The sequence below is a fragment of the Manis javanica genome, chromosome 5 (assembly GCF_040802235.1).
Source record: "Manis javanica isolate MJ-LG chromosome 5, MJ_LKY, whole genome shotgun sequence".
Taxonomy (NCBI): Eukaryota; Metazoa; Chordata; class Mammalia; order Pholidota; family Manidae; genus Manis; species Manis javanica.
Window position 1 is genome coordinate 144,871,199 of NC_133160.1, and position 72,089 is coordinate 144,943,287.

Below are 72,089 nucleotides of genomic sequence, written 5' to 3' on the forward strand. Positions count from 1 at the left end.
TCTCATTTTTTGATATAATCCCCATTTCCCTAATTTATGAAAACATTCATAAATCAAGACTAAATATTCCTTTGACATGAATAAATCCATGACCACACTGATCATACTACGTAGACTTACACTTTATTTTAAAGTAGCTTAAGTCTATAATAGATTTTTGTTTAACCTTGTGATTTAGAGCAAGAAATTTTGTAGACTATTAGTTCTTAATGAATGCTTGTTGTCAATCACTCATTAGGTGTGAAATAGCACAGAAATAACTGCAACCCTCAGCTGGTTGAGAGCACCAGTATGATATATAACATCTCAATTTGAAATCAATATACTATTGATGCTTTGCAATGTAAAGCTTTGTAGGGATCCTAAACTGGAAGGTTAAGTGTAAAATCGATTGATGAGGACAATGAACTGAAGTCGCCGTTTATTTACTGAGGTGGTCAAGACAATATAAAGACAATTCACTCTTTTAAAAACAATTCTTGATACTGTGGTCAATAGTATGTGTTCCAATTATATAATTTCAAATGGTCAAGACAATGTCGGAGACACTTTGGAATGGAATGCAGCTGCTGTTTTTCTCCCAAGTGACTGTGCCACCTGCAGTCAGTGTGTGGTGATGTAAACTTACCCTCATGGAAGGAAAACGTGCTGAGCCCGTGACCGCATTGGTGTTAGACCCACAGCACCACGAGTGCACGCTTGGCCCGTCAGATCCCCCATGAGACTAATAGTTGGTACTGTGTTTCATTTCTGCAGCACTTTTATCCAAGAAACCTGGAAAAGGTAAAAATTTCAATAAATGCCCTAAAAAAGTGAGTGCCGCTGTTCATGCTCTTAGAGGATGTACGAAACCCAGGGAAGTTTTCTACTTGCTGATTACTACTTCATATTTTATCTACATGCTGACTACTTAAGAAGGATCCTTTGTGGTTAAAAGGTAGATGCTATAACTCTTTCCTCATTATTATGTCATATACATTGTACCTGTGTAAATAAATCTAAAACAAAACAAGGAAAACAAAAAACTTAACTGAGCTATTTATAAAATTTCAGAAATTTGTAATCTTAGCATTTACCCTAAGGCCTGAACACATTTATGATTTTAGACTTCATGCTCAACTTCTCTGACATTATTCATGATTGGTATGTTTTTATTTGTTTCATATACAGGTCATTATATATTCAATTCTATAGAAGAAACACAGTTTCAAGTTATTTACATATGAACCTCAATTTCCTTTCTGTGCAAAGAGAATCATAGTCTCTAATACCCTACTGGGTTGTTCAAAGATAAAACAGAAAAATGTATGAAAAGTGCCTCAGTATCTGTAAACCAACAGATTCAGCAAACATGTACTAAATACCTACCCTTTTCTGAAAAAACTATTTCTTTATATGCAGCCTTGCTACTTGGAAAAATTGCTATAACAAGTAAAGGACAATGATTCTAGTACATTACTGTATATATAGTAGCCACTTATAAATACAGAAATGACTCATTTCAGCCATTTAATGGAATCCAAAGCTGGCAAGCAAGATTCAGTGGTCATTTCTTTCCCCTGGCTTTCTAGTTTATTCAAACTGTCATTCAGAATTGCTCTTTGATTCATCAAAGCAAAACTGTTTGAAATGCTTCTAGTTCTTTTCCCCAAATTTATAATATATATATTATACTATAATATGTCTTGGGAGAATTTTTAAAAAATGACTATATAATCAGGGGTCTCAATTCCGAATTTGTTGCTTGCTTGCTGTCATTCACATTTAATATTCTCTTCCACCATATAAGATTGTCAATAAAATTAAAAAAATATTAAATATGAAGAAATCATGCAGTCTACTCACCTCATTAAAGAGGTAGCCACTCAAGCCCATGAGGTTAAATGACTTCTATAAAGTTATATTCTTAGGATTGGCAATGCCATAAGTCCAGGCCCATTTTTTTTCCTCCCATTTTTTTCTCAACAGTTTTGTCATTTTTAAACATGAAGAATAGTTTAAAAGCTCTACTTAAATCACCTAAATAATAGCATATCACTTCAGACAAATTTTCAATTTATCTTTTTCTTATTAGCACACGAAATTCACTAGCTCCTTCTCAACCTTGAAAAAGGGGAACAAAATCAAAAGATGCTGTCTTTGCCCTTGAGAAATTAGAGGGAGGACATGTTAGCAATTAATGATAAAGGCTATGTAATACAGGCAATTGAGAAGTATTTGGGGAGAAAGGAAAGTAACATACAAAATAATAATGGAAAACATAAGAAGCATCCTTTAAAATTTTCCAACAGAATGGACTTGGGCTTAGTGATCTCTTAACATGGATTATATTGGTTGGAAATGTGTTAAGGAGAAGGGAGGTAATGCAGGGACTTACAAATTTTCTAATTGTGATTCATGGTAATAAATGCATTTTGCATTGTAATCCAAGAACACATATACATATGTGTGTATGTATCTGAAAGAAGTTTCATAAAAAGTTTTACCTTTACTAATACAATATACCCTGATCCTTTTCATTCAAATGACTTGATGGTGAGCAATAACATTGATTTCACAACTTGTATCTGAGATACACTGAACTAACATGTCATCAAATATCTGTTATATATCACTCTTTGGCTAGGTATTTCACACATGCTCCCTCACATAATTTTCCCAGGACCTAGTAAGTAAACAGTATGTTTGTAGAAATGAGTAAGCCAAGTTACGTCTGAAAGATATTCTGTAGCAGAATCGAGATCCAAAACTGGCATGTCTGACTGCAAAGTTTCTGCTCTAAGTGCACCCACCTGCTGGCCCTTCAAGGCATCTTGCAAACCTGGGTTTGTACCCCATGAACCTGTCTGTGCCTTATGGAGACTACAGGGAGAACACTGGAGACAAAGCAAAAGGCACGAGGGTTCAGAAAAGCCTTGCAAATGGCAGTCAAGACATAGGAAGTGAAGAATAAATTTTCTGTGCCTAGGCCCTTTGGGCTTCTCACAGACCAATTAGTTTTCACAGTAGCTTTTCTTATGCTCACCAATTCTATAGACTTCTTTTCTTCTAATATACCTTTGTTCTTCTCACTTTTGCTATGGGGGTCTTTGCCCTCTACTGCAGTGATTACAAGATTCCAGCATCTGTAAGATTTGTTTATCACTAACCTTCAGTTAACTGCACCCCCTTTTCTCCTTTGTCCCTTGCCTCCCAAAAAAGAAGTCAGGCACAGGTGCTTAGAAGCCAGGCAGACCTGAGTCCAATTCCTAAACCTGAAACCTGTTGGTTACATGATCTTGGTCACACCATTCAATCTTCATGAACTTTAATTTCCTTACTTAAAAGTGCACCAACTTTGGGATTTACTCTAAAAACATTAAATTAGAATATAAATGTGCTGCCACAGTGTGAACCATTGTCTCAGGACTGTGCTGGCAGGAGAGTTCATGTCCATGCCTTTAACCTCCGCACCTCACCATAAGCATGTTCCCCAGGCCTGTGGGTACATTTCTACACAGACACCCTCTCCTATCCTGTGTCCATTGGCTCATGGGGCACATAAATGAAGGTCAGAGATAGCCTTAACTTTCAGTTCTGCTGACAAGGGGCTATCTGATTGCAAATTCCATGAGGGCAGAAACTGTGTCAACCTTTGCTCTTTCCTATCATCAGAGACAGGTGGTTAGTGGAGCTCAATCTTTATTTTCCAGATGAGTGAGAGAATGCTTGGATTCACCTTCTCATGGGACTTCTCAATGCCTGAAACTCAGAAGTAGCCTCCTTCATGAATAACAGCCAATATTTCTTGAGTTCTCAATGGGCTCCGGCAGGCACATACATCCTCTGTTCCCCGACCACAGCCCTGTCAGACAAGTGCTTTCGCTCTTTCCCTCGCACAGATGGAGAAAGGAGAGGTGTTCAGCAGCTTGCCTTTGATCTCATAGCTATGACTTGTCCAAGTGTATTTTTTATCCTTGGCAGTCCAGCTTTAGTGACCACATCTATTCACTAAACTATACCATTGTCTTCAGAGAGATGCTGTAAAAATGATGATTTGTATCAGAGAAGGGTATGTAAGCACATGAGGGCTCAATAGCAGTTATATTCCCTCTGCTTTATCTGGGGTTCACAAACACAGAGTGGGTCCTAAGATACCAAGGTGGGAAAAACACATAGTGGTATGGAGGCATGAGATGAGGAAGTGAGTTTTAACATAATCCTTGACCTTGTCCAGCTCAAGTCAGAGAAGACTAGATCAACAGGACCAGACACCAAAGGGCAGTTCAGCCTTCAGGGGCTCTAATGGAAGAACAGAATTGTGTCTCAGCTAATTGACTGGAAAAACATATTTTAAAAGACAATTGTTTAAGTGATGAAGACATGTTTATGTCAAAGTGCTCAGAAGAAACTCGAAGTTTCAGAAAGCAGCTTTCAATGAGACAAGCAGAAAGAACAGTCTTCTAATTTGTCATTCAGATTTTGTAATAGCTGTGAGTTAATTAATAAGTTCTCCCCTTTTACATTACCCCAGATAAACTTTCTAAAATAATTGATAATTACAGAAATCATTCATTCATGCTCCCTGTTGGTTGGATAATTGCTAAGCACCGTTTGATACTTCCTCCACTAATTTCTCACAACTATCTGCTGTGATATGTAGTATTATCCCTTTTGAAAAGGTGAGGAGACTGAGGTTTACAGAGGTGAGGCACCCTGTCCAGTGAAAGTGTTGTAGGTACATGCGAAACTGATGATATTTGATGTCGTTGGATTTTTGGAAAGAATAAACAGCATTTCATATGATTTTACCTTACAAGTATGACTTTGAAGTTCATGATTTTGATCACCATGCTATACTGCCTCACTTGAAGGAGGAAAGACTGGGACTTCAGAAACACTGGAGTCTCAAATTCACTTTAATTTTTTCAATTCTTCTATGTTTCTGTCTTCTCATTTCTCTTGAGGAATTTAATATAGATACCAACAAGATTTTGGAAACTTCTAGAAAATCTGATTCTAAAAGTGGTCTTGATTCTTGTAATTTCTGCAGTAGTTTCCCACAAGATGCCTATTGACTGGAATGTAACATATTACCCTCTTCCTTTTTTTTTCATATGGAAAGAAGCTGAAATTATGTGCAATTCTTCTGTTTGTGAAAGATTTTGAAAATGTTCTTTTTCCAATGCTTTTCCTTATCCCCAGCTCTTATTCTTAAGCACTTCAATTTGCAAAACTTTAAAAAGTCAGAAAGATCTTGAAAATTTGTAACTCATAATTATAGTAAGTTATAGTGGCACTGTGATTTGTCATTTTCAGGGTGATCTAGATTTTTTTAGATTCACTAAATAATTTTGACTCTAAATTCTACTCTCACTAACTTTTGCTTCCTTCACAAATTTTTTCAGGAGCTGTTATGCATTTTTCAATTTTATCCTTATAACCAGCAGCCCTTAAAATTAATCTGTTTGTGAAATTTCCCGTTGTACACTCTACACAATTTATGCATAAAAGTAAGTTCGTAAGAAGTTAAAAATGACAGTTAAGTTCTTTAAACTATATAGATCAAACTAGGGTTTTAAAAGTTCCATCTTTGCTGGTGAACAAGGAAAAAGGGAGCAGCCCTGCAGAAAATATAATTTTATGTCGGATTAATGCATAACTCACTAGGTGGCACTGTTGATTTATCTACTCGTGTGTTTTGTACACATTTTTATCTTCTTGAAACTTCTTCAGTTTTTTCCTTTAGGTTAACGAAAATTCCTACATAGGAAAAAGCTGATTTGGGCAATTCTGTACTTGAAAAATGGGTGCTTCTTGCCATAAGAAACCTTATAAATAAGCCTGTACCAAATAGGTTAGTTCCTTGGCATACAAACAAGAAGGTTGATGACATATGAAACGTCTATCTGGATTCAATCGGTTTGGAAGTAAACAGTTTTATCTCATCTATCTCTCACTTAGGGGAATTTTTTTTTAAATAGGACTTATTGAAATATCTTTCTCATCATCTGCTTTCTTTGGTAATCAGAGACTCTGGCATTCCCAAGGAATCTGATTTTCAATGGCTTTGCAGTCCATGTTGCGAGGGGCAATCTACTGCAGACCCCAAGTGTCTCTGCAAGGCCTTGACCACCTGCGCCGTCTCTCAGGGTTGTGTTTGCAGAGAGCAGCCTTGAGGGATGCAGTAATGTCTCCCTCTGGAAAAGAGTGGGCTTGCTTTCATTTACTATGCAGTGTTGATTCCCCCAGGGTGCAGTGCTCCTCGCCTGTGCGGCGCGCATCTGTCATGGCTCCTGGGTGTTGTCCCTGCGGGACCTGGGGGTGTGGGGAATTGATGCACACAAAAATGAAGCTCTGACTACTGCTTTTGATATGAAAAAGTCTTTTGTCTCTGATCCAGGAGTCTCTTTTTTTCTTTTTTGTCAGCATCCATGAAACAATAAGTCCCAGATCCTGCACAGTTTCTGACAGTGTATGCTGTTGTTCCTCATCCTCTTTACAGCACAATAGATTCTGATTCAGAATCAAATCTGATTGAGATGACTAACAAGTCATCTAGTGAAGTACAAGCTGTCTCATCTTATGTAAGAAGACTTTCTACAACTTCTTTGAGTGGTAAATTTCTCATTCTCAGGTTGAACTCTTCAGAGACAGAGGTTGATTCTGTGAAATAGCTTATTGAAATTTAGAATAACTATTAAAAAGTTACTCTTTGTGCTGAGCCTAATGCTTTCCCTCTGTGTTTTTCTCCCAGGGGAATGAGCTCTGTCTTTGAAAGCTATTCAGTTATTTGTGGTCAATTTCTATGTGAGAACATAGTCTTCTCTTCTCCAGGCTAACTGACTTATGTGAATTTCACTATTTCTTTTATGTGTTGGTTCTGAATTCTCTTCTTCTGGTGGTGGTTGTCTATTTGTTATGTACCAATCTGTTGATTTTTTTCTTTTAAATCCAGCCCTCAAATATGGCAAAGTGTACATTTTATATGTGATCCAATTCTTCTTCACACCAAGCATCTCCCCCTATCCTTTTCTCTTCTGACATAAGTAACTAAGTTGGTGATTTATTCTAACTAATCTCTGAATCATGGGTGTCAAGCCCAATGCCTAACACTTGGTGTGTTCTCAAACACATTTCTTGAAAGAATGAATGAATGAACAACCTGTACAGGTCATTACTGCCCCCATTCTGGGTATTAGGCTTCTAGCAATGTGGCCTGACAGTTGTATTTTGTGAAATTTCATTACTCTATTTATTTATATCAAGGAGATGGAAAGGTAAGAAAACAAACTCCTATCTGGCCTCTGCTACTTACTACATGTGTGACACTGAGCAAATCATCATTCACTGTACTTTAATCTCCTTTGTAAAGTAGCAAGTAGAGAACATCTATCTCATAGGGTTTTTGTGAAGATTAAATGAATTACTATAAATCTTGTAAAATGTGTGGACTATGTATCTATGTGCATGACATGGAGCAGGTACCATCTAAGTGTTTTCCATGGAGCAAATGACATCTCATGTATATCTAGAGCATAGGAGAAGCAATGTGAAGGGTAGTCTGTACATGTTCAAGAACAGTAGACCCACCTGGGAAAAGCTTCGGAGAGGAGCTGCTGTTTGAGAAGGGCTGGATGAATGGAAAGGATTCCCAGGCTAAGAGACCTGAATTAGCACAGATCATTCAGCAGTTGGGAAAATTGTTGTCTTCTCTACCACTATTATTAATTAGCATATATAGGAAATGTATACTATCAAATTAATATTCAAAGAAAAGATATAAATATCACCATTCACAGATGGAAAACTATCATTCACATAACACTTCACAGTTTATAAAACAGCTTTACCCAAATCATCTCATTTGAATCTCAAAACAAACAAAAACAAAAGAACTAATCAATACAGTCCATGAGGTAAGCTTTACTCATTTTTCTCCTTTTGAGAAATAATAGAGTTCAACTTGATTGCTTAACAATAACATTCTTATTATCCATAAAGACAGATAAATAGTGTAGTATAAACCAACTCCATTTATAATATAAAATCACCAGACAGCATAGGAAGTACCAGACTTGGTACTTGGAAGCTCAGCAAAGATGGAGAAGAACTAAGAATGCCTGAATAAATATCAAAACAATACTATAAATAACATTTTTTCCCTAAACAAATTTATACATTTATTGCAATACCAATAAAAAGATGAAGAATACCTGTGTTTGTAGATCTGTGTTAGTTCCATGGTGTTAAATGTGGTGACTGTTTTCTGGTATCACTCAATCAGTAGATCTTGAAAAGCTATTACGTGCCAAGCAATCCACTAAATACTGAGAAGGAACTGTGAAGAAGGCAGGATGCCTGTTCTCAGAAAACTTACGTTTAGCAGAGGAAAACAGAACAAGCTAACAACTAAACAATATTTATCAAGTATTGCTAAAGACTATGTGGAAGATAAAATAGTCTAATATGGAAAAGTATAATTGAAAGGTACTTACTTTATCTAGGGTGGTTGGTGAAGATCTTTGTAAGAAAGCGGTGTTTGGGTTGAGAGATGAATGATAAAAGGGGGGAAGAATTGTAGAGTTCAGAGAAAGCAGTGTTATAAGAAAAAGGAACAGAAAGTGCAAACACTAGAAATAGAAATAAGCTTGAAGTGTTTAAGGAAACAAAACTTTTAGATATGAATCAATTGATCATAAACAGTGCTAGGGAAGCAGATGATGTTGGAGATACAGCTGTATTATTAAGACCTTGTAGACCAAGTAAAGAATAACTTGTTTTTTAAAAGTGAAGATTTTGTTTTTAGTTGGGTGGAATATATTTGGTTCACTCTGGCTTCTACGTGAAAGATGGAGCTTAGTAATGGGGGGTGGTAGTTAGGTCAGTTGCAAGATGATCGTAGTGTCTCAGGAGAAAAGAGATGATGAGGGTTTAGGAGCAGGGATAGTGGTGGGATTAGGACTGTGTAATCGAGGAAAAGCTGACTGTTCTCACATAAGGCAAGTTTATGGATGCGATTTAAACAGAAGAATCAAAAACACCACCTGGCTTTTGCTCTGCATTATCGCAGAGAATGTGGCACCATTTCTCAGAGAAATCGTCCAGGAGTGTATGTAGAGGGCAAAATACTGAGTGATCTTGAATATAGCCAAGTAGAAACGTCATACTTGTAGCTGGATATACCAGTGTGGAGCTCAGAGGAGGCACCGGGAACTGGAGGCATGTGTTTCGGGGTTATCAGAGTATTGATGGCATTGGACATAATAGAAACATATGAGCTTCCCCAAGGAGAAAGTGTAAATAGAAAAGGAAAAAGCAGCATGGGATCAATTTCTAGACTACTTGGTATAATGTTTAAGAGAAAGGACCAGTCAAAGGACACAAGAAGGTAGAGCTATAAGGGAGGATGTGGCCACTGAGGTGTCCCAGAAGCCTAGCTGAATGCTTAACCAGGTCCGTGCTGCTCAGAGTTTACATCCGATGACAAGAATTCATGACATTAGAATCTGATATATGATAAGACCATAATACTTCATTAGGGACAATCAGAATTTTGAATGAGATATACTAACAAATACAGTAAATTCCGTACTATATAACTGCTTTGGATCTTAACTTGCCTTCAGTATGGCTTCCTAAGTACTTTGTAATCACCAACTTTTCTAATAAAGCTTTGCCATTTTATGATGAGTGAGATCTCATATGTATCATTCTTAAATGTGCTATTACTGGATCATAAAGAATAAATAACCCAAATATATTTTCAATTCAAATCAAAACATATCCTCACCAAGCTATTTGTACGTTAGTACATTTCATCATCTACTATTTTTTTTCTTTCTCCCCAACACTGCCCCCTCCATTTGCCTTTTAGTTAAGATCTTTTCTGCTAACATATTTTTTTCTTCGAATATATCCTTCTAATTTCCACTTTCTGAGACCAGTGGGAAAACCAAATACATAGACACACAAACACACACAACTTTTAATAGGCTAACCTGTACTTGAAGAAAAGGTTAAGTTACACACACACACACACACACACACACACACACACACACACACACACACACATGTGCACCACTGAAGAAGCACTTTGACCTAATGGGAAATATTCTGGACTCCATGTCCACGGTCAGGAAAGGGCAGAGGTAGTTTTGTAAGAGAAAAGTTGTGAGTACAGGCAAATACTTCAGAGAAAAGTAGTCACTTTCCATTTTCTTTTTTCTTTTCTTTAACTAGACAGGGAATATGTGTTCTCTAGTCAGTTGTCTTTCTCAATCCACTTAATGTTATTAATACATGTTTGGAATATCCAAGACAATCAAGGTCCAAAACCAATACTAGAGCTTAGAAACAAAGGAGTTGCCCGTAATATGCATGGATGAAAGAATTTTCACGTCCGAGAGCCTGTGTGTCAGTGATCTCCAGGGCCGTCTGAGGCTGTCTTCAACCTAACAGTCTCACACTTGTTTTCTACTGCCCTTTCCATGGCTGTTAAAAATAACATATCATTTTATTATATTTCTCTCTGTTTTCCTGTAAAAAGAGTGAGATCATATCTCTCCCACCCATGTTCTTGTCATCAAAATGCCCCACTAATTTTTTGTTAATGTCAGGACAGAAAAAAGTATGCCCTAGGCAGTAAACCACAGGAGCACAATTTGTGAATTCCTCTAAGTCTCTAGTCTCAGTCTACCATTTCATCAAATAGGAATAATACCTGCTCTTTCTTCCTCAAGGTTTGGGTGAGAATCAACTGATACAGTGAATGTGAAAGTATCTCCTACATGGGAGAATAGTATGGCTATTAGCTATGTGCATCGTTTTTAGTATCCCGATTTATGTTAAAAAGAGTTGAAATAATGTACATGTTGACTTCATTGAGTTAATCTGTACAACGAGATCACAGTCACTTCATTTGTTTCATATGGACTCAGATATATTTAAATGAAAGTACAAATAGATGTCATTTACCGTACAGTTAGCGAGTCTTGATTTCCTGGGTCAGTGGTATCAAACTTTAATGTGAATGCCAATTTTCGAAGGTTTTTTTATTTAAAGTAGTTCTTAACGACAACCTGCAAAGATTTTTAATTCAGACTTTTAATTTTAATTCAGTAATGGAATCAAGGAAAATGCATTTTTAACAAAGCCCACGGGCAATTCTCACGTAGGTTATCCGGAACTCCACGCTGACCAAGCGCTGTTGTGGTTCTGGCCTGTGGAAGCCTCTGCCATTGTCCCGGACGTCCAGGAGCTCTGGAATCAACAGTGCCTGGTTTGGACTCCTGTTTGGTCATTTTCAACCCAAATGGCACAGGCCCTGCTGTGCCTTTTTAAGCCTCCGTGTCTGCGTTAGTTTTCTAGAACCTCCATAACAAAGTACTACAAACTGGGTGGCTTAAAACAGCAAAAATGTATTCCCTTGTAGTTCTTCAGACTAGAAGTCTGAAATCAAAGTCGGCAGGGCCCGTGCTTCCTCCGAAGACGCGCTGGAAAAGCCTCCCTTGCCTAGTCGGCTACCGGTAGCTCTGGACAGTCCCTGGCATTCCTTGGCTCGCAAGTGCCTCTCTCATTCTCTGCCTCTTCTTCACGGTATTCTCTCTCTTTCTCTGTGTGTCCTTCCCTCTTTTTACACAAACCCAGCGATCAGATTTAGGGTCCATCCTAATCCAGTATGACCTCATTTTAATTTAATTACAACCACAAAGACTCTATTTCCAAAGATGGTTACATTGTGAGCTTCTGGGTGGACCTGAGTATTGAGGGAATACTACCCTGTTACAGTATCCTTGTATTAAAATGATTCATTGTAACATTTGGAGGCATCAAGTTAGCACTTGGGAATAGGTGCTCAGTATCTACTGGTTTTTCTTCTTTTTTTAAGTAGGGCTTAAACACTGGATCTCAAACACAAGTCTAAGGACAAGGGCTAACTACACTATATTCACTATAGAAACCATGAAAAATGCAGTTTCTAGGCTGCTCACTCTAGGTTCTTGTTACTCAGTAAGTCTGGGATGAGGCCCAAGAAGCTGTATATTTCAGTTTACCCTGGTGATTCTGATGTGCATTCAGGCTTTGGAACAAGATTCTTTGACTAAAAGATTATCATCTCCTTTACAAAACTGGAATTCAAGCATACCTCATTTACAGTAAATTTGCATAAAATGTAAAAGTATATACTTCTTATAGCACACATTGATTTACAAATGATGATGCTAATATCAACCCAAAATTTCAAAAAAAAATTATAATAAGGACTAAATATGATGAGTCATACCCTCTCAGACCACTATTTTCTTCTGCATGTTCTGGCTATCATTTTTCCATTAATGTTGAATAGCTTATTTAGTGTTTCAATCGTTTACAACTTACCTGTCTTGAAATTCTCCATTTGATTTCTGGGTTTTATACAAATTTTCCTCCTATGAAAGAACACTGAGCACAGTGGTTTCCTCACAGCTTAATGAGACTGTTAGCATCAGAAATCTTTAGCTTAATAAGCAGTGAAAATCAGAGCAACAATGAAATTACTGTGAATAAAATTCATTTTGCTGATTATAACACTCACCTATTCCTGGGGTACTCTGTCTATTGTCACCAACCCTTGTCACAGCTACTTTGAAAGGAATGTTAAATAGTTATATCAAAAGAGGAAATGAGTCTCATATAAAAATTCACATCTCTAAAATACTTAAAACTTAAAATAAGAATATTTAGCTACCTTTCCTGTCACCCTGTGTTTTAGCTTCAACAACTTGATCTGATGCATTAGAACAGTATGAGGATATCTGCTCTTCCAGCAAGATAATACACATTTCATTTAAAGACTTACCTAGATTCTTCATGCTGAACTCAGTGAGATAAGCTAACTTTCTCTGAGTTGCCAAGGGCAACTTGATTGCACATGAAATTAGGAGCTACTCCAAGAAAATAATGTCTAGACACATTCTTATATTTCATTTCAGGGAAATATTCACCTAATATCTGTTATCTCCTACTGTCAAAACACTACTGATGAATACTGCCTATCCTTTGAATCACATATCTGAGCTTTATGAAGGAGAGAGCATAATAGATGTGATAATATTTCCGTGTAGCTGGAAACTTCATTCCAGCATGGAATTGTAAAGTAGCACTAATACATTTGACTTCTTATGCTTCTTCTATATTTGAGATTGTTGACATATGTTCAGGTTATGCCTCTGCTTACTTCCTCAGAAATGTCACTCCATTGAAGATTTTCTTCTCTGCTTCTCCCTCTTACTTTTATTTTATGTTCAATACCTCAGTTACAAGTTATAAATGTGACTTAAAAAAATACCAGATGGTAATTTATGTCATTTATTATATTCTCTGTACTTATCTATGAAGAATCAGTTATAATATGAATACTCATGTTGATAACTATTGCTATGCCTGTTGACTGTAAAAGTCAAAGAGAGATAAGATGTCAGGGAGGGAGATCGGTGAACTTCCCAGGCAGGCCCTTTTTTGTATCCATATCTCTGAAGTTACAGTGTCTCAACTTTTGGCACAAAAGTCAAGAGATACGTATACTCAGAGTAATCAGCAACTATAGATGACTCATTAAAACAAACTCATGAAAGACTGATGTATATACCACATTTCTCATGATAAAGAACTGACAAGAATTTCCAGTATTTGTACCAGCTCTTCAAGGTAGAATCTATATCCACCTAATGGAAAGTCTACAGCAGAAATCAAGTTAGACTCTGGAAATTAGTAAGAGGTTGAATTAGAGCAAGGCAGCAGATTAGAGGTGGATGACACAACAGGCCCCACCTGGGCTGATCTCACTGAGCCTGTGACCATCACTAACAGGATGCCTTTCTAGTGGGTAGAGCTGGAAAGACACCAACCCTGTCTCTTTTCTTTGGCTCCTTTTTTTTTTCTTTATTAAGGTACCATTGATATACACTCTTATAAAGGCTTCACATGAAAAACAATGTGGTTACTATATTCACCCATATTATCTAGGCCCCTCCAATCCCCCATTGCAGTCACTGCCCATCAATGTAGTAAGATGCTATAGAGTCACTACGTGTATTTTCTGTGCTACACTGTCTTTCCCATGATCCCCCCCACACCATGTGTACTAATCATAATACCCCTCAATCCCCTTCTCCCTCCCTCCCACTGACCCTCCCCCACCCCTCCCTTTTGGTAACCACTAGTCTCTTCTTGGAGTCTGTGAGTCTGCTGCTGTTTTATTCCTTCAGTTTTGCTTCATTGTTATACACCACAAATGAGGGAAATCATTTGGTGTGTGTCTTTCCCTGCCTGACTTATTTCACTGAGCAGAATACCCTCTAGTTCCATCCATGTTGTTGCAAATGGTAGGATTTGTTTTCTTATGGCTGAATAATATTCCATTGTGTGTATGTACCACATCTTCTTTATTCACTCATCTACTGATGGACACTTAGGTTGCTTCCATATCTTGGCTATTGCAAATAGTGCTGCAATAAACATAGGGGTGCATATGTCTTTTTGAATCTGAGAAGTTCTTTTCTTTGGGTAAATTCCTAGGAGTGGAATTCCCGGGTCAATGGTATTTCTATTTTTAGTTTTTTGAGGAACCTCCATATTGCTTTCCACAATGGTTGAACTAATTTACATTCCCACCATCAGTATAGGAGGGTTCCCCTTTCTCCACATCCTCACCAGCATTTGCTCTTCCTAGTCTTTTGGATGTTGGCCATCCTAACTGGTGTGCGGTGATATCTCATTGTGGTTTTAATTTTCATTTCCCTGATAATTAGTGATGTGGAGCATCTTCTCATGTGCCTGTTGGTTCTTTGGCTACTTCTTGACATTTCTTTTGCTTTGGACTTCAGACAAACCATTCTTCCGATGTTAGAGTTTGACTTTCTGTGTTGCAAGGTCTTGACTAGATTTTCTGTCTTCCTGCATTAGGTCTAAGAGACATTCTGTTTTTTAAGATGATGTTTGAAGACAGTGGTTCTCATATATTGCATGCTGATTGTCACCAGCTTAATTTTAATACCTATAGCTTATTTCCAAGTTTTAATGACACTTGATGGAAGCACCCTTTATGCCTATTCAGTCCCATGACTATCACATACAGCTTTTCCATATCTGGTCTATGAGTAGTAGAACCTTATAGTCATCAATGGGCTAAAGAGGATGAGGCCTTACTTCTTAACATCTTGCACTGCCCAACATCTATGCATACAGAATGCCTATTGTAATAAGATAAATACACTGTTAATTTTAACCTTGATAGCAGCATGACGTAATTAATAGAACAGTTGTGGCAGCGAGCATAGCTGGAAGAACTGGGAGTGGCAGCTTCTTAGTATCTGGGGCAAAGAGGGGGGATGATGGTGATGCAGAGAGCATGTGAAGTTGTATAGTTAAAAAATGTAATTGTGTTTCAATAATATTCCCAAAAATCTTTTCAATAAGTTGTTGATGAGTAATGGGATAAGAAACCTTAAGGAAAGAAAAAAAAAAACTAGGGAAAAACTGCCATGGGTAATGTGATGGGGAAGTGTAAGGAAAAGCCATTTTCTTTAAATGATAGCAACTCCATAGCTTCAGAAGTAAATACTTGAAGGGATTCTCTGTGGGTCATGACAGCTCACTGTGGGTCAGCCTGTTTTTAAAGTTATCCAGGACTGCTCTGCTTTAAATAGCATGAACTTATTTATTTATTTATTTATTTTTGCATGGCTTTCAGCAAAGCCAAGAGAGGCTGACATTTCCAAACAACTTTAACTAAATATCATGTAATAAGATAAGACAACTAAATACTGGGATAATTAGAAACCTAAATAATTAAGTTTACAATGAAGAGGTTTGCCCTCTCAGACTTACTGTCTCCATCATTTTTACAAAGAGAAGCCCAAGAAATAATTTTGTGTTTTGTCTGTTTCTCTTACTTCCTTGCTCTTGGTTATTGCCAATTTTAATCTGTTGCATATAGAACCACCATTTAAGCTACACTTTGAGAGAATAGAAAGGGAAGACTAGCCTGTCTCTTGTTACCTAAAGCTTGTTCTTCCCCTTTAATTTTTCAGTATGAATGGCAACTTCTTCAGATGATTATTTAAAATGAACTCACTCTTCAGATTGATAGATATATCTTCAGATTTATATCTCTATATATTATTTAAATATATAAATATTCAGATTTATAGATAAAATAACTATATAGAGACTATAAAACAGAGACTACAGATCTACAGTCCATAGATGGATAGAGCAGTTATGACATTTATGTGGGAGGAATTACATCTAAACTTTTCTTCCTAGGGTGTCATTAAGGAGTTATGAATACACTACTAGCTTAGGAAACCAGAAATACTGAAAATTACAAAATTCATTGATGTACTGTATAGATATAAGAAACATGAGATATTGGTCAAAAAGTAACAAAACCATTCAACATGTGAAACTGACCTACTAAAAGATAAGGGACATACAAAAGGGCCAAAAATGAGGAAAATGGAAAATAGAGCAGACAGCATGAGTGAAGGTGGGTCTGCCCTGTGAGAATCTGAGGAGGTTGATTAACAAGGGACTTGGGTTTAAACAGCTGGCGAGACAGCAAATGAGACTCCAGTTAGGAGATGATTTGGAACTGACTGTATTGATTTTGCCTAAACTGCTGTATTCCATTACTGTCCATTTCTGTTCAATACATTTAAAATGTGTGTTGACAAAGATAAATGTCTGATAGAAGGAAAGGAAAAAGAATGAAAGAAGGGAGCAATAAATAAGGTACATTTGTGTACATCCTATCTATGGAAGAAAAGCAATGTTTAAAGGACTTTTTGATACTTAGATTGTAATTGCCCTTTTTCAGCTGAGAATTTAATTTTCATTGTAAGACCCTCCAACTTGCATTCAGTTCTTTCAATCTAAAAAATGATGTTTGAAGAACTTGATTTGTAACTTACTCAATTTATGTATGTAAATAAATCTACATATGTAATTTATAATATATACATATCTAAATACATTTAAGTATATTAAAATAAATTCATATATATATATATACACACATACATAAAACTGCTTCAGGCACTTCAAAATATGAAACACTCCACTTTTATAAGAAATTAATTTTATAGGGCTCAAATTCCACCTTACAAAATATTTTCAAAGAGGGTGGAAGAAACAATGAACCACTTTTGGCCATTCCATTGAAAAATTCAGAATTGAAAACAAGGAATAAAAATGCTGAAAATCTGTGAATATTACTTGGCTCTTCTCTGATTTTGTTCTTGACCTTGTGAAAGTTCGGTTTTAGCTCCTTGCTCTTCAAAACAGAGTTGTTTTATTTTTCCAGGATTTTTTCAAAGAGGAGATATCTACTGTACTACTTGAATAGTTTGTGGAATGGAGAAGAATATGAATTATTAAATAAAAATATTTCCTAATGTTTATAGGCTGCAATAAAAATATTATGGGTAAAAAAAATAGTTTCAGTTCTGTTTCCAATGCTTGAGATTCAGTTTTCTTTTCTGTGATTCTATTCTCCTCCTGACTCCAGTGATTACAAAGAGTTTTCATCAGGATGAAAACTTTATGATTATTTGCTCATAATAAGGGAGGATCAGAATGAGTAACACCACAGGAAAATATTAATAATTCTTTTCCTTTCTTTTTTTTTTTTGCCTTTCCTTTATGGACCCAATTAAAATGTCACCGACGTTTTATTGGAACAGTTGTTTATACTCTTGCTGAGTGAGCATGTTAAGCTACACAAATAGGCACCAAGAAATAGATTATTCCACTGACTTTTAAGACTATAAACATGTTGAGACTTTTCACAAAAATATTCTAAGAGAAATGTTTATATGCACCACAGTTTTATCTAACAATTAACACCAAAGGAAAGAGACATAGAGTATTAAAATATTTAGTGATTATATCGTTTACTTTAGAAAGCCATATTTTTTCATTTATATAAGGGATCAGCTATGGCTATATTTGTACATCTACATCTACATTTAAATCTCTATCTAGATTTTTATTTTATAATCTTAGGTTCTGGTTGTAGCTGAGTCTGTCTCTGTCTTACTGTAAATTAAAAAACTTAAAGAAAGGCAATTTTTTCAGTTTCACTGGGTCTTACACAAGATGGAATTCTAGGATTTTTATTAGGGCAGTAGTTCTGTAACTTTCCACATTTCTCTTTTCTCTGGACTACATCCTCATGACTTAGTGTGCGAGGCCATCACAGGAATTTTCAGATTCATTTTCTAAGCACATTGGGATGGCCTGGAGTTGCAGTAACTAGGTGTGACTTGGGTTTCTTTATTTGCTGGAGAGAAGCTCATTTTTACCTTCTGGAATTTTTTTAAACATTTTTTACTCTGACTCATTAAAATGTGTTTCTTCTGATGAGTATTATAGAAGGGATGTTGTTTTAAAAAATGGAATTTTGAGTAAAAAAAGAAACATTTTATGGCTTATAGTCATCATTGCCTCTTCGAATCAATTGCTATACACGTTTTTTGTCTTCCTCTGGGTATTAGATGCTCCTAAGACCTTTCTCCTCAGTTACACTTTAGGTCATTCTTAACACTTGAACAATGCTCAAGGAGGTATCACATCTTTCAGTTAGTGATCACTTATTAAGTTACTTCTTCTTCAAGAAAGGCACTAATGGAACAAGACACTTTTTTCTTTGGTAGTTTTCACATATGTTTCAACCAAACTGTATTCATGGATGAAAAGGTATAGTTATTCACAATTTCTATTAATACTTTTTACTCAATTAAAAGTAAATTTGATTCACTTTTATTGTATTATAGAAGTGTGGAATCTGCTCCTTTCATTTTAAGTTTTATCAGGGCTATAAGGCAGCCTTTTGCTCACAGATGTGCATTGTATATTGACCCCTATATTCTGCCTTTCCCCTAGTTACCCCTAGTTTCTTCTACTGAAAGGAATCTTTTAAAAAACCTATTTTTTATTTTGGACATACCTATAAAGAAAATAGTTAAGGCTAAACTTCATATATATCTATCATCCTGGTTCAACAATATCAAAATTTTGACAGTCATGTTTCACTGACCTCTTTCCCCCACTTTCTTTTTTTAAGCTAAAGTGTTTGAAAGAAAATCCCATATATGTGATTTCTTCCATAAGTTCATCAGTGTGTGCATCTAACTGATAAGAATCTTTTTAAACAAAGACATTGCATTATTATCCAAAGTTAAAACTAATACTTAGGTTGCATTAATAACTATCCACATTTGCATGAGCCTAATTATCTCAAAGATGTCCTTTTAGAGTTTATTTGTGAAAATTATAATCCAAATAAATAGATATTGCTTTTCTTTAATTATTGTTTTTTCACATCACTGATTTGTTGGAGAAATCAAGTTGTTTGTCCTTGTAGCATGTCCTAAATTTGACTTTTTGTTTCCTGTGATGTCACTTATCTTATTCTATTATCACCCATATATCCTGCATACTGATAGTTATATCTAGATGTTTAATTAGATTTAGATTCAACTGGGGAAGAGGGCAAGAAGATTTCATAAAACATCATAGCAGGAGCCACATGATACATGGTCCTCACTTTTAGTGATGCTTCAGCTGTATAGTAGTTGAGATAATGCCATTGTGATCCCTGGTTTCATAAAATTCCCTAACAAATTTCATTCAATGTTTTTAATACATCATAATGGTCAAGCTTTATTATTTCATTCAGTGTTACAAGATGATAATTTTATAATTCCATCAGCCCTTTTTCATTTATTAGGGAGAATGCCTCTCTAAGAAGAATTTCCACCCATCAACTATTCTCTTGTCTTGAAATACAATTTGCTCTGGAAAAGCAGTGTAAATGATTGACTTGTTCACATTATTGTTGACCTTTCAAAATAATGAGTTCATGCTGTGGTAGCTTTCAAAGGAGACTCATGTGTTGTGTGTGTGTGTGTGTTTGGGACAGGGTAACATTTTGAATTCATGGATTTTTATGTTTGATGTGTTTCATTTTATTCTTTATTTTTTTAAATTCAGTATCACTTTAACATTTCTTGCAAAGCAGGTCTGCTGATAATGACGTCCTTCAATTTTTGTCTGAAAAAGAAATCTCTATTTTTCTTTCACTTTAAAAGATAATTTTGCTGGATATAGAATCCTAGGTTGGACTGATGGTGTGTGTGTGTGTGTGTGTGTGTGTGTGTGTGTGTGTGTGTGGGTGTTTGTGTGTTTTCCGTCAGCACTTTAATATTTCACTCTACTTTCTTCTTGCCTGCATAATTTCCTCTAAAGATAAGATATTTCCCTCCACCTACTTCTTCCAATATTTTCTCTTTCTCCTTGTTTGTAGATTGAATATGATAAGCTTAGGTGGTGTTTTGTTGGAGTTTATTCTGTTTGCTGTTTTCTGAGATTTTTGGATCTGTGATTTGGTGTTTGTCATTAATACCAGAAAGTTCTTGACCATTCTCACTTCAAACATTTCTTCTATACCCTATTCTTTATTTGCTCTCCTCTGAGATTCCAATTATGAATATATTATACCTTAAGAAATTGGCCCATAAGTATTGGATGTCCTGGCTTTTTCGCTTGTTTGTTTTCCTTTTTCTTTTTGTTTTCTGCATGTCTGTTTAGGAAGTTTCTATTGCCATATCTTCAACCTTACTGAATCTTTTCTTGGCCATGACCAGTCTACTGGTGAACCTAGTAAAAGCAGCCTCTGTTTTTATTATAAAACTAAAAAATTTCTGGCATTTCCTTGTGATTGGTTTTAGATTTACTTTCTCTATACTTAGATTGACTATTTTTGCATGTTGTGTACTTTACCATATGAGTCAGAGTTATACTGAATTCCCTATCTGATAATTACAACATCTGTGTCATATTTGAGTCTAGTTCGGATGTTTGCTTTGTTTATTCATACTGTATTTTTATTTGCCTCTTGTTATGCATTATACTTTTTGTTGAAAGTTGAACATGTTGTATTGAATAGTAGGAACTGAGCTACACAGGCCTTTAGTGTGAGGATTTATGTTAACCTATTTAGGAATTGGGCTATGTTTTCTGTTGTTGTAAGTGTCAGAAATTTCAAATTCCTCTTGTGTCCTGGTATATGCTGTTCTGCTTACCTTTGGGTTTCCCTACATTCTATTCCTGAGAGTTTGTGTCTTGCAGATATTCCAGCTATAATCTACTGCTATTATACTGGAGCCCTGTTGGTGTGTTGGTAAGATGTTAGTAAGGGGAATAATTTTATAATCTTATGATTATAGATATAAATCTTTCTCTAGACATGTGTCTCTGGGCTGTGATCTTTATCAGTGTTTCTCCAAAAGTTTATTTTTTTCTCCTGTTCATTACTTTCTTCCTTGACTCAACTCTCATTCCAAATCAATATCCTTGAAGCTTTTACTCATGTTTACTATGTTTTTTTTCCTACTTAGATGAGACAGGAGGTCTAGAAGGGACTGGAGTAGGAGGAATACCTTTCCCCAGCTGGGATAGAGCTCTGATAAAGATTTTTTCCCCTGGAAAGTAGGTCTTTGTTATGGAGAAGGACCTGGAGTGTTTTATAATAATTACTCTTCCCCTTCCAGAACCAGGAGGGGACCTTTCTGAGGTCTTTACCCTAAGAACCTGGTGTGCTTCCCAAAAGCAGTGTCAGTGAAGTGAAGTGGCCCACAAAAGCCTTTCATTCTCATACTTGTCTACACTCAGCTCCCAGCAGTTTGTGACAATTACCATCTAAGTCTTCCTACAAGTTCATGCTACAGAAGCTTTTGTACATATTAGAAGACCCTTGGATTCACCTGTCTCTGCAGATTTCAGGGTTATAGTTTTCTCTGAGACTCAGATAGGCCCAAGAAAAGTAATTAATTTTCGGCTTGTGCAAGTTTTTCCTGTTGTATGAATGGGAGTGATGACTTCCAAGTTCTTTGCATGTTCAGCTCTGGCTGGAACTGGAAGTCAAACTCAGTATTCCTGCTGAATCCACCACCTTTTCCATCCTAGGATCATGGGAGTCAGCCCCAGCAAATCAGATTTCTATATCACTGAGATGGTCCGATTTGTATTTTATTGATTCCTTGCTTTCTACTAAAAGATACTCAAAGAACATCTTGTACATTGTCTTTGCCAAACCTGGAATAACTAATTCTTCAAGGATCCCTGAAAATAATCATTAAAAGCAAGAAAAATATTAAAGAAAATATCCTTGTCAAGAATTTAGCTGAGCTACTCCACAGTGTTGCTGCCCTAGCATCCATTTTTTTTGGCCAAGCAACCTGCAGTGAGCATAAACTGATACTGGCCCTTCTACTGCATGCCCTGGACACTAGTCCACAGATTCAGAAGCAAATGTAAGATCCTGGTGTGACTTTCCTTACAGCCCTTGTGATCAACAGTCTCCCTTGTCTCCCAGCAATTGCATGCCTTATATGTTCTTTAGATAAGATTCCTGTGGGGCTTAATAAACTCTGGTTTTTTATTTGAATTGACCTATTTGGCCTTAACCCAAGAGCTCCAAAGCACTCCACCCATGGACCCTAATCAAGGCCTGTTGCCCCAGGTCCTGTCTCTCTATCTGTTTGTACTCTGTCTTGATCTCTCTGTGTGGCTGTGTGCTATGCAGTTCCTCCAGGACTATTAATCCAAGGGAGAAATAAACTTCTCTAATTCAATATCTCTTGTGGTGTGTTGTTGATCTGTGGCTAACCTCCTGCACCCTGCTCTCCACCTAACAAATGATTATTTGCCAGATTCATAACAAACTCTGTAAAAATTTTCTTATTTATTTAAGGATATATATATCTGTGAAGCATAATCCATTGATGACTATGAAGCACCGTTAGTATTTATTCAATAATTCAATAATATTTATTGAATATCTACTCTGTGCCAGACACTGTTTTAGGTGCCTAAGGGTGTATCAGTGAACAAAACAAGGTCTTTGCACTTCACTATAGAAAGGAAAGGCAAAACACAATAAACTCTAATAAAAAACCAAAATATATAGAATATTATAACTTACTAGGTACCATGGAAAAAGATTAAAAATAGAGCAGAATAAGAAGGAGTAGGAATGTGTGCATATGTAAGATGAGTTGCAATTTTTAAAAAATAGTCAGTGTAATCTCACTGAGTGACAGCTGAGTCACTTAAAATGGGTACGGGGTTAGCCATGCAGATAGCTGGGGAAGGATGTTCTAAACATATTCCACTGTCACATAGCCAACCACCTTCTACATACCCAATTAAGCAATAATGATAACATCTCTTCACCTTTGAATTTAGCTGTGAAGCATCCCAATAGAAATATATGTAATCTTTTGTAGATCTGAAGTTCTGGAGTTGAGAAATTTGGGGTGTCTAAGAGGAAAATAATTGTATTATATAAAAGTACTTCTCTAATATTTAAGGAATACTTTAGAAAACTTTTTAAATAAATATTTTTTCCAGGATATGTTTACAATGAATTGAAAGTGATACCATGCCATGGCCCATCAGTTTCTGACATTTCCTTTTCAGTCACATTTAATTAAGAAAATGTTTTTGTTAAATAAAATTCTTTCATGTGTATAAAGAGAACTACAAAGATCACTAATTGTGATCTTCAGTACAAGAAAAGAACTGACATAATTATTAAACTAAAAATGAGGTTGGAATAAATTTTTTTTATAGAAGAATAAGTAAAATAAAATCAAGTTTCTTGGCATAACCTTGGAAAAAGAGATCCAGACAATCAGAAGAATGAGACAATCAAATCAAAAAACAATTTCTGAACTAGAAACAGTAAAACAAAATCATCATGAGTAAATCATAGTTAACATTTTTTTCATGTAGTTTTCCACTTGGACATTTTAATATGTCTTTTGAAGTTGCATAAGTTAATTTACACTGTCTGAAAATTGGAATTTTAATGAGCCCAATCACAATACTCCTTCATACATAAAAGTCAAAAGATTTTAATATACATTACCTTGTTAATTAGCCACAATTCTGAGTTTTTGATAGGGGACAGCTTATTAACCAAACAAGAATCAGAGAGGTTAAAAGATTGAGTCTAATTTGTAATAGAGCTAAAATTAGAAGCCATATCTTACTGGCCCTAGTCTAGGGAACTCTTTGGTAAATCATTTCTTATGTAAAATGGATCTTTGCCAAGAAGTCAACCTGGGTCACTGGTACTTTGAAGACTGGTGCCTCTGGTTTGGGAAGTTATGGGGTGATAGTGTGGAGAGGGTGAGAGAGGGATTGAAATAAGGGGAAAAATTCACTTCAATTGTGTATTTAAAGCTGCTATTAAATAAGGAATTCTTCCTATTCACTGCTTAAGAAGAACAGAAGCAACAAAGAAACTAATAATTTTGCAGCCTAAGATTATGATAAGATGAAATACTACTAAGAATTCCCCCTATGTAACAGTTAAACATGGCCATAAGTTCTTTGAGATTCCTCTGACTGAGGAATGGAGTGTATCTCCTTCCTTTTAAATTTGGGTGGACCCTGTGCCTGCTTGACTTTTAGGAAAGAGTCAAAGAAATGTTGGGGGTATTCTATGAACCGAAGCCTTAAGAAATCAGAGGCCATCATGTAAGTTGTATAAGCACCTTGTTGGAAGGACCACATGCAGAAGCCCTGAGATAATGTGGACAGAAAGAGAGGGCCCAGCGTTCCAACTATCCAGCCATCCAAGCAGCCCTGACTTTCCGCACTCACCCAGGCAAGTGAATGACATCGTGGATTCCAAATGGAACTGTCCAGCTACTCAGCTGAGTCTCACCCAACTCCTGATTTACAGAACAATGAGATATAATAAAAAGGTTCTTGTTTCTGTCACTGTGTGTTGGAGTGGGTTGTCATGGAGCATTAGATAAGTGGAACACCCTATTCCATTCCTTGAATCTCTAACTGGGTTATGGGAATTTTTTATATTTTTACACAAGATGCTCATGAAATCAGAAAAGGGAGAAAATTTCTCTCCAAGAGATGAACAGAAAGTTGCCAAATATTTCTCCTGCTGGCATGGAATCTCCTTCTTTACTCAGCTGCTGACTCAGAGCTTTCAATCTCATTTTCACAAAATGAGTTTCTCTGCCATTTATTACCAAATGTGTGCTGGTGTCTTTCCCCAGTCCCTCTCCTATCTGTTCTCAAAGTAAAACACATAATCAGAACCTGTAAAGATTTTTATGTTCACCTCTCTGGTTCCCTTTACCTGACAAATTATGCCTGTAAGGTCTCTCTGCAGATGATCAGAACAAGCAGAGACCGTCTTGATGTGCAGATACAAACTGTCCCTAGTCTTATTTGCTCCTCATTCTCTGCAAGTAGCTAGAATCAATCTATTTAATCAGTTCAAACATCAGTATTCAGTAAGACAGTTACCTTGGCAGAAAAGGCACTGCCTCCAAAAGGCCATTCTTAAAATTCATGTGCCATGTCTTGGAGAATAGAAATAGTTGAAGCGCTAGCCCAGAAGTGGCAAATAGTCTTTAGCTTGCATTTAAACTCTTGTTTGTTGCTAGGGGCTATATGCTGTGCTTTGCTTTGAAGAAGTTTGATACTGAGCTCAGAGACAGTGAGCTCTATGATCAATTATTAGTATTTTTCATGACTGCAAAAAGAGGGATTTGCTATTATTGGTAGCTTTTCTCCATAGGTAGGAAATACTTGAAGGGAAATAGAGATGTGCAGCAAAAGGACCAAGAACAGTGGCAAATTTGGTTTGCCTAGACCACAGCTCTGGTACTAAGGCCTTGGTGGTAGCCTAGGGCATAGCTATGGGTTCTTTCCAGTCAGCAAAAAGTATATTTCTAACTAGAGTTTGAATAATTCTAACTAAAGTTTGCTGAGAGCTAGTTTTCTCTGTGGCTTCTCTTGGATTACTCAGTGTTAAGGTGAGCTGAGTTTTTACAAGGCCATAATATTGTGTTGGTTTTCTAAAAACACATTTACGAATATTTATTTCTTACATGTTTCACACAACCCTGTGATTAGGCCTAGGCAAGGATATTGGTCTCCTTTTTCTATTAAAGAGGGAATAAATATAAAACAAGTTACTCATCTTAACATCAGGAGAAGAACCACAATTTCCTGATGCTAGATTATTGTGCTTTTTCCCCCCATAGCAGAATCTTCAATCTCGATGTCTTTTCAGGACATCCCAAAATACTGTGGTAGCTGATGCTCTGCTCTAAAGTGCGACTTAGCTCCTTTCAGTGAAACAGAAGACTTAAAATGAAGCACTCATCTTTGATTAAAATTTTCTAGCATCTTTGATGTGACAAGATAAGAAGTGGGAAAACTTGAAAAGGACAAAATGCGTTAAGGCTTCAAAGATTTCAAAATCAATGGCTACAAACAACTGAAAATACAAAATAGAGAGTATAATGTCTATAAAACTGTGGGCATATTCATAGGAAATCAGACTTCCACTTTAATGTAAAACACTCATTAAAAAATTAATGCTACAACTGTCAAAATGAAACACAAGTCACTTTCATCAAGAAAATCTGAATGTCAGCTTCCCAATGGCACAAGTTGAAAGACAAAATTAAGTGGATGTGTCTCAACAGATATATATCCCAAAGACAACATTTCCTAATGGAACATTAAGATAATTCTTTTCTCTCTCCTATTGTCTCTTCACTCTGAGGTTTCTTGATCTCTATAATCAAGTCCTGTTTAATGGTCCCAATTCCAGATTTTAGCCAATGAAAAATTAATTAATAAGGAAATAATCATTATCCTCCAAGATTCAAAATTCAGTTCTGTAGGGAAAATAGCTACTATTTCTCTTCAAGTTTTATTTCTTGCTGCCTATTTCTGCGCCCTTCTCAGGGTCTTATTTTCTGTTTCCTCACCTTGTTCTGTCCATCCTCCTTCTCAGGGATCAGTACCCTACTTCAATTTAACAACAAATTGTTGATTTTGACTCAATAGTTATGGGTTTATTTATTGTTATAATCATGGATTCCATCATGTAGCTAGTCAACAACTTATGTTCATATTTTGTAGAAATAAAATATTTTAATGCATATAAAAAAGCAACAACTCAATTTTCCTTGGGAATAAATGAGCAATGTTGTTCTATCTTTAAGCAGGGGACTAATAGAAAATATTTCTATGAAATATCAAGAGAGATGGTAGATATTCTATCTTGGTCTGTCCTAGAGTAATTAGATATTTATATCAATGAAAATGCCTTTTAATTAGATAATTAGGTATTCATTCATTCATTAGATATTCATGTCAGTGAAAATGTTAAGTTTATATTAATAAAAAGTTTCTTATTTTCCTCACAAACATCTATGTAGGTCAGTTAGATACTTGCTCCATATCTTACTCAAAATTGTAAGATGATCTCAGAAAATATAATTAAAAACAAAATCTTCTCCTAACCTGGAAAATTTCTCTACAAACAGTAGAGAAAGAAAACAATTTTATTATTGAATAAACATTGAACTAGACTGAGATTCACATCACAGGCAATCTACTAAAAAATTGCAAAGACAGAAATATCAGGCTTTTACATAGATAAGATAAAATCCATTACATGTATGTTTTCAAGATACACAGTAACTGGTCCTCTGATTACAGGACTTAACACCATTTGTTAAACATAATTCATGTTAACTGTACCTGATAGGTGTGATCATCCATGTTAGCTAATTGTCTATCTGGAGGGAAAAGAACCCTCATATCTTTATGGCAGGAAGTAGTTTTGCAATTTGGAGCAAGCCTCCAAGAAATTAGGCCCCTACCCTCCCACAGAAACTGGGATAAAGGGGTGCTATCTCCTTTAGTTTTTACATTTAGAAAAGATAGTTCCCAGGTCCCTGAGAAAGACTCAGGTCAGAAAGCTGACAAAGGCCTATCTAACCTTCGAAACGATTCTATGTACATCTCAAGGAGATGGGAACGTACATGCACATTTTCTAAGGAGAACACAGTTGACCTTTAAACAATAAGGTAGGGATGAGGACTAGGGGTACTGCTCACAGCCTCTGTCCAAAATCTGCATGTAGCTTGACACCTGGAAAACTTACCTACCAACAGCCTACTGACTGGAAGCCTTACTTGTAAACTGTTGATGAACACATGTTTTGTATGTTATATGTATTATTTACTTTATTCTTACCATGAATTACAATAGTTGTCACAAATCTCAAAAATGTTTTCCAATATATTCCACATAAGTGGATCCACACGGTTCAAACCCATGTTTTGCACAGGCCAATGGTACTGTAAGAAAAAGAAAGGGAGGGAGATTCCTTCACTTACTTTCAACATGGAGAATTAAGCCTCTTCTTTTAACCTGTCTTTGTCCTCACAGCCTAGTCTAGGCCCTCTAACACAGCCATCTAGTTTCTCTGCCACACTTGCCTCCCAAAGGAGTGTGGTGCTTTTAAGCCAGTGGTTTTCTTTCCATTTTAGAGGTAGGTGGATATTAATGGAGTATGATAAGGTTATTGTTTCAGAGCATGAGGAAATCATCAGTGTGCTATACTAATTGTAGTTATTGAAAAAAACATAGGCAACCAGGTTGTTATACCAAGAAGAGTAAGTAAAAACATACAGTTCTTTCCCATTATTTCACACAACTAGAAGCCTGCTGTGAATTGGAATCAACACCCAAGATTTCAGGTAACTGCCACTTCTTTTCATTTTTGATGCAATTTCAAGTCTCTTAAAACCAATTTTCAAATTGACAGTTCTTTTAGGTTTGCTGTCTAAAACTCACACATCATATTATTTGACATTTTGTAGCTTAATTCATCAGATCAAAATGCATGGGCATTATTACTGCAATTTCTATTTTATTCTTTTTCTGTAATCCTGGCTTTGGGGCTTGCTTTTTACTAGCTCTATTTTCTCCTCTACACACATCTCCCTGTGTCTCTCCTTCTCGTGCCAACCCCCTCCTCACCTCATTTCTCTTTCCCTCTCTCATTTCTATTTCTTTGATTTCCACCTTCAAATTGGATAAAATGTCAAAATACTGCCTACCTTAATTCTATTCATCTTGTGAGCATTCAAATCCCCCCAAAACAAGTTCTTGAGATAAATAATCAACTCATGGGTTAACTATAATTTACTTACAATTTAATGACTTTTTCAAGCAACAGTTGTATTTTTTCATTGCAGCAATGGTATACATAATTTATATCTTGTTTCTAAGCCTAACAAATGTGTTTTCTAGTGATAAGAGGTCTATTTCCACTATTTTTATTCTCTGCATAGCCAAACTTTTTGAAAAAGGTTTAGGAAAATTACATACGATACATTTGTTAGTCATTTTCCTTTTTTTTAATTGTGGATTTAGACTCAATTTTGGAAGCTCAAATTTGTCTCTGTTTTTCACTTTGGTAATTTAACATGATCAGATTTGCCTTCCAATAACTGATCAACCTAATGTAGAATTAATCTTCCTCTCCTATAATAGTAACACCACATATTGACAATTTAAAATAAGTTAAGTGTAAAATCTTACTGTGGATGGGAAATGAAAATATAGTGTTAACTTGATTTTATTATTTTTTTGGAATCTTGCTCCTGAGAATGTCATATTTTTGGATTTAAGTTCTATTTCTCTATTTGTAAACCTCAGAAACAGGGTTGATAAAAATCGCTCTTTAAATTCAGTAGAGGTTAACTGTCTAGAGGTTGTGCAGATTTAAGTGAAATTTCCCATGAGGTACTAAAACCTAATAACAGGGGTCATTCTATATTTGTTATTATCACATTTTAGCATTAATATTGTAAAATAAAAATATCAGAGTAGCTGCCTTATAATTTTTCAATTTGTATCTATTATTTTAATAGATATATTTATCCTCAATATATTTTAATGAACTATTATATGTTATTTCTTAGGTTAACATAAGAAGAGCCTAAAAGTAATTAAAAAATGTATATTTATTATAATAATAAAGAATAATAAAAAGAACTACCACATCAAATTCTATATACTGGGCATTTCGTCAAGTGTTTACATGCATTATTTTATAAATTTTCACAACAGCCACAAAAAAGACAAACACTTATTTTTTACTGATGAAGAAATAGAGGTTCAGAAGAGTTAGGTAGCTTGCGCAAGTAAGTGCTGAGACTAACCCAAGTTCTGTCTGCATAAACACTACTGTTTTTAACCCTGTAGTAACCCATGTAGTAACCCATGTACAAATTGCCTAGCTCAGTAATATAAAATGAATTAAGTGAGAAAGTGTATTTCAAACCTATAGAGATATGTATTATGTTTCCTTTCCTGTTTCCCATATCCTCTAGAGATCTGTTGTCTGTATCTTTTCTTCCCTTTTTTATTGCAGGAAAAAGTGCTGACTCTGGTTATTTACCCAGTTTTGGCTTGTAGTCTATGCTTCTAAACATATTACTTCATTCTTATAACCATTGAATGTGTTACTTTGTTTACTTTACAGGCAATCTACTAAAAAATGCAAAGACAGAAATTTCAGGCTTTTACATAGATAAGATAAAATCCATTACATGTATGTTTTGGATGTCTTACTGTGGATGGGAAATGAGATGGGATGAGATGTACATGGAGACTCAAATTGGTTAAATAAATTGACTAAGGTCTTTGGACTCCATATAGTAATTTTTCCTTAATGACACTGCAATGGTTAGTTTTATGTGTTAACATGGAGTGTGTTTTTGGATGAGATTAACATTCGGTTTTTAAGCTTTGAGTAAAGCAGATTGCACTCCATGATGGGGGTGGGGCTCATCCAATCAGCAGAAGGAATGCCTAAAGAGAAAAGACTGCCCTCTCTGAACAAGGGTCAACTGTCCAGCAGATGGCTTTCTAAAGTGATCTGCACCATTGGCTCTCCTGGTCCTCCAGGCTGCTTGCCCACATTGTATATTTGGGACTTCCTAGCCTCCCTAATTGTGTGAACCAATTGCTTGTAATAAATCTTTCTATATAAATATACATACTATCAGTTCTGCTTCTCTGGAGAACCCTGACTAAGTAACCACACAGAATTTCTGGCATGCACAATTAATGTTAGAAAACTTGGTAACAGGTAGCCAGTCATGCACCACTCACTATTGGCCCCACCTATTCAATTCAGGGGTTTGTTTGGCTTTTTTTTTTTCAATAAATGAAACCTGTTTTATTACTTCAAGTGTTAATGATAAAAAAAATTTCAGCACAGCTCTTGCATTTAAAAAAGTGAAACTACATACTATGTTTCTAGTTCAGTAAACAGACGAACCTGATTTCTTTGAATGACATAATTGAGCATTGTACAGTACATCTCATGAAGACCCATAAATTAAAGAACTACTAGTTTAAAGTTAGTGATTATGAAACAAATATGTATTCATAGTTTCAGTTTCTTTTTCTTTCCTCTACCATCAGGTGCTCCATCCATTTTACGTTTCTGAGTTGAAGGCTTTGGTCCTCTTTTCTTTTTCTCTGCCTTCTCTTTTTCTTCTAGTTCCATGTTTTCTCTTTCAATCAAGGTAATTAAGGTGTTACATCTCCTCTGGAGCTCCATTGCTGTTCTGGACTTAAGAAACCAGTCAAATTTGAACAGTGGAGAGTTGCAAATACACTGTAGTAATTCATCATAAACATTTTCTTTGTCAAATCCAAGTTTGTGCAGCATACAGATCAGAAAACGATCCTCTTCCTCAGTATAGCTTTTTCCTTTGTTAGTACCATATGATATTCTCAGCTGATGGAAAGGTGCTTTGTACCGTCCAATCTTTGTGTCAAGTGCTTTTTTGATACTAATTCTTCTTTGAATTCTTGCCTCTCCCTTTTCAATATGAGCCATAATCTTCTCTATGTCTTGGAGTTCATTGCATCTTCCCCAGAACACAGCTGAGTATTCAGTAACTTCTTCTGGAGTTTTTCCTTCTACTTCTCTTGCTATATTTTCAATATCATCACGACCCCACTTCTCATTAGCTTTGATAAACTGGTTAAAATTTCTCTTATTTCAATTGGTAAATCCCTGTGTTAGAAGCTTCTCTTTTTCTTCTAATTCTTCATCATTTAGGAGTTCAGCTTCATCAATTTTAAGCTGTTCTTCTTTCTGTGCTTGTGCTGCATTTGGTAGGTCAGGATTTCGAGGCACCTTGTACCCAATAGTTTTTCTGTAATATAGAATTTCTTTTTCCTGTAATTCAAATAAATGTGGAGGAAAAAACTGGAAATCCTGAACATTGGGTTGTTTCAGAGGTTGAAGAGCCTTTGGTGCTTTAGGTTCACTGATATGAAGAGCTTCCCTGAAATAGGCATCAACAGAATAGTTGACTTCTCTTTTTCTTTTAGGTGGTTTAATCCACTCTGTGAAAGCAATCTTTTGTTTTTCTCTATAATCTTCTCCTTCAAAGTTATTAACACTCAATTCTGTATCCATTGTAAAGTTTCTAAGTGAGTTTTCACCCATCTTGGAGAGTTTTTCATTCATCTCTGCAGTCTTCTTTGCACCTCTTTCCAAAATACCATCAGTATCTTCATCAGTAATCTCACTTTCCTTTGAAGCAAATACATGCATTGCCCCATGTCTGATCATTTGAAGTATTTCATCTTTGCCAATTTTGTTCAGATTCTGATCCACAAGTCTTCCTTGTTGAATGACTATTGAATCCAGTCTGAGTTTCATCTCCGCACGTTCCACTATTCTTTCTTCTACAGTGTTATCAGTTATAAAGCGGAACACTCTGACTGTCTTGGTTTGTCCAATTCTATGTGCTCGGTCCATAGCCTGGAGATCTACTTGGGGATTCCAATCTGAATCATACAAAATTACTACATCAGCAGTAGCAAGATTGATGCCAAGACCACCAGCATGTGTGCTTAACATGAACACAAACTTTGTGCTGTTTGGTTCATTGTATGCATTGATGGACTCTTGTCTCTCATCATGGGGTGTCTGCCCATCTAATCTGCAGTACTCATAATTTCTCCACATAGAATAATCTTCCAGAATATCCAACACCCTTGTCATTTGACTGAAGATTAGTACTCGTGAACCTTGTTCTTTTAATTTAGGGAGCAGCTTGTCTAATACCACCGTTTTGCCACTGTTGGTAACTAGATGCATATCTGTGGTATAAGGTGGACCAGGTTCAGCTCCATCAAGGAGATATGGATGATTATAGCATTTCCTCAACTGCATCAGGATGTTCAATAACCTCATTTTGTCCATCTTCCCTGCAGAGTTTAGTATATCCATATCCTTCATTAATATCCGAGTATACCATTCCCTCTGCATTTTGCTGAGACCCACATAGATTTTTACTTCCTTCTTTGGAGGCAAACTCTTTTCAACATCAGCTTTAATTCTTCGAAGGAGGAATGGGCGCAATACCATATGAAGCCTTTCAACTAGCTTTTGATCCCCAAGGCAATTATTTGTATCAAACCAGGAATCAAAGTCATCAGCAGAATTAAAGACATCTGGCAATAAAAAATTAAGAAGGGACCAGAGCTCATGCAAGTTGTTTTGAAGAGGTGTTCCAGTTAATAATAATCTATTTGTAGTCTTGAATTCCCTCAGTATTCAGATAACTTAGACTTTTCATTTTTGATCCTGTGAGCTTCATCTATAATTACCTCCAATTAAACTTTTTGAAAACAGACTTCTCTTTTATAAGCATTTCATAAGATGTTACACATACATCCCATTCTCCTGATAATAAAATGTCCCTGACCAAAGCAGCTCTTTGTTCTTTATCTCCTATCAAACAAACAGACCTAAGTGTTGGTACCCATCTCTTGAATTCACTCATCCAGTTGTGTAATGTAGATTTAGGAACCAAAACCATATGAGGACCAGGAATGTTTCTATAGTGTTTCATATACCCAAGAAGAGAAATTGTTTGAAGAGTCTTTCCCAGACCCATTTCATCTGCAAGGATACCATTGATGCCATACTCATACAAAGAAATGAGCCAATATAATCCTCGAACCTGATAACCTCTCAGTTTACCCCATTTTACATATGATGAGTCTTCAAATCGAGTGCAAACGTTGGTTGTTTTGGAGCTTTCTGTTCATAGGTCTTCATCTTCCTCTTGCTCTGTTCTACGGTGTCGGTAGTCGCCTACTGATCGCAAGTTCTGTTTCTCATCCTTTTTTATTTGTGGGCGCCCTGGTTTCATTTTTGAAGATGAGGTTGGAGTCTTCTGAGCAGCAGGCTGAATGAAATGTGCAAACAGCTCTGTTTGCTTTAATAAATTCTCAAACTTATTTGCTCGGTCAGTTCGCATTTTGTCTTCAGAAGTAGGATCTGGCTCCTGGATTTCTTTTTGCTTTCCAGGAGATGTATCATCAAATACTTCCTCCATCTCGGAGTCCGCGGTGTCTGCGCTGGCTGCGGAGGGGGCTGCCTGAGCCGCGACGCCTTCGGGGCCGCCTTGGTTGCCGCTGCTCACGCCGCTGGCGGCCGAAGCCTGGGCGGCTACGTCACCACCGGCTGGTGGAGGAGCGAGAGCCCACCGAAGGCCCCCTGCGCCGCCGTTCCTCGACGAGCCTGCGGCAGGCCCAGCAGCCTGGCCTCTCACGTTGGCCGATTCTTCTGCGGGGCTTGTTTGGCTCTTTTAAATGTGACCTTTGGTTAGAAAAGGTATTTATGAATAAATAAAAGGAAAATATCACTTGCAGGGTAATTATCAATTATAAATGCAAATAAATGATCATATGTAAGCAACATCCTTCATGCAAATTCTAAGAATCATTATTTAGGACAGCTGGGAATCACAATATATTGAATTTTTTAAAGGTATTTGAATTAGGTACTGGTTAACTGAGCATAAAAAAATCTGGAATTATTAGATGTTTATCTCAGTCCATCATATTTTACTGATACTGCCTTGGTCTTTCACTATCAAAAACTCGAAGAAATTTCTCCAAAAAGGCAACTTATAGTATGGGAGAGTATATTTGTAAATGATTTATCCAATATAGGGTTAACATCCAAAATATGTAAAGAACTCATGATTCAGCACCAAAAAATCAACCTGATTATAAAATGGGCAGAGTACCTGAACAGACATTTCTCCACAGAAGAAATGGCCAACAGGCATATGAAAAGATGCTCTACATTGCTAATCATCAGGAAAATACAAATCAAAACCACAAGGAGATATCACCTCATACCAGTTAGAATGGCCACTGTACAAGAGTCAAGAAATAACAAATGTTGATGAGGATGTGGAGAAATGGGAACCCTTCAATACTGTTGGTGGGAATGTAAATTGGTGCAACCAATATGGAAAACAGTATGGAAGTTCCTCAAAAACTAAAAATAGAAACACCATACAACCTAGTAACTCCACTTCTAGGAATTTACTGAAGAAAACAAAATCTCTTATTTAAAAAGAAATATACACCCCTATGTTTACTGTAACTGCACTAGTGGGGGTGAGGATTTAATAATGTGCATAACTGTTGAATACTTGAAAAGTGTTGTATACTTGAAAGTAATATAATATTGTATATTAACTATACTTCAATAAAAAATACATTGAAAAAAGAAAAAAATTCAAAGTTTCTCAAGGATTATTCCTAAATATTATATATTTATTGGAAAGTTTGTCAAAATAATCAATATAAGCATATAAAAGGGTGATTTACATGCTTATGAAAATGGAGAAGTAGTTTCCAGAATTTCTTCTTAGATTTGACATGGACAACCGCTAGGGTATGTACGCATGTGATTTCATGGAATAACTAGTAAATTATAAAAGAAGCAGCACATCTGTTAAATTCATGAGTAAACAGGGTATAGAAACTAAGCTTGAATATTTAATATAAATATATATTTTATATACATTTATAAAAATATGCTCTTAGACTGAGTAGCACAAAAACTGGATGCAAATCTATTGAAACTAAGGAGGTATGGAGTAGATTCACTGAAAAGAGGAATCAAATGCATACCTAATTTTTAACAACAATAAAATCTAGAATATTGACATTTAAAAAGAAGAAATCTAAGATCAGGAAAGAATATATTCATGTAAAAATCACTGTGACAAAATTTAAACACAGAGGTAATTACCATTTGGTTTTTACAGTAAAAAGTATCCATTTGGAGACTAAGATTTGAAAGATATGGGGTAAGGATTCAAAAGAACTAATATACTGCTATTTGAAATTAGAATAAAAGAGAACAGAAAAAATGTGGTGGAGATAATCATCAAATAAACACTTAAAAAAGTCTCCTGATCTGAGCAAAGACTTGAGATATGAGATCAAAAAAGGTCAGAGAATACCAGGCAAATTTAGTGAAAACAGACACCCTGCATATCCAGCAGAAAAGATGGGTTGTTTTCAAAGGATATAATGAGGTTGCGGTTCGGTTTTATTTTCCTGATCACTAAGGGTCAGAAATCAATAGAGCAACATCAGCAGCTTTGAAAGAAAAAAGATTAAGGCCTAAGAATTCTATACCCAGAGAAGCCATCATTCATTTGCAAGGGCAGGAGAAAGATACTCTCTGACATGCAAGGACATGAAAATTATATCACCTAAGTAGTCATCCTGAAAAAATTACTTGATTATATGTCCAGCTAATGGGAACATGAAGCAGAATAAATTTTTTGAGAAGGGAAATATATTTATAAAAATATTATTGTGAGCAATGAAACCAGAAAGAAGTAACAAAAAAACAATTATTGTTAATATAATAAAATAATGAGAATTAGTTAAATGGATTTCTAAGTGGACATTTGAGGGAAAAACACTGCTATTAATTTGTAAGAAAATAATTTCAATAAAATTAACAGGAAAGAAGCAGTAGAATGGTAGCAATTTTCAATTAACGGAAGTCAGTCAGTTTTAATTAATTACTGGACACTGGTTTTTCAAAATAACCAAGCATGTGTTTCCAAGACGAAAGCATTCAGAATCATCTGGACAAATTATTAAGCATATGAATCTCCAAGACTAACTCAGACCTTTGGAAATAGATTTTAGGTTTGGAGTCTGAGAATCAAAGCTATTAAAAACAGCTTGCCACAATATTGTTTTGTGTAGCTGGCATATTAAACTTTATACAGAGAGTTTAGCACAGCTCCCATTGTTGGGAGGCAGCCAATCAAATCTCCCCTAGGAGAACTGAATGAAGATCCTTACCCTATAATGTACCAATGCCTTTTCCTTTCCTTCCCTTTGAGCAATTGTTAAGAGTGGGGAAAAAAGAAAACTGTGATTGTCTATTGCATTTAAAAGTTCCCAGAAGATAACATATTAAAATAGGAGAAAAAACATATGAGGTCTTAAAAAGTTTTATGAAAATTCATAATTGTTTTCTGCTTCCTATTTAAAGTTTGACTGAGAGAAGATCGCTTTTTAAGGCCTCAGACATGGTCAGCAAACAAACTTAAAACGGACATCCCCACTGATCCCACAACCCACAATGGTGAATGAAATGAGGTAAGAAATGTGTGATTTCTGGTCAATCTTTTCTGCCCTGGGGAGATTATACAAGGGGATAGAGCACCTTCTTTTGAGGCTGTCACGTGGTCATGACTTCAGATTTGGCTAAGAGTTGGGTAAAAACTTCTGGTTTGCCCGAAGAACCCTGGGATTTACCTTTGCAGACACTTGAAGACAAGAAGTACATGTTGCTCAGGTAACAGATTATCAGTGCATTATTGAAATAGACAAAGCTGTATAATAAACAGAACCAAGAGTGCTCTATTTCTCACACAAGCAATCTGAGGAGGGTGCTATTTGCTGGCGGGCAGTCCTCCTCCACTTGGTGATACAAGCACTGGGATACTTTCCGTCTTGTGGCTCTGCCCTTAGAGCTCTGTCATGGTTAGCATCCAACCGGCAGAATGGGGGAGTGAGAATGTCCCCATTATTAGAACTGAAGACAATAGTTTGTACTAAAGAAACATAATTCCTTAAAACATAATTCTGGAAACATAATTCTTGGCTAGATAGCTTTCAACAAATAGCTGTCCCTATTATAAAATATTAAAAGTTCACATTGGACTCTGTCTCTTTCTACATCCTAAAAGTTGCATCTCATTATAAAGAGATTCTTTCTTTGAACAGAAAGAATCCAAGTTGATTCTAACTTTCTGAAAGGTGTCATGCCGATAAATATAGACTAAAAACGTAACAAAATTAACAGGAAAAAGATGAATGCTTGAACTGAAGAAATGCACAAAAAACACAAATTTACAAAAGAAGAAATGAAAATGGAAATAAATGAGAAAAATTATATTCAATTTCACTAAAACCACAAAATGAAATTGACTTCTTTTTTCAAACTGACATGATATTTAGTACTATCCAGTATCAATGAGGTTGTATTATCCATTGTTCGTATTTTTTTTTAAAGATAGCCAATTCGTTGCTTTGTTTTTCTTACTGATAAATAGCTAGAAATATGTATTACAGTCTTAAAGTAATATTCTTTTGACTCAGTAAATTCACTTCCAGCCATCTACCCTAAGGAAATTAACAGACATGTGGAAAATGATTTATGAATAAGGACATTCATTGCAGCATTATTTATAATAACGAAAAACTGGTGCAAAATTCCAGCTCTAGTAGAATAACTAAATGAATTATGTTACAGCCATACGGTGAGCTCTCATTTAGTTAATCAGTGATATATTTCAAAGAAGTTATATATGGAAAAATGTTCACAATATAATATTAACTGAGAAAGATAACCTATTGTATATGTGTATATATATACATATACATATACATATATATGATATGACATTAAGAATGTCAGTTTGGTGAATAGAAAAGTAAAAACAAAAACAAATAATCCAAATTAACACATGGAAAAGAAAAAGTCTAGTAAGATTTATGCTAAAATATAAATAGCAGTTTTTCTTTTTTAGGTTTCAATATTATGAGTTGTAAGTCTTTTCTCTTTTATGTTCTTTTACATTTCCCAGCATTTCTATAGCTAACGTATGTTATTTCATCATTTAAAACAGTCTGTTAAGGAATAAAATGTAACATTTCATAGAGTTTAGAATAAACTTTAGATGTTCTGTACTCTGAACTTGTACTTAATGCAATGATCATCTCCATCGTAAATCAAATCACTATGGACCTGTACTAGTCACCAAAAGGGTCTCTTTAAAATTTGATCATTAGTTCTGTATATAAAAGAGCAGTTAGGAAACCAGTAGACAGAACCAGAGCACTAGTAATTTATTTTCATTTATTTAAAGTCTATTCTTTTGTTTTTTAGTTCAGTTCTTCCAAATGATTGTATTTTTCCTTACCAAAGAAATATTTGAGTAAAAAATGAATATAACAAATCGTTTATAATTAACATTTTAATTAGTAGTTTGGATACCTGTAAACAGATTTAAGCTTTCTCTTTCTCTCTCTGCTAAATGAACATTGTAGTACCTATATGACAGGAGCATCTTCTAACTTTTGGAGATGTCAGCTTTTAAAAAAAAATTCTATATAGGCATTCGGAAGATGCTTTTAGATAACTCTATTCTATTTGTTTTGAAAAACTGCCTCTAAAGTAATCTATTATAAAGTATGCAGTCTCCAAAAGCCATAGCTCGTTGCCTAGCAGCACACTTGGTTATGTCATATAATAAAAGCAATATGATAAAATGCTATTTTTCAGGTATTAATTTTTAAACACTTTTCTAACTAAAATAATGTATTTTATGGATGGGAATTTTTGAGAGATGGGTCTTGTAAAAACAAAATAAGAGATGGTAAATACCACCTAATTGAGAGTCATTTTCTTAATGACACAATATTAAAATTCAAGCCCAACTGTAAGGAAGTGAAAACAAAACTCGTAGCCAGGCCCCCAGGCTCTACGCTCTACTCCCAGAAGCACGGCCCTGCATTAAGAGCCTGCAGTAAGAGGATGAAATTGCATGTCTGTGAAGGGAACTTAATGGCATTATGACCTTTACTGAACACACAGAGTGCCTTAAATGCAACAGAAACTATCTAACTTTGTGGAAGTTATTTTTTAATGTCAAAATTGTTACAGCAGGAAAATTTTAAAAGCTAAATTTGAATCCTATCATGAAAATCTGAACAATCACCTTTTGTGTGTGTGTATTTCACTCATTGTTCTTTTTCTTTACATTTCAAAAAGTTACTTGAAAAATCTCACCTCCTGCTTTTTTGCTTAAACATTTTCCTGATGCTCACTGATCAGGACCACCGAGATCTTTTATTTCTTGCTGGCCTTCTTTCAAAATTTCATCTGCTTTTTCTATTTTCCACAAACCTCAACTTCTTTTTTCCATTGTCTTTTTGTGCCCCTGTGTGTGTGTGTGTGTGTGTGTGTGTGTCTGGTGGTGGTGGTGGTGGTGGAGCATGGTGGGAGAGATCATACCAGTGAGGAGACTGTCTCATATGAAAATACACTTAACTAGTAATTTAAAGATATGGTCTTCCTGTCAAGTGTGTTTGAGGGCTTAGAATTTAAACTGAGGCTTTTGTTCAGAATTTTTCATTTTTATCTAATGTCTCTTCCTTTAAACTTTGCAGTTTTTCACACATTTCTGTCCATTATGCTTGCATATTCCAAGCTGTAGTTATTATCGGTAAGGGGTGGGAATGGTAGGCAAGGCAAATGCCTGACCATCAGTCATTTTAATGCTTCATTCACTGGCAGACTTGCCTTTAGTTTGATGTTTCAGCTGCTATTAGGAAAGCTTATTTTTATTAAAGTCTCTACCCTTCCTTTCTGTCTAACAAAGAGTTGGCTATGCATTCACCAAAGGATTTCAACACAAGAAGACTATGTGTTTCAGCCCCTTATTCTAGGGAGGCCATATAGCTAATGCAGTCCACTGGTAGGAGGGTGGAGGTGTGGTGTTTCACCTGCAGACTGGGCACAGTAGCAATCCTTGGGTTAACTCAGGGACATTTTAGTCGAAGTGTTGAGGATGGTGAGGAGTATCCAAGCAGGTGGACTGGTGACCATGGGAAAGCAAGGCACCAGGAAAACTGCCAATCAAAAATATCCACATTTTATTTTGACTGTGTGAGATCTAACTTTTATTGTGTTATGTTCTTATGATTTGGATAACTTTTTTTGTCATAGCAGCCAGTGTTACTCATGCTACTATAAGCCTGTTCACTTTGCCTCCACATAACTGATTCAATATGATGTGTAGGCCTGCACACTGTAACCTGCAGTTCATCTATGCTGAAATATTTCAACAGGCCTACCTACCACTCTTCCATAATATCTCATTCTTAAATCCTTCCCCCATGATCCTCTTATTATATAAATTGTTTGTATCTTTCCTGAGGAGATACAGTTTCACATTAGTAAGAATTTTTAAAGAATTCAGCATTGAGATACCACAGAGATCCCTAACTAGGTGTGTGTGTGGAGGGGGAAGGGTGGCAAGAAGACCACTGATTATTTGAGGAGACAGTATTTAGGAAGGTTCAAGGGCATCAAAAAGCCAGGTGTCACTGGTATATGTTCTGTACTCCTCTACATGACAAAATGATGCATTTCCCCCAATCATTTTTAGTATGATATGATGCACATAATATAAAACCTACCTTCTTAGCCATTTTTGTTTTTTATTTTCGAACTTCTGTCTTAGTGTCTCCCATGCCTAATTTAACAAGCAGGTTTAAGGAACACGGTGTAGTCACTGGCATGGGGAAAGTGGGAAGCCTCAGATCCTCCACTTCCTCTCCAGCTCTCATGTCCATGGTTATGAATTCCTAGCTTTACTTTAGGACACTTTCCCTAGTTATGCCAACCTTCAAAGAAGGGTAACTTCTTAGGTTTCAATGTCACCGACATGCTAAGTGTGACTAAAAATCATAGGCATTACTTTATCAAGGAGAGGGATGCTGGAGCAAGGTAACAGTGCTCCAAGAGTACTTAAAAGGGCCAGAAAGTGTCAATAATGTAAGGATCTCAGTCAAATATTTTGTGTTATATGGTTTTAAAAGTCAATTTGCTCTTCTTAACGAGTTTTCAACATCTCTGCTTTTTCCAGATTCACCTTTTGCCAACATTTTAATTCAAACTTACTCAAACACACACATCCTGACTGTTTATAAATGTGCCATTCAGTGATGCTTAATAATTCATAATGTTGTGCAACTGTCACCACCACCCATCTTCAAACTCCTTTTATCTTGTAAAACTGAAACTCTGTCCCCATTGAACACTAACTTTTCATTCTCTCCCCTCAGCCCCTGGCAATCACCATTCGACTCTCTGTCTCTATGGTTTTGACTACTCTAAGTTTTAAATCTTATTCCAATTCCTTTACTTCTTTGTATTTTCTTTTACTATCTGCTACCTTCCCCAATCCACCCTCTTTGAATGCTTTAGCATAGGACTTACTGTCTCAAGGAAGAAAAGCACGAATATTTTTTTAAAAGGTTGGGAGTGGAAAGAATGGGGAGACATTGAAAGAATTCCAGGCAAAGACAACAAACTTTGGGGAAGACATGGTAAAAATGATGACTTTAGAGTAACACTTCCTGTCCTTTGATTTGTAAAGATTTTGGGTCTGGGAGTCAGGAAAGAGTTGGAGGCGAAACAAGGAGAACTTTGTAAATCCTGTAGGATTTTTGGATTTAAGAGCAGAGAAGAGGGACTCTGAGAATACATGCTTCCGTGACATACTTAGGCAGCAGGATTTTAGAATCTTCAGAGAACTCTCAGAAAGGCCAAAAGCATCAAAAGAAGTATGCCCTCAAGAGTGACAGGAATGTTGTGAGACACGGTGTCTGGGCAGCTACATGGCATGTTCTGTACATGGCCAACCAACTCCTGTTGTTTAAGAACACCAGGGAAGTGAGCCTGGGAAAGGGCTGCATACAACACCCTAAAATTTTACGAAAGCAGAAAAATGTTACTTGTTGGCCAGATTGATTAAAGACCTAAAAAGCTGCAACTAACAGAAAACTGAGATACGGCCACACAAGAAGATTTAACTCTTAACCAGTGCCCTCACTGACAGATTACATTGAATGAACATAATAAATTGAATTGAAAAATTCAGTTCCATCTCCATCTCATGAATTGCCCCCCATATATGAAGGCTCCAGATTTTAGAAACAACTTCAAGGAAAGGAAACACCAAGAAGAATGCAATTAATTTCTGTCAAATCATGAAACAGGGCTTCATATTAGGAGTTAAATTCAGAGCTAAAAAAGGCATTTATACTTATTGTCCTCCTGAGTATCATGTGGAGAATTATACTGTTGTAATAAGTATGCTGACAGAGATCCACCTTCTCCAACCTTACTTCTTGGTTTACTTTGGAGCTTTAAGGCTGCTTAGGGTCAAGTCTGACCTTTGTCTTTTTGGAAGTTTGCTGTGGTGTCGTTTCTTAAGCAAATAAAGCATTAAGCATCATATACCTTCATTCTCCCAGATCAGTTATAATGCATCAAGCATTTACTCTGAACTGTTAACACTAATTGCAGTCTCATAAGTCTTCCTGTCTTACTAATTGTCAAAAATAGTTCTTGGGTGACTATGAAGAGCCATAAAGGTAATTATGCCATTTGGAGCTAGTGGAAGCTCAAGAGTGTAAATATCTGGGGGAGAGATTTTAAAGTCAGAAATGCCATGAGAGTTTCGTCACAAATTTCCCCTGCCCAAAGGATCTACTATTGAGGTATGGTTGGAGAAAGCCAGCAGTTTGAATGCATTTGATAAAGCTCCCTTGATAAACTCACTGTTCCTTACTCGTGGTTATAAATACTATATCTAATGTGTTCATAATGCATTTGGAGGGGCTGTCAATTCAGTCAATGGATATTTATCTTGAATCTCCTCCATGTTAGATACTTTGCTAGGGCTTAAAATATAAAAATGCAGAGAGTATACAAAGTCCTTGCTGTCGTGAGGCTTATCAAGTAGTGTGGAGAGAACAAAAATGAAAGAAAGAACTGTTAAGAAGCAATAGTGTTATTACAAAAAGTAGAGAAGGGCAAGGTAAAAACAAGTGGTGAAGAGCTAGGATGGTCAGGAAAAGTACCTTGGTGAACCAGCACTTCATTGATTGATGTTTGTAGGAAACTGGGAACCAAGCCACATAAATATCCTGGGAAAATCATTCTAGGAAGAAAATGTAGTAAAAGTAAAATCTTAGACATGGTAAGGTGCCTAAGCATGTTGGTAGGATGGCAATAATACCAGAGACTGCAGCTGAATTGTTGAGAAGAAGACCAGCAGCAATGAGGTCACAGTGGTAAGGGGGCTGGATCACATACAGCAGTTAAAGAGACAGGCTTTTATCATGAGTGAGATGGGAAGCCACTGGAGAATTTTAAGCAGGGGAAGAGCATTAATCTGATTTACATTCTTTGATAGTATTATTTGTGGCCAAAAGGAGGCAAAGACAGAATGAGGGATACTGGTTAGTAGGCTACTTCAACAAACCAGGGAAGAAATGATATTGTTTTAGCCCAGGGTGGTAGTAGTGGAAGTCATAAGAAGTGTTCTGTTCTGTATTTTGTTTTAAGGTAAAGCTAACAGAATTTGCTGATATACTAGAGATGAACTGTGATTACAAGAGAATTTTGTCTAGAGCACTAGATAAATGAAGTTGCCATTTACTGGGATGGGGAAGACCGAAGAAGGAGTAGTTTGTAGCAAAGACAGAATTTTTTGGAGCATATGAAAAATTTGAGACTTGTAATCTCAACTATTATATAATAAAGATAAGAGGTTGAACAGGACGCGGAAGTTCAGGAGAGAGATCTTAGTTGGAGATTCAAATTTTTATACTTCTAAGCATGACATTGATCATTAAAGTTGTGGAACTGTAAGATCACCTAAGAATCTAGTGTTGATGGAGATGTCTAAAGAATAATCCCGAATCTAGTATTTAGAGTCAGAATAGTGATGAGGATACATTTAAATAAAATAAGCAGCAACAGCCAGTGAAATAAAGAAAAAAAATGATAAAGGAGTATTGTGTCCCAGAAATCAACTGCAAAAAAGCATTTAAGAAATATGTGGGTGATTAAATAGATTAAGGAAGAAGTGGATTAAAAATTGCCAATTGGATTTAGCCAATGAGGATGACATCACTTGATAACAGCAACTCTAAGAGTTGGAGATAAAAATCTACATTGGTCTAGATTCAAGAGAAAATGATAAGAACTGGAAAAATTTTATTATGAAAGGGAACAGAGGATTTGAAAAGCAGATGAAGGGGAATGAAGGATAAAGGAGTTTCATTTTTAAGATGTCCTATAATTAATGTATGTATATTAAATAAATAATATGCATTTAATATATTTAGCACTATACAAATATATACTAAAATTTAATAGATTAATCAGGTTAAAGAGGAGAAGTATTATCCAAGATCCACGAGTGACCTTGAATAGGAGAAGTTCTGGACGAGTTGGCAAGTTGGTTTAGGTAGGAGAATAAAAGTGCCAAAAAGGATGGAAGAAAGAGAAAATCTGGGCACAGATGCAAGTAGGCTGCTGGATTTGGTGGTGGGAGGATGGGGCAGCTCTCTACTGAGGGCTTCATCTCCTCAATGAAATAAAAAAATGATCATCAGGTGGAAGTTAGAACAAAGGAAGGGCTGTTGGAAGTTGAGAACAGACAGGGTGTGAAAAACTCACCTGCATAAGCAGGAGAAAGTACTGGTCAGAGAAATGCACTGGGCCACCACTGAGACTGACACCTCATTTGGCATTGATTTCACAAATATAAAGAGATACGGTGTCACACGATGTTTGAATTCTTTTTAAATTTTTCCCCTTGAGATCTGCTCAGCTGCTCAGTTCCATTAACGAGCAAGCAGAGAGGTAGACAAACCAGCAAGTCAGTACGTCTGAGGCAGGGAAGGCAAGGAGCTGGAGCAAGTATTCCGGCAGCCTAAATTGCTGTGAAAATAGATTCTTCATGTTCAATTTATTTCTCACACACTTATCAGGTAGGTGGGTGTCTTTCTGTGAGTCATGAACCTATCTTTTTTTTTTTCTTTTTGCCAGTTACAAGTCTTTCTTTAGTACCCACGGGGTACACAGTACCATATAAGAAGAGGTTTTCAGTGCATGTAACAAATACACGTGTAGAAAACATAAATACATATAGTGAAATACAGTTTAAAAATAAGTTGTTCAGGAAAAAGCATATGATAGTTGGCAGTTTGCTGATAAATAAATTTTGGGAAAACTGCTGGAGGTCTTGAATTTTGTGAGGTGTAAAGAGGAAAGAAGGCAAATTGGGGAGAGCAAAAAGAATATTTAAAAAGGTAACTGGGATGGTCTTGACGTATATAGAAACGGATTATAGAAGCAAGAGTGTGGGGCTGAGAAATCAGAGAAAAGGGCAGACTCTGGGCCAGCTAAGTTCTCTTTGCTCTTCAAGCACGCTGATGGAAGAGTATTCCTCGGCAGGCTATATGGAAAGTTCTAAAGTGACTGAATAGTTCAGCAAGGTTCTGGTGAAGCAGTTGAAACCCAACTGCTTGACTTGAAGGTTTCTCTTGAAAGCATAGAAAAAGGAGGCCAATTTTTAAAAAACATTCTCGTAGCATACATCAAGTCCACTTACGTTCCATTGAAGAGAACTAATCTTATGACCACACCTACTTTGAGCATTCCCAGGGGAAGTAATTCCTGGCTGGATACCTGCCTTTCAGCTGCACATTTATTACTTTGGAAGGGTAGAATAAGTGTCGGTGGACTTCTAGTTGCCTTTGCCATGCCTATTATAATAATGATGTGTATGGAATTTAACTAGGTAAGGAAGGACATTGGACTATGAACAGAGTTAAATGCTTTGGAGAACCTGATGCTGGTAGGAGAATTGTTGAAACTAGACTACTCGAAGTAATGGCCCAGAAAGATAGAAGATGAAGGCTAGTAAGTGGATACTTTAAAGGGTGAGGAAAATTAACTGCTTGACTACCAATCTGTGTGACTCACAAAGCCAGTGTTAGATAAACCTAGGGTAACTTGAGGTAGGGCCTGGACCTGGGACAGCATCATGATTAACTTTTCCTGCGTATGATGAGAGATGCTGAGATATGGGCAGTATAGTAAGCACAAGAGGGACCCCATATTAAGGCTAATATTCCATTTTAAAAAGCAGAGATCTGAGAAGTAAGATTGCTAACATATCCTTTGGTAATCAGACAATAACCCACGCAATCTTAAGGCAGGGCAAGCAGTCTTAACTGATGTGTCCCCACTGCTTGAGGGTAACACTATCTTGGAGAAGAACAGGATCAATAAATCCCTTGTGTTAAGTTTACCTTACAGAATTACCTAGAGGACTGACTGTGGATGAGGACATCTTCACTACAGAGAGATATCATGAGACCACAAGTCAAACCTATGCCCAATAAACCCCCTCTGCCCTTTCCCCCTTCCTGAAAGCCTTAAAAAGACAGAATCCCCACCCTTTTAGCATACCTCCTCTCTGAGGACTTTTCTTTCTTTAAGTGTATACTTTTAAATAAAGCCTTCTCACTGTTCACATTATTGCATTTTGTCTCTTTGCTATTTCATTCTATTTCCAAGTCTTCACTCTGTCTCTGCTGCTTTATTCCTGATAAGTAGGGAGGGGCAGCTGAGAGCTCAGATTTGGGCCTGCAAGTTCCTGTCATCTAGGTGACCTGGACAGAACTGCAGCTGTGTGATCTGCTCTTAGTAGCCTGCCTGAAAATCTCCTTTTTTAGGAAAGTTCTCAGAACATAATCTCACTTCATCCCACACTCCACAGCTCCCCACAAATCCTGGGGTGGTAGGGACTAGTCCCCACACCATGCAGATCCAAGCAGACACAGGACACCAGGTGAGCCTGGCTTTAAGAGTTGGCAAGGGAATCTGCTCTAGGCTAAGAACTTTCCCTCTTTCCCTCTGCACTGTCCTGTTCTCTGCTGCTTGCAGGGCAGCTGCCATTCCCTGCTGCTCTGGCTCTAATGAATTGTTTCTTTACTTACACTTGTCTGACCTGCTTGAAAATTCTTTCTTGTTCAACGTCAAGAACCCTCCCTGTTCCAGCTTGAGGTCTCACCTGGCGCGCAGGGAGACACTCCCACACACAGCTGCTTGCCAACACAATGAACATAAAAGAAGTTACCAGTTTTGGTCCTAATTCTTCCACTGATAGTATGTGCTCTAGAACAAACTTTTTTTCCCTGACTTTAATTTTCTCTTGTAACAGAAATGCTAAAAGACCCCATTGCATTATTGGAAAATTGAGAGCATATAAATGATATGGACTATGAAATTTGTACTTTCTAATTGTTTAGTTGTTCATATTTCTAGCTGAATGTCAGGATGCTGATAACTCCCATGATTTTGGGATACTTGTAAGCACTAGGGTGAAATTAGTGTTGCTTCTGGCTTGTCATGTATCCCTCCTGACCTGCAAAAGAAAACAAAATGACTTTTCCAAAAAAACAATATTCTGACTCATTTTATCTACTTATTTAATACAGTAAATGGAGATTGTAGGTTGGGGTAGGATAGAATTACTGTTACAATGCAAAACTCTGTGTGCTTTCTTTGAAAGAGGAATGCATTTGTGAGGTCTGGGTTCTTTTCTTGGTTCTACTACACCATTAGTATGTGCAAATAAAGGTTAACATATTTTGTTACAATAAAACATCTTCTCTCTATATGTCTCAAAATAAAACTGGTAAGCATATTCTAAATTAGAATTAATATTTTTTCCAGCTGATGATGTATAGGAAAAGATGAACCTAAATTTGAGTTACAGTAAGAAATACAACTACCAAATATGCAATTATTGTCCTCTCCGCTTAGGGGAGGAAAGAAAGTCAATGAAAGGTATTTGAAATTTCTCTTTCCCTTTCCTTCTTCTCCATTTTCCCCATTTTCTCCATTTTTGTTCCCCTCTGACAATAGAAAAACAAAAACAGAAACAAAACTCCTGGAGAATATTGAAACATTGAGAAGCTATCAGGATTTCTACTATAAAAGAGAGGAAGGAGAATTTAGGGCAGAAGAAAATGAAATTTGCAGAGGAATAGTGAAGAGAAAGGGATTTAAGAGCATGAGGACTTGCCTGATTATTGAAAGATTTTAGAAGGGTTTTAGAAGATCTGAGAGATTTCGAGAATGTATGTGTTGGTGGCCTGCTGTCTTAGTCTGGGCTGCTATCACAAAGCACCGTAAACTAGGCGGCTCATACAAAATGTATTTCTCATAGCTTGGGAAGTCGGAAGTTCCAGATGAGGGTGTTCAAGCTCTGGAGACAGCCCTCCTCAGGACTGTAAACTGCCTGCCTCTCGTTGCATCCTCCCATGATGGAGGGTAGAGATAGGAGGCAAAATCCAATGTGACTTCGTTAGGGTACTAATCCCATTCATGAATGGGTTCCAACCTAATTACTTTATCCCAAGGACTCAATGCCTAATGCTATTACACTGGGGGTAGGATTTCAACATATGAATTTTGGGGGGGGGGCACAATCATTCAGTGTCCTGTATGTCACAAAAGTATTATAATGATGTTGAAATGAAAGAAGTGGCAGTAGAAATTGAGAATGATGAGCAAATGGTGATATTTAGGAGAGAGAATTAGTCTGGAGGTCCATCATGCAGGTCTGATTAGATGCAGGGAAGAGGGTATCTCTTTCCTCTGTGTGAGATCTCTCCCCAGCCAAAGTTTTCCCCTCTTCACCTTCATACTCTTTTCTCAGGTCTTCATATCTCCACTTAATCATCACTTCCTCGGGAAATCCTTCTCAGATGACGTGGTCTTAAATGCTGTCACAGATTTCCTTTGATGTCTTTTTCAGGAGTAGCCATTAACCTTATTTCATTAAAATACACGTCTCCCATTAGACTATAAGCTGTCTGAGTACAGGGACTGTTTTCATTCTGCCAGTGCCTCACTGCTTGGTGGACAGTGCAATTCTGTAAAAATGTATTCAGGAAATTACTGATTAAGAAGTCTCAAGAATATCTTGGTGTGTTCTTTGTAAGGTATTGGTATGGAAACTACTTGGAGAGTGTTGTCATTCACTAGGACAGAGCAGGACCAATACAGGAGGTGGGACAGTGCTTACATTCACTATTATTGGTTTTGAGTTTAGGATGCCTATGGGTCGTGTAAGTGGATATGTTGAGTCAGCTCTCAGGGATTGTGGAGCTTGTGCTTTAACTGTCAAGATAAAGCGTTTTAACTTCATTCAGTTAGAAGAGGATATAGAAAAAAAAGGCTGAAAAAGTGTGAGTGGATGGAGAGGACAGTCAGAAGAGGATATGTTCACAGAAGCAAAACTGACAAAGTGGACAGAAAACTTCACTGACACTCCTTCACTGTAGGGAATGAGCTGGAGACAAGGCCATCTGGGTGTTTCAGCATCTCAACACCTTGTCTACTACTTAGCAGCATAGCAGTGTTAATGCTCAGTCAGAGGTTCCAACACATGGAGAAATTACTACTCTTATTTTTATTCATACTTATGAGCACCTGTACCTTATAATTTTGCCATGTGTTGGTGGCCTGCTGTCTTAGTCTGGGCTGCTATTACAAAGCAACGTAAACTAGGTGGCTCATACAAAATGTATTTCTCATAGTTTGGGGGATTGGAAGTTCAAGATGAGGGTGTTTGAGCTCTGGAGACAGCCCTCCTCCAGATTGCAAACTGCCTGCCTCTCGTTGCATCCTCCCATGATGGAGGGCAGAGATAGGAGGCAAAATCCCATGCGACTTTGATAAGGGTACTAATCCCATTCATGAACGGGTTCCAACCTAATTACCTCATCTAGTCTCAGTTACTTCCCAAAGACTCAACACCTAATGCTATTACACTGGTGGTAGGATGAGAAATAGCCAGAGGACCTTAGTGGCCAATCATTTAAATGTATGTTTGAGCCAAATGAAACCTTGAGAAATCCAGACTCTACAAAATGTTACCTTAGAATATTTTTGCATACATTATCAAAAGAAGAGGCTTTCAGCTAATTTGTATAATTTATCAGTGCAATACAATGCTATGTTAGGTTGAAAACCAGTGATTCTTTTTCCTCTATCAGGAACTTATAAATGACAAAGTTGTGATTTAGATAACACATTTTTAAAACTGATGTAGCTAACCTTTTTGTTAAAGTATTGAGAACTATATCTCACATTTTTTTAAATTGGATGTCATTGGCATGTAATATTGTATAAATACAAAATGTTTTCTCTCTTGTTAAACTAACTAAAAAATGTTTCTTTGCTATTGTCTAAGCAAAATTTTATTTCTCATACAGCATTTTAGATGTTAATCAGAGACAAAGCTGTATCTGGCCAGAAAGGGCTATGCTTTAGAAACTAACATTTACACTGCACTTTTTGCTGGAAAAGCCATTTAAGAACATAAATTAATCTTTACAAGCCTGCTGAGTAGTAGTTAATGAGAGGAAGGGTGATCATTAGTCCCATATTACAGATGAGTAAAACTACACTGTAAGCTTAGTGACCAAATTAAAATTATTACTCATGTGGCAAATCATTTATGACTATCCCCATCTGATATTTCATGCTTCAAGTTTTTTTAATGCATAATCATCTCTTGGATGAATAGCTGCATTGCTCTTAGGTCTTTAAGAGAAAAAATACTTAAGTAATAAGACAAGGCACATGGAGTTTGGTCAATACACAGTGGAATATCATTACCCTCTGTTGCATACACAGTGGGAAAGAAAACTTATACATCACCGACATATTTCATTGCTTTCCATACAAGCATCATAGTCAATTAAGCAGAGAGCTCTCTGTCAACAAACTTGACATGTTCACCTAGGGACTGTCACAACCTCCCCTCAAATCAATATTCAAGTTATGATGGACAGACAGCTTCACAGATGAGTGTCCCTTGATTTTTAGCTACTTTTGCTGCAAAATTCTCAAAGCATGAAAAAACAAACTTAATTAAGCTTAAGGGATATGGTTGCATAATATAAATCCGGAGCAAACAAAGTCATGGAGCATTAAAGAACAGCTTAATGAAAGTCTGATCAACAGGAAAAAAAATGAAGAGCTGCTTCAACTGATTCAATCAAGTTGGTTCTTGGTGATTTAGGAAGGCAAATGTTCACTTGTAAGAGGTTATTTTTGAGAAGTAATTTCCTAGACTCTTTAAACTGATGCATATCTTGAGAATTTCTATACTTTCTAATATATTTGACAAATTGCTGATAGTTTCTCCTTTCTTCTTTGATCTATAAAATGATTCATAACAGGCTCCAGAAATGGAACAAAAACATTTTAAAACTTTAGTGGAAAAACACAAAGGCATGAGTTATCAGAAAGCATCAATGCCCAGCCTCAGAAGTTTTGACAGATGTCATCCTCTGGGGACAACTTTTCTTATGTGGGAAGGTATTTCTTCTGATAGAGTTGGGTTCATCGAACCCCCTCCTTTCTGATCCTTCATTCTAGGGGCACTCTGAATTTTCCTTTTAGACTCTAATCCTCTTGGGAATGTCACATTATCCACTTCTTTGGGTGAAGATTAATGGCAAAGGTTAAGACATCCATGAATTAATTTAAATTACAAATGATATCATTAACTTACAACTTACTGCAAGTTGACACAGGAGTCAGCTGGAAAACCTCTTCAAAAGGGCACGTGGCAAGGAAATATTACTGGGAGAGAGGAAGGACTGGGGAAGTAAACCGTGCCATAGATTGTCCAAGGATGCCTTTTTATTTTCTGTTTAGAAATGGTGATGTCTCTAGTTTTAGATTATAGAGCTGTCTTTATGGAAAAAAAATTAAAGAGAATGATTGGGTAGCATAGAGATCCATTTCTACAACTGAACACAGTTCTATCTGCAAGAAAAATGTAAATAATAAACAATGAAATTGTTCACATGCAACTACAAATAATCACTTTTTCTCATTTGAATGACTTCAGTTTCTAGAGGGGAAATAGAGAACAGACAATAACCTTTAACATTAACATATAAATTGTAAAAAATATACCAACAAAACTGGAAAAATCCTGAAAAAAATATTCAGATGTTCAGCAATTTCAGTTCCTCTAATATAATACAAAGCTAATAAGTTAAAAGAAAAAAAGAAGAAAGCAATGAGATGTTTAAACAATGTTACAAATGTTCATGCTGAATGGCATGCATTTATCCTCACTCCCTTGTTTTCCACTCAGATAGAACTCTGTGAAGTTTGATTATAATTTTCCAGCCTCAGTTACATACAGACAATTGAAGGAAAAAGCATAGTAAGGATTGTGATTTTAAGGGCATTTTAATTAAGACTTTACATTACCAAAAAAGCTTAAACCCTTCCCCCATGTATATATATTTTTCTATTATTCTTTCCTCTTCTTCCTTTTTTTTCTTCATTGAGTCAATAAACAGTGTATGCATGTAATATACCAGGCACAGTGCTGGGCACTGAAGCATCAAAGTTGCAGGCCAGGGAAATTTCATAGATTATAATTTAGGCAGACTTCTATTTTTGAAAGACTAGAACAAATCTTTTTGGTAGTTTGCATTTTCATTTATTACTACCTTTGGGTATTTTAACAAGTTACTCAATACTTTCGATGCTTTACTTTTTCTTCCACAAAAGAACAAAGAAGAGTAAATTCTTTGTTTGGTATGTAATAGATATATAACACAGATAATGTCATTTAGTATCAAAGGCAAAAATTTCAGCCATTCTGAAAATGTACCTACAAACTCAGTTTACAGCCAAGGGTTTTACACACCCAAATTCTACTATTTTTTTTCTATCTCCAGTTTATTTCTGGGCTCTTTCCTCTTTGTAAGGGGTTTCAATAAAAGACACTATGCAACTCAAAGATAAGTAAGAAGATCAAGCAGAAGTGGTGTTTCAGAGTGTCTAGACAACTCAACTTATTTTGTACCAGCTGATGAATTCACTATATAAGTTCTCAAATTCTCTATTTTCTATTGTCTTTAGAAACAACCTGTATATTTAGAGTTTCTAGCTTTCATGCAAATGTTAGTTCTTTATTCCAATTCTGACTTTTCTCATTTTACTTAGAAAAGAAAGTAGAACAAATACATTCACTTCCACCATAAAAATATTGATTTGGATTCTTTATGACACATATATAGTTACTTTTAGAATTATTACATTCACTCACAAATTCCTACAAGCAAATTTTCCTACCTTTGTAGAAACACTGCCAGCTATCCACAATGTCACTCAGAGCTGCAATTGTAATTATGGCTAAAAAATTCATGGCTTCAAACCAGTTAGATATGTTTGAAGATAAACATAAACATAAATGTGGCACAGTATTAGCACAATGTCCTGTCTCCTGAGTGTCACCAAACATCTGTGTTGGAAAGACAGAAGCAAATGCACAAGCAGGCTCTGGTTTCTCCATCTGTGCACGTGCGTTCTGTGATGACACACTAGGGCATATGTGAACAAATAATGAGAGAACGTTGTCATCAGCACAACTCATACCCAAATCTCATGTGATTCCTGTTGGTAGTTTTGTTGTCAGTTGTGCCTCTGTGGTCCAGCTCTGTGGTCCTGAACAGAAAACAAACTCAAATCAGTGTTAAAAGAAATAATGTTAATTTATTTCCTGATATTTGAATGAAAGTTCTCAGGGTGTTTATAGATACAATTACCCGATAGTGAATGATTGATGTCAATTACATTTGTAATGGAGCCCACTTCTTTCTTATTCTAGTTGCATAGCACACTGCCTCCAGATACCTTCCCCCATTGGTACTGTTTAGTATCCCATGGACTCCAGTTACACAAAGCTTTGGTCTTAGGCACTCCACAAATATGTACTGATTGTGTGATGGGGAGAATGAGTGTATTCACCAAGTCACTGTCTTGGGGCTGGGGTGAATCAACTTGAGCATAATGCTCTTATGGTCAGTTAAAGTAAACATTTATTAATCAATCTGCATTTATGATGTGGTAAACTGTGCCAAGTGCTGGGATATAAAGAGGAGCAAGAATCAACAAGACTTCTTGCCTTGTGACCCCAAGGATCTTGTGGGAAATAAAAACTATTATATGATTAAAAACTACAACTTTGAGGAAGGGCTGAGAAATGAGCAGTGTTCAGACTAGTTAACGGGCAAAGAAGAGAAGGAACATGAGTTTGTGCTGAGGAGTCAGCCCTCCCTAAGGGGCCTGGGATGAAGAGTTTGGAGAAGGATTTCAGGACTGCAGTTGAGAGACTGAACCAGAAGTATGACTCAACATGAGACTGGGGAAACAGTTAGGGACCCAGCTATGTACAATATTTTGTTGTGGGCAGTAGGAAACCATGAAGGACACTCACTGTGGCTGCAACATAGAAAGAACAGAATGGATGAGAAGGAGTCAGTATGAATGAAGATGAACAAGTACCCAATAAGAAATTTGGCCCCACCCAAACAGAGGTCTGACCTTTGTTCCTAGCTCATGTCAGGCAACCTCTAAGCCCTTAGCATTTCCTGAGTGATAGGAGTGCCTTTGTTATTTGCAGTGGCCTCCAGGGACAACAGTTTATGCTAATGGTATGACCCATGATGGGCTCCTTAGGCTGCAGAGTATCAGGCTGACCTAGGGTAAGGTTGAGTCCAACCACATGGGCAATTAATCAATGAATTGTGCCTACATAATAAAGACCCAATATAAACTCTGGACCCCACAACTCCAGGGAGCTTCCGGGGTTGTCATTTGCTGTGCACATTGTCATACATCAATACAGAGAGTGTAATGCATTCTGAGGAGACTGAGAGTCTGCCCTGTATGTCTCTTCCTTTGGTTGATTTTCGGTATCCTTTTCCCATGAGAAACATAACTATGAATAGAGTAAGTTGGCTCAAGTTTCATGAATTTTTCTAGTAAATGTTTAAACCTGAGGATGGTTTTGAAAGCCCCTCTGATAGTTAAGTTCATGTGTCAATATGGCTGGGCCAGGGTTTCCAGATATTTAGGCAAATATTATTCTGGATATTTCTGGCAAGGTGTTTTTATAAATATGGTTAACATTTAAATCAGTGTATTTCGAGTAAAGGAGATTACTTTCAATTATGTGGGTGGGCTTTATCTCTTCAGTTGAAAGTCTTAACAGAAGGAAGACTGACCCCCTTTGAGTATGAAGAATTGTGCCCACAGATGTCTGTGGACCTACAAGTGTTCCCTGGCTCTCCAGCCTGCCAGCCTACCCTACAGATTTTGCACTTACCAAAGCTCTGCAAGTGTATGACTCAGTTCCTCAAAATCAGTCTCTCCCTCCCTCTGTCTCTCTCTCAGTCCCTCTGCCTTTGTAGTTAGACTCTTAACTTCCTGCAGTCAGGGTCAGAAGTCTGGGGTGGAATTGGCAGTCTGCAGCACTTAACTATTAGGTTTGGCTAACTCTGGGTAACAAGTTAAGAGGAACCCCTCCAGTCCTAGATAAGATATGGTTTTGGAACAAATGGAAATAAATAGATAGATTTGAGAGAGACTTCAAAAATAAAGTCAACAGGAATTAGTGAAGGAGGACAAGATGTCATATTGACCAGGTCAGTGAGTGTATGATTGTTCTCATAGGATTTTTAGGAGAGTATACTAGTTTGCAAGGAATAAAATCTGTTTGGATAACTAGAGTATGAAAATGGTTTATGTTGGCCACACAGGGATCTTTAGAAGAAATCAATATTTTTAGTGGAGAGATTGACCTTAACATAAAGAATTTATGGGGAGAACAAATTAAAGTCAAGTTAAACCCCTTGTTATACCCCCATTGTTCTCTCCCTCCCACTCTCCCCCCACAAGCCTGAGGACCAGCTCTCATTATCTGATTCAGGATGAGCCAACAGATGTAAGAGCAGACTTTACACTTCCAGGCAGTTACAAAAGGTGCTGGCTAGTAAAAATCCAAGAACAAGCAATGGGTCTGTAAAATCTGAGACATTTGAAAGACCAAACCCTGACATTTGCATTTTCCGTAGGGAAACCTAAAGCAGAATGTAACTCTGGGGAGAGGAAATCCTGGGAAAAATACCTCCAAAACCGAAATTAATCAAAGGGAGAAATAAAGTTTAAAACCCATTTATTGCTTTAAACTGCAGTCCAGGCTGTCTCTTTCCTGCTTGGGCAGAAGCAAGCAAGCCCCCCTCCCCTAACCTCTCAGGTTCAGATAAGCCTTTGGTTTCCCACATAATTACCCATTGGTATGGAGATGAACCTTATCCATCCCTGAGGAACACCTGTTGATATGCAGGTGCCCTAAGGCCAGGCAAGATGTTCTGGAAATATTATAATTTTATCCACAGAGAGATGTTTAAAAAGGATTGTGGAGTGGAAGGAAGAAAGGATAGAGATAAAGAATGTGGGAGGCTCAAGTAAAACCTGCTCTGAGGGTGAAGGATCAATCCTTACCCTTCGTCCCTATTCCAGTTGCCTAAGTGAGGAGGCTTTTATAGAGTGTGTTGTGGACCAGGGACACATGCTATGATTCTCTCTCTCTCACTAGTTCCTGTCTCTCTATTCTTAAGAACTGCTTAAATCCTCCTTGAGGGACTTGGAGCATTTTCTGGAAATATTTGGAGTAAGTGGAGAAATGATGGTCCTTTTTCCCTTGGGCAGAGGTAGGCTCTGGTAGCATCATTTTTGTGGATTGTGTGATTGGAGCACCATCCTTTGTGAAATATTCTAATTGGAGAAATAGTATGGAAAGTTATTAAAATCCTCTTCTCCCTACACATTCTGGATGTGTGGTGACACATTCTGTGGGTGGGTCAAGAAAAGAATGGGCATACCACATTTATTACAATTGCTTTTTCTATGTTTCAATTCAGACTTTTAGCATTTAGCCCTTTGATGATAAAATGTACGAGGGTTCTGATTCTACTGTTGTCAGACAAAAAGCTAGTGCATTCCTGAGTTGATATACTGACTCATTTTTCAGATAAAGGAGAGGAAAAAGGTGTCAAAACACACAATTAGTAATAATGTGAAAAAGGCTCAGAAATGAGAGTCAAGAGACCGAATTCTAATCTTATTTGTTTACACCTTCCAACAAAAGTACTGCTGACCAATGAGATTGTGCAAACTATAGAAAATTCCATAGCATGACCTCTAGCCTGAGGCCACAATATGATACAAGCCTGTCTACCTCCTCTCCAAAGGATTCAAAACATTTCTCACATAACAAGCTCACCCTTATTTTCCATACTGGAAAATTGCTGAAGGGAACAATTTCAGTGGGTAAATCCAATCAAAATAATGATACATGTATGGTTCTTGTTCTAAATAACCCTGAAGATGAGAGGAGGTTTCATAAAAGTTGGATTTGAAAAATATTTTGGAAGCAAAAATTCTAATCATGCATCTATCAGGGCAAATTTGTTTATGGCAAAGATTAAATACACAGAGACTTTTAAATGTGTCAAAAATCAGTGAAAATGCATTGTTCATGGTTTAGTATTTAAAATTCTTTGTCAATAGGAGAGTGCATGGGCTGTATGTTTTATACCATTTAGCATGTATTTCCAAAGTTTCACAAACACATGTAATAGATTCTCTGTCCTTGTAAAACTCTGTGTATCACATATTCCACTAATGCAGGACATATATTTCTGGGCTTATTGTGGAAAATGATGGAGCCTTAGATGTCTATTGTAAATACCAAATGATGTTTAAAGCTATATTTACCCTTACTTTTAATGCAGATTTCAGATGACAAAATACTACAAGGATATACCTGCTTCTTTAAACTTAGTATACTTCACGTGACTATAACAGATCAGTTGTCATTTCAGCAGACAGATTAGGTGTTGTCTGATCATTTTAAGGACAGTTTTAAGAAGGAAATATCTCTCTTGCACCATTTTGGAAGACTGGTAACTTAAAAGTTTAAAAGTATTACATGCTGTACAGAAATGGAAGTGCATTTACTCAGGAAACCTTAGGAACATATAATTGAGAACATTTTAAACTTGCTCAAGCTTTTTAAAATTCAAAATGTACCTATATAAGCCAATTATTGAAACTGTTGTAAAGCTAGCCTTTCTCCAATATGAAAATGTTAAGGTGACAGTGCCATTAAACTGAAGACTTAAATTGACCACAGTGAATTTGTCAGGTTTGGGGGAAATGTGAGGGAATGAAAGAAACTGGCTGTAAGATTTCCTAAAGACAGGAGTCTCTCTTTCTATTTCAGTATATACCATGGTCTCTGCCTGTGCAAGCTGGCAGCCAGCTGGTATCAGGGGATTAGCTTGTTATATGAAAATAAACCTAACCCATTTAGGCTAGCTTGTACTTTATGAAACTGGGGCATGCAATATTAGTATATTAATATTCACCAAGCAGAATAGGGCAGTATCTCTGAGCAGATTTGTTAGCTTCAACCTTTGAGGGTATTAGCAAATACAGTCAGTAATTCCACCTCTCCGTTCCTTTTAAAAAGCATTTAGTAAGTTGAAAAACACCAAACAAATGTTAATTATTGTTATTTATAGATCTGAAGTTCTAGAATGTTGCCAACTTCACAAACTGCTCAGGTTGTAAGGTTAGCACTCTGACTTAATACCGTCTAAGAGATGAGGAAACAGGCCCAAATAGCATATGGGGCTACCTGAACTGAGTTCATACTGCAAGTCAGTAGGAAATGAGAGGGAACCAGCCTTGTTTAGAACTCTTTTCACATTATCACCAACAATGACTTTTTTGATGTATTAATTCTTGAGCAAACTCTCTGTTCACATTATAAAAAGCTGCCTCAACTGCATATATTCCAACTTGTCTGTATAACACAATAATAGTGTCAGAGTGCCAATGATATTTTGAAATCATACTGTGTCTCAATTCATGAATGAGCAAACCCAGGCAGAGAGAAGCAGGGAGAGGCTCTGTAATTCCTAAGGTCAGTGGTGACAAAGACCCACCTAGAGCAGGTGTTGTTCACTTTGCAGCCGTGATCAAAATTAGGGTAGGACCTAAACAATTTCACAGCTGAGGAATGAGTAGAATGGGTATTGTCAGTTCTGAGAGGGTTTAATGAGGCTCTGGCCCTGAGGATTTGGAAATAAGGGAACACGCTGGTTGCCTTTTCTTATAGGGCCTTCTGTTTTGCTTAAAGTTTTGCTATTATCGTATGGGCAGTTTCTTCCTAAAGGAGAGAAGCACTTGACCCAATAGTTAAAGATATTCACGTTGATTCAATTTCTCTTTGCTAGGAATTGGATTAGTGGTGGCCATGTGACCCAGCTCTAGCCAATAAGCTATAAAGAGAAGTCTTCTGGGAAAAATTTCCATATGTAGCCAAAGAGAAGTATGAAGAGAAAGCTCCCTGACCCTTTTCTTGACTTTGAAACACCTCTGCAGTGCCATTATATTTGTAAATGCAATATTCTTCTTTGAATATGAGAGGAAAATCAGGGAAGTCTTGAAGACATTTAGTGCCCTGATATCACAGAGCTGCTGAGCCAGGTCTGAAATATCTATCATGGGATACTTTTTGTTTAAGCCACTTTTAGTCAGGCACTTGGTTACTTAATAGCCAAAAGTGTTGTAAGGGACCCTGGTCCCCATTAGTCTCCTCTGCCCTCAGGTTTGTTCTGTGTCCTGCTGTGTCTCCCTGTGTGCCCTGGAAGGCTGACCCAGATGGACTGCATCATCTGGGCTCTGTGTTCTGCTTTCTGTCTGGCATCAGCTGATGGGAGACTCCTGTAGATCAGAGTATTTTTTCCTGCAACTGCGCCCCTGCTTCAGTGTAGTTCTCACCATGCAGTTCCCTAGAGGACGGTGGCTATCTGGTGGCCTTTCCTGCAGTCGTGGCTGTCAGCCAGGCTTTGACTCCATTTTCTCCTCTTTCTCCTCCAGGCAGAGGGTGATGATACCAGCCTCCTGCTGCTGCTTCCTCCTGGGTGTCTCAGCACTGGTGGCTTCTTTACCCTTACCCAACCCCTGTAGATCCTTCACTAAAATTCTCAGCTGAGGCTGTTGACTGTTGCCTACTGGGACCCTGACTGATACATACTTTCTAAAATCTTTTTAAATGAATCCAAGCAGAGATAGGCCATTTCCTTTTAAGAGCAGAGGGCCAACACAAGATGTTTATATTTAGGGTGGAAGTCTTACTCTGTGTATTAATTTGCCAGGCTTGGTCTAACAAAATAACACAAACTGGCTGGCTTAAACAGCATGTATTTGCTGTGTCAGGGTTCTGGAGTCTGAAAGTCCAGGACCAAGGTGTTGGCAGGGTTCATTCTTCTGAGAATAGTGAGAATGTTTTCCCCACTCCTCTCCAGCTTCTGGTGATTTGCTGTAAGTCTTTGGTGTTTCCTGGCTTCCGCTGCATCACCTTTATCTCTGCCTTCATCTTCACACAGCATTCTCCTTGTGTGCCTGTCAGTGTCCACATTTCCTGCTTTTATAATAAATCAGTCATATTGAGTTGGAAGCCCACCCTCCTCCAAATTATGTAGTTCAACTTAATTACATCAGCAATGGCTGTATTTCTGTATAAGGTCACATTTGGAGGTGCTGGAGGGTAGTTAGGACTTCAACATATGCATTTCAAGAGGACCTAATTCAATCTATAGCACCTTGTCTAAAAAAAAACCAGTATGGGTTAGTTCTATTATTGAATAGAAAAAGGATTTAGAAAAGCCTTGAAAATTTGCTATGGTTGATGATACCCTGGGCCAGGGATACAAACTCTCCATAGAAACTCTCTAGTCTGAGTAATAGATGCCACCATCTTGGAAATGCTTATTTCACTTAATTTTAACCTTATTCATCAAAAACATTCCCACTCTAATTTACCAGCCCATTTTAAAATATAAACATTTATTGAACATTCAAGGTACCATTCAAATAGTTTTATTTAATCTTTAGAATATCTCTGTAAGTTACTATATTAGCATCACCATTTTTCAGATATGCAGCTAAGGCTTTGGGTCAAGTCACTTGACTGAGGTGTTCCAGCTTCATGAAACCAGAATCAAAATCCAAGACGTCAAACTACAGAATGGGTCTAAACTACTATCCTTTATTTGACCACAGAAAGAGAAAGTAATAGCTAAGGAGATAGTGTCAGGTCATATTGACTGTCCAGTTTCTTTTTGTTTGCTTAAATTATGAAACTGAGATCTCATGTACACATGTTGATAATTAAACGTTAAGCTGTCCTGGGACTGACTTATGTCTCATGCTATTAACTCTAGTTTCCAATACTTAAGTCTAAGATTTACCTGTGGTTCCATTTCTGCTCATATTCTTTAACATTTCACAGGAGCTAATACTGGAGTTATTCCAAAACAGATTTGGCTAAAAAATACTCTTATCCCTCCTAAATACAATCTTTTCTGTGTTTCCTTTAAAAGCACTTTATATAATGAGCATAGAGAGGATATCCCTCAAAACCACTTACACTCAACCATGTAAAAAATGATAACCTTTGATAGAAGCAGACAAAGTAGAAAAGGCAAACTAAAGAGAATCTGTGTAAAACTGCAATAGAAATTAAGATGTTTGGTCTTTGGCATTGCCCAAGAAGAAAAAAAATACTGCAAAGCACATTCTTCCCCTTAATTCATTGGGAAATAAAAAAGCAACGTGAGGGATACATTGTAAAATAAGTGGAGTTGGAGGACATTTCAACCTAAATTGTTTTTATTTTCACAGATTACTTACAAGTGGATGTAATTCCTTATACTTAGAGAAAAATTGCCTTATTGGACCAAAAAAATTTCTCAGGTAAATCTTGTTATCTTTAAGGATGATTAGATGCCTGTGGTCAGGGTGGTTTTATCGTGTTTTATCATTTATATGTAATTTAAAAGCTTTGATTACATTTCAATCCTCTTCTATCCCTCTGTAATTGGGTTTTGGAAATGCAAGACTCAAATTCATTTCTTGATAAACTTGTAAATGGAAAATTTATGGATGTCAAATGAAACAAGAATGTTGGCGTCTCAGTATGATGGAGATTTGGGGAGATGAGTATCCATGAAGTGCCAGCCAATCTCTGTCACGTAGATGAGTTCTCTTGATTCCCTCTACAATGTTTTGAGACGTGTATGTTTCCATTTATCAACTTTATGAGGATGCTGACACTCAGAGACATTAAGTTGTCCAAGGCCTAATAAGTAGTAAACAGAGAGCTCAGAATGCATATATTTCATCTTAGTCTTAATTTTAAACTTGTATGGGATAGCACACTATCATACGAATAAAATTCAATTTCTTACCAGATACATTTGAACACAGTATTACAAAAAGTATATTTTGTAGTGATTGCTCCTGCCAATTTGTACATTTCCTTCCTGTCCTTTTTCTCCTCTTTCTCTTCCTCTTTTTCCTCCCTCATCCTTTCCTTGCTTTCCTTATTTTTTTTCTTCCAGCACTTATTGTGCAGCACAATGAAACACTTCATGTTTCAGTTTAATAGGACGTGGCTTCACTGATATATAATTCCAAGGGGATGGTGGTTGACTCTGACCTACTTCAGAGATCAGAAAACTAGGACTATATAATGGGTAAGCTAGGAAATCACATCCTCTTAGCCTGGCAAGAGCGTGTGGACCTGTCAGGAGAAGAGGAAAGTTCAGAGAGTGACCCACAGTCTAGGCACCTCTAAATAAAGCAACATGGCTGGTCCCTAAAGTTTATTACTCTAATTTTAGCTGACAGAGCATATTTAAGGCTTAAATATGAAGTAACATTGACAACTTAATTTGTGCTTCCTAGCCAAGTAATTCTGCACTTAGAAATGAAACTGGGAATGACAAAGATTGAATTTGGAGCTGTGACTCCTAGAAATCCATTTAGCCCACATCTCTGGGGTCAGTTTTAACACATTTTTACAAACTACCTACATGTCTGTAAATGCTGATTAGAAATTAGTTTCCCTGGATTTTTTTGAATATGTTCCTGATATACTTTAACTATGATCCTTTACTTCTGTTAATTCATGAACTCTTTCATCTATAAATTATAGTTTAACTATTTTTCTCAGCCTCATGGTAGACTCTTGAGTTAGAGGAGAGAAAAATACAGGAAAGATCTCTTTTTCTGAACTCCATACAAAATGTGGCTGGAGTATTTGTGCTGTATTTTCACATGCAGCTTTTGCTGGTATGCATACCTGTGAGTATTAGCAGAAAACAAATGTCAGTGTATTTAATAGAAGTGAACATTTTATCACACTTTTCAGCTCCTAGAATTTGAGTATTAAATTACATCATTGATATAATAAATTATACAGTGACATAGTACATGTGATTTTTTAAAGTACACAAGGGCCTACCCTTCAGATTTAAGATGAGTTAATTGCCATCTTGAGACAATGCAATTCTAAACCTTGTCAAGTTCAAGCCCATCCAATTACCTTTCAACTCTTCACTTTCAGAACTTGATTTTGCATTCAACACAATGCCTTGCCATTTGAAGCTCTGTCAAACTAAACAGCTCTGTTTCAGACACATGTTTTGAAAAGCCTCACAGACTCTCTGGCTGCACATACAGTATATCTTTTAAATAATATAACATTGAAGCAGCAATGAAATATTATTTTCATAAAAGGAAAGCCAGAAACCAGTGAAGCTTACATATTTGCTGTCTTAACAGGAAAAATAAATGCACTCCTTGCCTTATATTCACACGGTAACAGAGTTCTGCCATTTTGAGATTGTAAGCACAATTTTTTTGGTGGGGGAGCACAAATAATTTAGAGCCAAAGTATGGGTTTGTTTCATTTCTCCCTAAGTCTAAAAGTCTTTTCAACAATGAAGTATATGTTTCCTCAAAATATTGAAATTCTGGGACATGCATTTTACGTATTCTCTGCAGCCCAGAATTCCAGTGAATATTGTTGGTAGCATATAAACTCAAAGACTGGTAACAACACAGAACTTACTACAGAGTTTGTGCTAAAAAGGCAGAGAGTGGACAGTAGCGGGAAAAGACTTACATGATTTTCTTTTTGTTATGCCATGCTCCTATCTACATAAACCCTTTGTAAGATACTTCACTTTATAAGACGGCATAATTCTATAAGTACATTTCCTTCCTTCTGTCTTTCCCACCCTCTTCCCTCCTTCAATTACTCCTTTTCTCCTTCCTTAACTCCCTCATCCCTTCCTTCTTGCTTTTGATCCAACACATTTATTGTGCACCACAATGATCTAGGTCATAGGACAAGGGTCTGTTGATCTATAATGCTTGCAGGATGGTAAATGACTCATTACAGGGGGTCTCCAGGTTTCAGAGATCAGAAACCTGGGAGTATATAAACTTTCAACGTTTAAAAATCTCATTTTTATTCTCTGCCCATTTCTATGGTGTGTCTATGTGAACCATTCCCTTCTAGAGTGTAAATGCCTCTTAGCCTTTTCTAGTCTATGAACTTAGTACTGTATATCCAGATCTGAATTCTATTGATGCTGGTTAGAGTTCTGAATCTCAAGACTTCATGCTTGTATTAGAAATTTGGTCAAAGGAAGAATCTTATAAAGACAGGATTGTGGGACTAGAAGGGTCCCATTTTAAACCAGGTGATGGCACATTTCTTGTTAATATCCAACAAGATGAGCACTTTACCAGGCTTAGCAGTAATTCACACTGTCAGCTCATAAGTAATACTTCAGGTATTGCTTAATAATATATAACATATTATTTGGAACAATAAAGATCAACACAGAAGAAAGGGCAAAGAGAAATAACATTCCGAAACAAAACAGAGTAAAATGAACAAAATAGCAACTATATGTCAATAAAAAAAAATGAACAGGACAGAAGTAAACTCATAAATAGACACTCATAAATAGACACTAAGAATTGACCAGTACTTATCACAGGGCAGGGATTGGGGTAGATGGGTGAAATATGTAGAATTGAATAAAGAGGCACAAAATATCAATCATAATATAAATTAGTCATGGGGATGAAAGTACAGAATAGAGAATATAGTCAGTAATTCTGTAACATCTTAACATCTGTAACAGATAGTAACTACATTAGCTGGGGCAGTACCTAATAGTGTAGGTAACTGCCAAATCATAATGTTGTATGCTTGAAACCAACATAATACTGTATATCAACTACACTTCAGTGAATAAAAAAATAAAGGTAGGAAAGTCTACTAAAAACAAAAGAGCATCCTGAAATGTTTCATTTTCCATAGTCCTCACCATAATCTTATAAGATTATTCACAAAAGATAAGTGAGTTGTGTGAGTTCATTTAGTTCATATTACTAAATCAGGCTGGAATGCATAACCTTAAATTTTGGAAATCTGACTCATCTCACTTACCATGGTGCCAATCCCATTGATTCAACCCTCCCACTTGCTCCATGCTGAGATGTACATTGAGGTAATTATGTATTTATTTATTTATTCATTCATTTGATATTTATTGAGTATCTTCTATGTGTTAAGCATAGATTTATAAGATACACAAAGTGAATGTGGAAACATGATCCAGTTGAATAAATATTTGATCAGGCAGACTTGAATCATCATTACTGTCATGGAGACTTAAACTAGTCCTGGCAATTAGTCATGTGTACGACAAACACAACATAGTGTCAGAATTAGCACATTTTTAGTTCCACATGTATGTGACAACAAATAAATGCTTAAAATTCACTGAAGGGATACTTTACAGTGAATGTGTATATGCCTGTGTGTATGTGTGTGTGTGTGTGTGTGTGTGTGCTTACATTTATTTACATCTATATACATGAATCTATCTAATATTACCAGCCTGAGAAAAACACCATGTCTTTTAAAGTCTACTTGTAATTACCCACTAATATAGACCATTTCTACAATTTTACTGTATCTAAAATAAAACTGCTAACATTTTAAAACAGAATAATATATTACATGGCATCATTTATTTAGCTTTACATTCTAGAATGGAGGACACATTTTTTAAATGTGCCTGAGTTACAAATATTCGTAATTTATTAAATAGAGTCTACTGAACATGGTGTGTTCTCCCCTATTAAAGATACTAATCTCAGTGCTTCATGTCCTGCCTGTTGAATAACAAAAAGAGAAGAAGAGGAATGAATTCATTTGGAAACATTTTGCTGGTTGATCACATTCCCGCCTCTCTTGGCTTCCTGCGCTGTGTTTGCCCTTAACAAGTTGAAGTGCTGCACTGAGCGTGTTTTCCTATCGGAGGTTGCAGACTACCAGCTGGAGGGCCCCAGATGGTCCACAGATGTATTTTGTTTGACTCATACAGTGTTGCCCTCCACAGTATTTATATTTTATTCTTAAATAGAACTAGGAGATTTTACTTCATATATGGACAATTGACTTCTCTTGAAAAAAATATAAGAAAATACAGTATCAGTGGATCTTTTTCAAACAGTGTGAATATTGGCCAGGTTAAGGTCACCTTCTCCATCACTCACTACATGTCCTTGCCATTTCCTTGTGTATCTTAAATGCTGATGCCAAACATCAGTTGCTGTTTAGCAGGCAACTTATGTTATGTTTCTTATTGTTCATTGAGAAGGAAAATTAAATCTTTCAGTCCTACCTCTATTTTATACAGGGCAACTGCATACTTATCTTACTTTTGTAAAATTATATGATTAGACGATTCCTTATCATTGGATGGTTAACCCACGATAGTGAAAAGAATCAAGAAGATTTAGAGCCTGACAGATCTGGGTTCAAATCCAAGCCATTTACTGATGATTCAACAGCATATGAATGAATTCAAGTAATATAACCTTGTCGGGCCTTTGAAATATCTAATAGAAAGTATTAAAAGTATCCTTATAGTTTTAAAGAAATTGAGAAGTATTCAAAGTATTTATAAAATTTAAATCCATTTCAGAGAGGATTTTTGAGCAATAAATGAGATAATATTTGCATGATAGCCTTGGTGCAAACATTGCATATGCATTTGCTACCTCCATGCAGTGATGAGATATATTTCTTTGTAGTCAGGTATTTATTGGTGCTTCTCAGTATTGTAAGGAAGCTGTCAGTCTTAACCTTTCCCTCCTCCAGCCTTAGCAGGAACTAATAATCACTTGCAGAGACTCATCAAGTGCATTTAATTAATAACATATTTTGGCCTTATTTCTTGCACCTACACTGAATAAAAATTCCTACATATCTATCGTGATCATTACTATAAGTATGTTATGAAGGATACTCTTAATTACCTTATTTTTTTAATGTATAAGAAAACTATTGGAGGAATTTATCTCCAGATTTATTTCATTTTTGGAAATATATGTTCTTTTTTTAATAGTGGGTAATCTTTTTTTTTAATAGTGTGAGTTTAGTGAACAGAAAGAAACCTATCTTCTGACGAAGAGGGCCTCAATGTTCCCCTCAGCTTGACTAAACTTTAGACAGACTTCTTCCTGACTGTAGGCCCCTGACCTTTTTTTTGGAGCATTTACTTTAGAAAACTTGAAGTTGTAAATTCCTTCTCTGCACCTTTGAAATGTATGTAACTTTTTCTCAGTCTCTTGCCAGTTTTACAACCCAGGAAATGTCTTTTTCAAGGACCTGGGAAGCAAATTCTTTGAAATGTAAACATAGAAAAAGAGAATACTTCTATCTCCTAGTCTCTATAGGAGGTTAGGGGTCTAATTTCTTTGGGTGCCAATTAGCAAATACAGATGCCTTAAGCACAGAGAAAAACATTCATGATTTTAGGAATAACTCACCGTGCTCCATCTGCCCCCTAATGTTCTCCACTATGTTTCAGCTAGCTCATTCCAACCATTAAAAACTCGCCCACCTTTTGTTTCTTCAGAGTTGAGTTCAGTCTCTTTCCCCCATTACAGTAACTTGAATAAAGTCCTCCATGCCTGTTTAACTCTTTTGGAAGTATAAGTTTTGCATTGATGCCATTTTGACAGCTGCCTAATAATTCAGAGTCAAATTTGGTACCTGTTTCCAAGAAGAGTACTCTGTGTTTTGTACCATTTTGGCTGTTATTTATCAATAATACTTTTATGAATGTCTTTTTATTTCCTTATTTAAACATTTCAAATTTAATTCTATCTCACTTTATTATATTTATTTTCCAGACAGCAAATTAAATGTTTGGGAAGATAGAAGAAATACCAGTTTCGTTTTCTCACTTCCAGTTGTCACATGGGATGGTGATCAGGCATTATAGGGTCATGCAGACACAGTGGGGTTTTTAAGTGGCAAAGGTACAGAGATTTATGTGTATGGCTACTAATGTAGGTGATAACAGAACATTCTCAGAAAGGATCAACTTCCCAGAGTTCCCTATAGATGTAAGCGGTTGTGGATAATCCCTCTCATCCAGAGGAGAGGGCATGTGGAATGCTCCTTTAGACATTCATTCATTTAGTGTTTTTTTTTTTTAATCTTTCGGACATTTCTCCAACTTCTCCCTGTTCCATGACAGTGGGCACACATGAACTTACTCTTCAGGGGAAACATTGCTGCAACAAAACCTTCACTTCCCTTATTGCAAGACTAAGTGAGGTGAAATTCAATTGCCTTAAAGTATCCCTTAGATAGATCCAAGATTCAGCCAGTCTAAAGTCTATTTCTACATCTCATATTAAGAAAATGGCACGTGGAATGATCTGGCAGTAATGCAACACTTGATAAGTTTGCATTCCACGAAGGCCTTAGATTGAGTTCAGTAATGAAGAATCAAGGGATATTATAAACCTTAACTTTATAAGTGTCTCCCTCTATCCAAGGATACTGAAACGCACTAGATCAGAATTAAACATGTGGGAATATCTTAAGAGAAGTGAGTCTCTTAGGCAGAGTATGTGGTAGTTATTGAACTATTCCCTTCCTCCTTTTTTAAGAGTAGAATGTCCACTCAGTTATGGCACACTTTCTTTGGAGATTTGTCTTGGCCTCACTCTTGGCATGATCTCACGCTAGTGCCATCAAGTGAGCTGAGTTGATATGTGAGCTGAAATAACCTGGTAGCCCCAGATCTAGGTGTGATGAGCTGGGGAGCATCCTGTACCATGATTCTCTTTTTTGGAAGCTTTCCCATTGGTGGTGCTGGTCAGTAAGTCAATGACTGTAGTAAACTGGATCGGGAGGATGGAAAGGGAAATGTTGCAGGAACTGCGAGAACTACGAACAAGGAGTCGGGACACTGAGATGTTGCCCAGAAGCAATGTTTATTAGTGCCAGTGCTGTCTCAGCAGGTTCCTATCCAAAGGCTGAGCCCCAAGCACAGCAGGGCCACACCTTTTATACATTCACTATAAGGTTAAGGGAGAGTCGGCACCCAGAAACTGTTGCAGTGGGAACTATTAGGTCACTATAGGTGTATCCAAGATGCTAGCTATATTTTAACCTATCTCTGTAAAGGTTACCCAGATACCCTACTAAAAACCAGTGGGCCTCCATGACTATGATCAACAAGCTGTTCCATACCACAGAGTCCCAGTGGGGCGGGGAATACATTATTATATTGTTTCAACCTCAAGCATCCAAGCACCTTGTGATTCCTTTACATTCCTGAAGCCTCAGCAGAAACTTTGTCTTCTTGGCTTCCTACCACAGAAGGAGCACTGTTTTTTAACAATTGTTGCTTAAAGTTCCCAAAGTTTTAGCCATATAATGAAACCAAAATATTCCCACCATTGCCAGGGAACAACAGATCTTATTCCTGTGTGAACAGTCTCCTCCAGATGACCTTAGTGATTTATTTTCTATGTCAAGAATTCCCTTGACATTAATTAAAATCTAATGTCATCTAGAAAAAATCTAGGATCAGCTGAACCAAGGAGAGAGTTTTACTTACCCATTCATAATTCATATCTACTAGGACTCACATCTCTTTGCTAGCACTGAATTTGGGAGATGAGAAAAGATACCAGTACAGCATAAAGACCTAGGACAGGCTAAAATTTCAAAATAATATGACTAGTCATTATGATGTTATTTTGTTAAAGATTTAGACATTGTTACCTCTCTAATAACAATGCAGTGATACAGAGGGAGAGGTATAATATAATAGATAAAATGTTTGAGGCACATTTATTTTGAGGAAGTTATTGAAAAGACATTCAAGGATTGTTAAGATTTCAAATACTAGTGTTTATCAGAAAGCTGTCTTATTTTAGATTAAATATAAAGTTGTGTCCATTTTTATTGTAGGAACTGATTTCTTTTTAGATGGATGCACTTGGTTTTATAAATTATATAAAATAGAAGTATTTCCTTTGTATAAAGTAAGTTTATAAATAAGTGTATGCTGGAATCTTTTTTTCACCATCAATCATATGGGTTTGTGTCACTTAATATCTCCATGTTTCAGAATCCTCACTTGCAAAATGAGAAGGATAGATGTCTGTATTTAGGTGTCACTTTTAAGTAAAAATCAAACAAACAAATGCAAGCTAATTATAACACAAATCTCTCTCTTCCTTGGGAATTATGGTAGAACTAGAGTCAGTCTAGAGTGGACTAAAGACTCAAATAATTTTATCAATCTCTTAATTCCTCTCTCTGTCTTTGTCTCCCTGTCTACAATTCAGCTTTGACCTTTTCAGGTGGTGAAGAAGATGGTCAGCAGCTCCAGACTCACATGCCCTCAACTTCCTAGCTCCAAGGAGAGGGGCGGCTTCTTGCAATAGCTATAGCAGCAAGTTTCTCAAAAGACTCTGATTGGTTTACTCTGGATCACATCATCGTCCCTAGCTATTATGATTGGCCAGAGCTGGGTCCCACATTCACACTTTAGATGAAAGAAGTGAGCTATATCTGTTGTCAGAAGAAAACTACAGGAAGGGAAAAATGAAGGGGTGCCTAAATAAATTACTACACAGGAACCGAAGGTAGAAGGACCATGTGTTTTAGATTAGGCCCACTACAGTACAGTAAGTCAGTGCCTTTGTATGGGAAGTGGCTCCCTTTCCTTTTGAAAGAGTTGATTCCTTACTGTCTCATTTATGTCTTAAGAGTGAATATATGCTAGTGTGTCTGATATTAGAAGGCTTCTCTTATTTCAGTTGTACAAGAGAAATAATGTATTATCCATGGGAAAAACTGACTGAGTACTTTTGAAAACCACAGTTTAACTCATTAAATCTTCAAAATTTTAATGAGGGTTTAGAATAGTAAAAAGGACCAAATTGTAAAGAATTGCTAATTACTAATTAAATAACTGAAGTGCAAGGAGCCTTCAGACGTTACCTTGTGAGATAAGTTATAAGGTTTTAAAAACACATTTT

At 36.6% G+C, this 72,089-nt stretch overlaps 1 pseudogene; it reads right to left on the bottom strand.

Annotated features, from left to right (window-relative positions):
• Positions 1-31,092: 31,092 nt before the first annotated feature.
• Positions 31,093-54,275, bottom strand: LOC118969134 (SWI/SNF-related matrix-associated actin-dependent regulator of chromatin subfamily A member 5 pseudogene; annotated as a pseudogene).
• Positions 54,276-72,089: the final 17,814 nt, after the last annotated feature.